This window comes from Dipteris shenzhenensis, chromosome 20 (genome assembly GCF_047967505.1).
Source record: "Dipteris shenzhenensis isolate YYH24624 ecotype China chromosome 20, Dip_SZ_1.0, whole genome shotgun sequence".
NCBI classification, from domain to species: domain Eukaryota; kingdom Viridiplantae; phylum Streptophyta; class Polypodiopsida; order Gleicheniales; family Dipteridaceae; genus Dipteris; species Dipteris shenzhenensis.
Window position 1 is genome coordinate 7,452,487 of NC_141615.1, and position 68,087 is coordinate 7,520,573.

At 39.6% G+C, this 68,087-nt stretch overlaps 2 protein-coding genes across 3 annotated transcripts; both read left to right on the forward strand.

Moving 5' to 3' along the window:
- The first annotated feature begins 20,008 nt into the window (after positions 1-20,008).
- Positions 20,009-24,329, forward strand: LOC147889206 (F-box/kelch-repeat protein At1g55270-like). 2 transcript variants are annotated; one of them, XM_087391570.1, is made up of 3 exons: positions 20,009-21,141; positions 21,939-23,076; positions 23,225-24,329. In XM_087391570.1, exons 1-3 carry the CDS (start codon positions 21,091-21,093, stop codon positions 23,236-23,238), a joined length of 1,203 nt encoding a protein of 400 aa, XP_087247696.1. In that variant the 5' UTR covers positions 20,009-21,090; the 3' UTR covers positions 23,239-24,329. The 2 variants fall into 2 exon arrangements, with proteins under 2 accessions (XP_087247696.1, XP_087247695.1); XM_087391569.1 differs by having other exon boundaries at positions 20,010-21,141; positions 21,939-24,327.
- A 36,584-nt stretch (positions 24,330-60,913) lies between these two features.
- LOC147889207 (uncharacterized) lies at positions 60,914-61,904 on the forward strand. Its single transcript, XM_087392003.1, has 3 exons — positions 60,914-61,336; positions 61,416-61,663; positions 61,776-61,904. Exons 1-3 carry the CDS (start codon positions 61,075-61,077, stop codon positions 61,902-61,904), a joined length of 639 nt encoding a protein of 212 aa, XP_087248129.1. The 5' UTR covers positions 60,914-61,074.
- The last annotated feature ends 6,183 nt before the right edge of the window (positions 61,905-68,087 follow it).

A 68,087-nucleotide genomic window follows, 5' to 3' on the forward strand; every position in this document is an offset into this window, starting at 1 on the left:
TCCTATACCCTATATCCTAAACCTTAAGCCAAAAAATATTGAGGTGTGTTATTTGACCGTGCACATAACCGATGGGCACGATCCTTTGCACATGCGTCAATCAAATCTATGTTAAAGCACATGCAAAATATCATATGCATCATATATGCTTTTGATGGTCAAAGTCCCCACAAATTCCATTTTTCACCAAGTGTTATGCACAACTGTCAAAAAATAGTATTTGAGGTGTGTCATTCGAACGTGCACATAACGCTGGGCATGATACTTTCTTCTACCAGTGTCCAATTGGGTATTTTCCTTATCTATATACGATGTCTGAAGCATTCTATGGAGATTTAGACAGGAGATTAATGAAGATGACATTTGCATAAAGCTAAATGAGCCGAAGCAAAATAAAGGAGAGTCTATTCAAGACTTTGTGCTTAGGATGCAAGCTCTATCAATCAGTTCAGTAATGTACTAGATGATAAGTCTATGCAAGCCTAGATGATCATAGGGTTCACTCAAGTAGACCTACGTAAGCTGGAGATAGTCAATCCAACTTATGTATATGCTTTGCATGGTCAAAGTCGCCACCACAAACCCCATTTTCCATCAAGTGTTATACAAAACCGTCAAAAAATATTATTTGAGGTGTGTTATTCGTACACGCACATACCCGATGGACATGATAATCTTCACTTATGTCAATCCAACCTATGTTGAGGCCTGTACAAAGTATCCTGCCCATCGGATATGCTTTGGATGGTTAAACTTGCCACAAACCCCATTTTTCACCAAGTGTTATGCACAATTGCCAAAAAACATGCTCTGAGGTGTGTTATTTGAACATGCACATACTCGATGGGCATGATACTTTGCACGTGTATAGATATAATCTATTTTAAGTTGTCTGCAAAGTATCATGCCCATCAAATATGCTCTAGATGGTCAAAGTCACCACAAACCCCATTTTTTACCAAGTGTTATGCACAACCGTAAAAAAATAGTATCTAAGGTGTGTCATTCAAATGTGCTCATACACAATGGTCATGATACTTTGCACACACATCAATACAACTTGTGTTGAGGCGTGTGCAAAATATCATGTCCATTGAATATTCTTTGGATGGTTAAACGTGCCACAAACACATTTTTTCACGAAGTGTTATGCACAACCGCCAAGAAATAGTACTTGAGGTATATTATTCGAATGTGCTCATACCCAAAGGGTACAATGCTTTGCACAAGTAAAAATAAAACCTAATTTGAGGTGCGTGCAAAATATCTTGCCATCGGATATGCATTGGATGGTTAAACGCATCACAAACCCCGTTTTTTACCAAGTGTTATGCACAACTACCAAAGAATAGTATTTGAGGTATATTGTTCAAATGCTCTAATACCCTATGGGTACAATAATTTTCATGTGCATTAATACAATCTATTTTGAGTTGTGTTCAAAGTATTATGCCCATTGGATATGCTTTGGATGGTCAAAGTCATCACAAATCACCTTTTCATCAAGTGTTATCCACAATTGTAAAAAAATAGAGTTTAAGGTGTGTTATTCGAACGCGGACATACTGGATGAAAATAATACTTTGCATTCATGTCAATCCAATCTACTTTTAGGTCTTTGCAAAGTATTGTGTCCATCGAATATGCTTTGGATGGTCAAATGTGCCACAAACTCCATTTTTCACTAATTGTCATGCACAACTGCCAAAAAAACACGCTTTGAGGTGTGTTGTTCGAATGCACACATATCTGATGGCCACGATACTTTGCAAGTTCATCAATATAACCTATTTTGAGTTGTGTGCAAATTATCATGCCCATCATATATGCTTTGGATAGTCAAAGTTGCCACAAATCCCTTTTTCCATCAAGTATTATGCACAACCGTCAAAAAATAGTATTTGAGGTGTGTTATTTGAACACACACATATCTCATACCCGATAGGCACGATACTTTGTACACATGTCAATCCAACCTATGTTGAGGTGCGTGCAAAGTATCGTGCCCATCAAATATGCTTTGCATGGTCAAAGCCGGCATAAATCCATTTTTCATCAAGCATTATGCACAATCGTCAAAAAATAGTATTTGAGGTGCGTTATTCAAGTGCACACATATCGGATGGACATGATACCTTGCAGTTGTGTTAATTTCACCTTTTTTTGAGTCCTGTGCCAAGTATCATGCCCATTGGATATGCTTTAGATGGTCAAACTCGCTACAAACTCTATTTTTCACTAAGTTTCATGCACAAGCACTGCCAAAAAACACGATCTGAGGTGTGTATTCGAGCGCGCACATACCCGATGGACATGATACTATGTGTAGGCATCAATCCTACATATTTTGATGCATGTAAAAATTATCATGCCCATTGGATATGCTTTAGATGGTCAATGTTGCCACAAACCTCGTTTTTCACCAAGTAATGTGCACAACCGCCAAAAGAAACTATCTGAGATGTGTAATAAGAATGCACTCATACTTGATGGACATGATACTTTACACATGTGAATCCACCTATGTTGAGGTGCATGTAAATTATTGTACCCATCTTATATGCTTTGGATGGTCGAACTCACCACCACAAACGCCGTCTTTCACCAAGTGTTATGAGAATCTAAGGTGTGTCATTCGAATGTGCTCATACTTCACACGTTTTCTATAAGTTGGAATTTGAAAATTCTAACCATATAGATGACTCTAGATGGCTTATGCTGATCGATTTGAGTACTTGGAGGGCTAAATTTGGGTCTCATCCGAGGAAGTTATGTTAATTTTGGGGGCTAATTTATCAAATTTCAAGTTGAAATATTAGCTAAACTAGAAGGGTTTCGAAAGGGGGGGGGAGGGGGGAAAGGAGAAAGGTGGGAGGGAAGGGGGGGGAGGGGAAAGGGTGGAAAGGGGAAGGGGGAAGGGGAATGGGGGAGCGGAAGGGGAATGGGGGGAATGAGGAAAGGAGGGAATAGGGGAATGGGGAAGGGGGGGAGGGGAATGGGAGAAAGGGGAAGGGGTGGAAGGGGAAGGGGGGAAGGGGGAAGGGAGGAAAGGGGGGAATGGAGGAAAGGGGGGAATGGGGTTTAGGATTTAAGGTATAGTTTTAGGATTTAAGTTATAGGAAATAGTGTTACAGTATAGGAATTTGGGTTTAGGCTATAGGATCAGGGTTTAGGATTTAGGCATGGGTAAGAGTTACAAATATTAGCCATGCTACAAATATTAGCCTGTGAATTTGGTTTAAGTATAATTAAACTTCATTCACAGGTTTTAATAAAGTTGGAATTTGAAAATTCTAACCCTATAGATGACTTTAGATAGCTTATGCCGATCGATTTGAGTACTTGGAGGGCTAAATTTGGGCCTCATACGATAAAGTGTTAAATTTTAGCAAATTTATCAAATTTCAAGATTGAAAGATTAGCCACACTAGTTTGGAGAAGCTCCTAAATTCGTATTTGGGAAAATATTTGCCCTTAAAAAGTTATCTTGGGGAGGGTAGGGGAAGAAAGGAAATTAATGGAATGGAGGAGAGGAAAGAGGCGGGGGGGGGGGGGAGGGAGGAAAAGGGGAGGGGAGGGGGAAAAGGGGAGAGGGGAAAGGGAGGGGGAAAGGGGGGGGGAAGGGGCAAGGGGGAAGGAGGGGGGGGGGGGGGAGGAAGAGGGAAGGGGGGGGGAGGGGAAGGGGAAGGGGGGATTGGGAAAGGGGGGGAAGGTGGGAGAGAGAAGTTTGAATTTTAGGCGAGAAGTTTGAATTCCTTGAGGAAAGTATATTGACTCTCACCTCTCACTCTCCCCTTTTCAATCACACCCTCCCTCTCATTGTGTTCCCCTTCCTCTCTCCTCTCCTCTCCATCTCCCTCTCCCTTGCATTGCGTTGCGCTCCCTCTCCCTCTCCCTCTCTCTCATGTTGCGCACCCCTTTCCCTTCCCCTTCCCCTTCCCTTCTCCCTCTTCCTCTCCCTCTCCTTTCTCCTCCCTTCTCTCCTTTTGTCTTTCTCCCCCCATCTCTCCCTCCCTCCCTCCCTCTCTCCTCCCTCCCCTCTCTCTCTCTCTCTCTCTCCTCTTTCTCGTCTCCTCCCTCCCTCCCTTTCTTCTATAGTGTGCGGTGGCGACACACACACACACACACACACACACACCGAGAGAGTCGCCAGCGCGCTCTACAAGTGCTCATGGCACCACAACTCTCAACACCTCCCCTTGTGCCATGATCCTTTGGCTACTGGAAGGTGGTCAGATGTGAGTTACAAGATCAAATCCTCCCTGCGTGCTTACATAGCTACTCTCAGGTGGTCATGTTTGATATACAAAATATAGGCAAGGTTGGCAAGGTTTTTTGTTTCTCAATACATTCCATTGATGTCACCTTTTGGCTCATGGCTTGATGACGACTCCACGTAGTTGACTTGCTGGTTCTTCAATCTGCAATCTTCTTCCTTGTGTCCCAGCTTCTTGCAGTGGTGACACTTTGGTTTGTTCTTCAATCTGCAGTCACTTTGATAGTGACCCATTCTTCCACAATGGTAGCACTTCATTGATGTTTTACTGAATAGTGCTTGTTCTTCATTATAGCTGTTGCGTGTTGATGTCGATGCCTTCAACTCTCTTTCTTTTTCGAGAAGAGAAGATATACTTTCTTCAAACTTTGGATCTGGAAAATTCTTCAAAGTGGTTGTCAATGCACTATACTCTGCAAGCATGCTTTTAAGGAGAATTGCATCTTTCTCTCCTACTTTTGCATTTATGCCCTCTAGTTGGGTCATAATGCTTTTGATTTTGTTGACAAATTGTGCCATGGATTCATTGAAGCCCATGTGCATACCATAGAATTCAATCTTAAGATGGATTTCTTAGTTTTTGGCTTTTGCACCAAACACTGTGTTCAACTCATCCCATGCATCCTTGGCATGATCCTTGGAGTCTATATGATGAATTATGTTTGGACCCAAGTGCAAACCAATGAGTGATAGTGCTGCTTCATCTTTTTCCTTCCAAGCATCATTTTGTGCAGTGGGTATGTCTTCTTTTATAGTCTTCCAAAGCTTTTGGCGCATCAGGAGATATCTCATTTGTGTAGACCATGTGTGAAATCCATCCCCGGTGAACTTCTCAACAGTTGGGGTGTGGATTGCCATTGCAAAAGGTCTTACCAGTTGATGATACTTTCAAATCTAGTAGTGTCTAATTGCATACAAAAAATCTGAGTTGACAAGCACGTAGATCTCAAAAAGGCGATCACTTTTCCTTTTTGGAGCATGTGCAAATTCCTCCTGGATTGCAAGTTATGGCTTGTCGAAGATTCTATGAAGAAGAGGGGTCTTGATGATGTGGCACAGGGATTCACATGCATAATTCAAACTGTGCTTACAAAGGAACTATGCTTGGGTGGCACTATGGTGACCTTTTAACCTAGCTTGGTTAACCCAAGGTTATATAAATTTTACCATGGTTAAACTAACCCAAGTAGCTTAAACCTAACCATAGTTAATCTTTGGACCACCTTATCTGCCACATGTCATTCAGTGGAACCTTAGCAAGAAAAAGATTTGAGGCGATGACGGAGCTGCTGTCGATTGTGATGGCGACGACGACGACGACGACGGAGCTTCTAGTCGAGGCTGGAGAGGCTACGTGATGCAAAAGAGAGCAACCGCTGTTGAAGGTCGTGGAGAGTCCGTCGGTGTTGCCTTGTAGAAGACCATGAGAGATCGAAGGCTGGAGCTACTTTACCGCAACAGCAGGGAGTCATAGAATGTTTGTAGAGGCAGCCTTAGTCGAGGCGATGGAGCGTGGCTTACTTCAGAGTCATTGTAGTAGTTCATGCAGGGTCGGGTCGGCCTGTGAGGCTTGGAGTTGCTGGCAGAGGTCGGCTTGGAGAGGCTGGCCGATCTGGAGATGGATGTTGATGCAGAGGCTTGTTGGTTGAGCTGAGAGGTTGAGACTATCGTGAGCCGTATTATGAGCTGCTCAAAGGAGCCACTTTGAGCCTTGCTTGCTTGCTTGTTCAAGAGACGGCTACTATTGTTGATGGAGGCTGTGCATAGATGGGCTTGAAGGACGCTTGACGTGCGGCCTAAAGCACAGGAGCCTTTTTGGATGCTAGTTGCTATTTGGATAAGAAGTGCTTGAGGTCATTGTGAGACTAGGGAGCCACAGGCGGAGGTCGTTGTCTCCCTTTGGAGCTTGCAGGGCCGTTGTTGTTGTAGGCTAACAGTGCAGTTGGATTCATTTGATGAAGGGAGAAGCTCAATGCTTTCTTTCTCAAAAGTTTGAATGAATACTACTAACAAGTCTCTCTCTCAAGCAAGGACAAAGATCTCTCTCTCTTGGCAAATGAATGGATGGAAATTCCTCTCTCAGCAGAAACACTCAAGCTCACAATGAACTCAACTCTCTAAATGAAGAACTCTCGAGATCTAAAACTAATCTTACATTCTAAAACTAATCTAGGAATGGGAGCAATCCTAGTGAACTACTAATGAGCTAAACTAGGAGAGCTAAAACCTATGCTCTGATACCATGACAAAACATGTGTGCCTAGGATCTATGGAGCACTCTAAGGTGGATGGAACCTATGTGAAAACATGATGAAGAGAGTGCTCATGACATGTACCTCAAGTCAATTAGGTTCCAAGATAGATTAGCTTGGACTCACAAAGAGAATCTTGAGATAGTGCAAAGTGCTTGATTGATATTACTTCAAATGAACCTCCCTTTTATAGGTGAGGGTACTTACATCCATTTGCTTGCTCACATGTGGGATATCTCCTCCATGCCATGTGGTAGCTTTCCCTTTACTCATACCTTTGCTCTACAAGTGCTCATGGCACCACAACTCTCAATAGTGCCGAAGGGGGACAAATGTCATCCTTGAATCCAAGATGCTACGAAAAATCATTCGATCATTCTTATATACATCTTAGCATGAGACTAGCGAAATCATCTTGTAAAACCATTCTTTTGTGTTGTTCCATCTCTGTACTTTAACCTAGGGTCTTGACACTAAAGATCAAAGCATATAGAAAACTTAAACAAAAATGATAACGTATTGCAATGACAAAGTGGCATGTAGGTTGGTTGTGCCACACTATGACATGAATGCATGTGGCATACTATGATGATGTGGCACTATGTACATGATGTAGCACAAAGTTTATAATGTGGTAATTACATAAATTCCATGGGTGCTTTTGGTGTATGATTGTGCATTGTTGATGAGATAAAATGCTTTCTAATTGGGTAGCTAATGCTAATAAGCGATTTGACACTATGAGTTGAATCAAGTGTGGTTATTTGAGGGTGCCACATGTCACAAGAAGAGTAGATTGTAGGCCTCCTAAGTTGGAGAGAAAATTTTGGTAGGGATAGGTGTAGGGAAAGTTGAGGCTAAAAAGGTTTGTAGGGTAGACAATCTGTAGGTAGGTGAGGAGTCTATTGCTATGTGCAACATGTACGTGTCTACATCAGTCTATCTTTGGCGTGGTTTTCTCTTTTGATGTTGCATCATGTGTCTTCATAGCATCTTGTATGTATTATGGTTTGCTATATTATGTTGTAGTCTATTGTGTAGAGCTCCATTGTCACATGTGTGTGTTGAGATATCAAGCTCCACTCGTGATATGCCAGGGTGACCGTTGTGCATTTATGTCACTGACTTGTTAGCTACAGATGCAGTTGGTACACCGCCCATGAATAATGGCTAGATGACAGCTATCTTTATGTACTCTAGTTAGTGGCTCAGTTAGTATGCCACCTTAGTTAGCTGAGTTTGGTTTGAGATCCACATATAGAGTTCACCTATTCTTTTGTACTTAGAGTTCTTTTGGCTTTCACAACTAACAAGAGGAAAACTATTTTCAGCCTCCACCTTTGTGTATATTCCCCCATTGTGTATGTGAGAAAGCTACAAGTGAGACTCCTCCCTTCTCTCCCACTCTCTTCACATGGTATCATAGCTCGGTTCGTGTAAGGAGCTCAAGAAAGCAAACCAAGTTCGCAGCGTCCTAATAAGAGGATCAGTGTTGCTTTTCTTTTTCTTCGAGTTTGGGAGCAAATCTCTATAGGTAGCATAGCTGGGAAGTGCAAGAGTGCACTATCTCAGATTGGGATGCTCTTCGCGGTGTGGTGAGAGGGCTGTATATGCTACTTTTGAGGCCATTTCGAGGCCCGTTTTGGTGGCAGAAGTTTTTCGCAGGCACTCAAAAAAGTGCCATGTTTTTGTTGTGCGACCACTGTTTTGCAGGTCCGTGAAAAGTTATCGCAGAAATTACATTGTATGCCTATGCGCAAAGATATTGGGAGTGACATAATAATTCTTATTGCCTGTTGATGCATAATCATCACTAGGAAGTGACTGTGTGGTCAAATACTACTCTCGTCAGTTTTGCGGATTTGTCCTTGTGAGGCAGAAGTTGTGTTTTTTTTTGTGACAGAATATTTTATAGTGTTCTGTAATGGCGTCTGATGCTCTTTCACAGATTGTCACTGAAAACCTTGATAAGAACAACTTCCAAGCATCGAAGTTTAGAATGACGAATTTCCTTAAGGGAAAAGGCTATTGGGAGTTCATTACTGGAGCTAAACAAGAACCAGTTATTCCTAATGTTCCTAATAAACAAGAGTTGCAGGCATTTAAAGGCTAGCATGAGAGAGCCAAAAAAGTTATGCACTAGCTGTCTATCATTATTTCAGATTCTATGATTGTGCATATTTAGGATGCAAGCACGCCGAAGGAGGCATGGGATACTTTGACAAAAATGTATAGCACAAATATGCAAGTAAGGAAAATGCAACTCAAGCAGGAGTTGCATAATGTGCAGAGAGAAAATATGAGCATCAATGACTACCACATGAAGGTGAAGAAGATTGCAGATGCACTTACTTCTATTGGGTCGCCAGTGGAAGATGATGATTTAGTTTCTGTGACCTTGAATGGTCTAGGAAAGGATTATGCACAATTCCAGATATCCATTGCCATCCGTGAGAATTTTCCTGATTTTGAGGAGTTGATTGCTCTTCTAATTTTTGAAGAGTAGAGAAATGGTGGTGCATCTTCTTCAGGAAAAACTTCAAAAGAAGCTGTCTTCTACTCAAATGGTGGAAGAGGTAGAGGCAGAGGTAGAGCAGGCCGATTTGGAGGCCATGGCAGAAATCAAAATATGCAGCAAATTCAAGAAAACTAGTCCTATGGAGGAGGACATGGTAACTTTAGAGGCAGGGGGAGCCAAAGAGGTCGTGGTGGATGGCAAAGAGGCTAAAATACAAACAATAATGTTGAATGCTGCTACTGTGGTAAACTGGGTCATATGGTTAACGACTGCTATAAAAAGCAGAATGACATCATGACTGGAAAATTGTAGCAAGGCAATTATGCATTCTCTAGTGGACAGGGTGATGACAGAAATGAGCATTTGTTTATGGTGCAGCACATGACCAATTCTGTGACAAGTGCAGAAGAAAGAAATTATGTGTGGTATGTTGACTTAGGTGCGTCAAACCACATGACAGGTCATGCAGAATGCATGTGGAGACTGACGATAATAATGCACATCCTATTGTGCAGATTGGTAAAATTCCTTTGTCTATGCAGGATGGAAAAAAGAAATATTTGTCTGATGTATTTAATGTCCCGAATATCACCAAGCACCTGGTTTCTGTTGGTCAAATGGTTTAGCAGGGCTTGCAGGTCAAATTTAATCCTTTGTTGAGGATATGAAAAATAAAGGTCGCTTGATAGCAAAAGGGAAGAAGGACAGGATGTTTACGTTGGATGCGGACATGCCTGAATTAAGTGCAACAATGTTTGCACATGGGACCGATGTAGTTGTAGATATTGATATCTGGCATAAACACATTGGTCATGTTAATGTACAACGACTTAAATTAATGCAAGCCCAAAATATTGTTGCAGGATTGCCTAAGTTCAAGGTTGCAGAAATGCATAAGGTATGTGAAGCCTATTAATTTGGAAAACAGGCAAGGAAACCATTTCCTAGACATGTTTAAGAGAGTAAGAGGCCATTGGAATTAATTTACTCTGATGTGTGGACTACTAAAGCTGCATCTATTGGAGGCTGTCATTATTTTTTCACTTTTGTTAATGACTACAGCAGAAAAGTTTGGGTGTATTTTATTGAAAAGAAAAGTGAAGTGTTTGGGAATTTCAAAGCTTTTAAAGCTATGGTTGAAAAAGAAACAGGCCTGCAAATAAAATGCCTAAGGTCAGATGGAGGGGGAGAGTACCTCTCAAATGAGTTTGCAAGTTTCCTGCAGGAGCATGGCATAAAGCATTAATATTCATGCAGTCATACCCCACAGAAAAATGGACTTGCAGAAAGGAAAAACAGGCATATTGAAGAGGTATCTCATGCCATGCTCAACGAAAAAGACCTGCCAGATTATTATTGGGCTGAAGCAGTTGCTACAATAGTCTACATAATGAACAAGACTCCCACTACAACAATATATGGCATGACGCCAGAGGAGAGGTATACTGGTAGGAAACCAGATCTTTCTCATTCCACAGAATGCAAGAGGTAGCCAAATTTCAAAGGAAAAGATTTCGAGCGATAAAATATGTGCCCCTAGTCAACTATTATTCAAAATCCATTTAATTAGTCCTCTTGTTTTTGAAGTCATGCCCAATTTAAGAGAAGGTTAACCTAAGATCAAAGTTGCCACTCAATTAACATGAGCCACAAGCGAAAAATTAAATTTAAATTTAACGTGGGTGATTGTGACACATGAATTTACTGACCTTCTCAATGTTTAGCAAGAAGGATACTATGTGGGAGCACCACACACAAGATAGCCAAAACCTCATATTGTACTATATGGGTTCCTATGAGTGCCATAAATCTATGTGGGGTAATTGGTGGAGTGCCATAATTTTGGTGCAAAAGTGGAGAAAGGAGATAAAGACAAGGAGATGGAGTTTACAAGGAGCAGATGGTGATTCTACTACTAGATCTTGATGGATTCTAATAAAAGGGGATGCTAGGTAGACATCGTACAGAGTTTGGGATCACTGATCTTATGGAAGGATGTTGGGTGGACAACATGTAGCAGCCTTGCCTCATTTAAGAAGCACAATGGCTAGTCACCAAGCGCGATGGCCTCTTGAATCTAGGTGCAATTGGCCACCACCTGGGAGCCTCTGAGACCCTCTTCATGCTCAGGCAAGTACTCACCATGGCTATTGGCACTGCTCCTAGAAGGGGAGACAGAGATGTAAGAGACAAGAATATACAATTGGATGATACCAATAATAGTAATGGTAGGGATGATGATTTTTGTGAAGAGCTCGGTGAGGAGAGGCATCACGGCAATAAGGAAGAAGAAGCAGCAACAACTACTCTCTGTCTCTTTGAGATCTACCTTTGGCTTCTCTCTCTCTCTCTCTCTCTCGAGCTCGCGAGCTCTCACAAGGTCTATCAATCTCTACCATCTGGAGCTTTGCGCGGGGGCTTGGTCCTTTCTCTCTGTCCCTAGAGTAGTTCAAAAAGCTTGATCTCCTTGCTCAATGCACAGTTAATGGCCGATTGCTAGTGTGATGGATAGAGTGGAATCTGCATCCATTTGTTCTACATTGTAGCGAATAGAGAGCGCAAGGGGGGATCATAAACATAGCGCAACTTGCTGGCTCTGTTACAAGAAGTTACATGTCTTGGGATGGGGGATGGAATTCCATAAGGATCCATGGCTCGGTAGGAAGGAGGGACATCTGGCAAGGAAAGACAAGCTGGATAGCTTGGCATGCCAAGCCTTGCAGACTACACAAGCATCCACGAGGGAGCTTGAGCAAGATGAGATCAAGGACATGGTCTGGAAGTTGTGAGAGAGAGGTCATGTTGGGACTTCCAATCTCTTCCTACTCTATTTAGTTATGCATTCTCTAAATTTTGTCATCTCTGGCAATCATGTTTCTGCACAATCAGTTCCTTCCCCCAATCATGTGAGGTGTGTTTATTACCCATAGCAAAGGGTTTAGAGACGTTGAATGCACTATCATTTGGCAAAAATTTGTTGGAGCATTGTTCGAAAGTTGGAGATTTTAGCCATAATGGTCTACTAGCAAGTATTTCAACTCTATATACAATAAAGATGGCATAGCCTTCTTTGATTATAGGGAGCACACATTCCTATAGGAATTTACTAAATCTGCTAAGTTGTTCAACAAATAAGATGGTGCTATCGGTCTTCTAGCAAGAAATGCATGTGTGTGTGCGTGCCTCTCTCTCTCTCTCTCTCTCTCTCTCTCTCTCTCTCTCTCTCTCTCTCTTTCTCCCTCCCTCCTTCCCTCCCTCCCTCTCTCTCTCTCTCTCTCTCTCTCTCTCTCTCTCTCTCTCCCCCCCCCTCCTTTCTACATCAATTCAATTTTTTTCTCATTGAAAAATAATGAAATTATAATGTGTGAGGAATTTCAATTGAATGTATTTATGTTTTTACTATTTTCATATTGAACAATCAATACCATTACATGTATATAGAATAACATGGTGCTGATCATTCTGATTTCTTCTAAACTACACTACTCAGTGTACTTGCAAGTTGCTATTAAACATTGAAGTCCTTTTTAGTAAACAAGACATGTACTCACATGGAAAGATAAAAGAGCATGTATTATCTATTCCAATTCAACTTAAGAAGTGATGAATACTAGAAAAAAATACGATAACACAATGGTAATCATTTTAGTTTCTTCCAAAGGACATGACACTTTGTATTTATAAGACGTTATTAAACATTGAAGTACTCTTTTGTAAATAAGATAATGATAGGTTTATGAATGATGTGCTAAAGGACATGGAAAGATACTTTCCTATATGCAATGGATTTAGTCAAAAAATATATTAATTGAGTTGTAATTTTGATGGCTAAATAAACATGCTCAAGAACTTGATGTTATGTAATAGGGGACCATATATTATTTTAAAAAATATTTATATGGATACTCAATTTAACTCTAACTTTAATAGTTTTTTATTGTATTTACTCGAGTGAAATCATCGTTGGATCTCTAGCACTCAGTACACCATTACCACTCATTGCCACCTTCATTACATCAAGTTGGCTAATTTAATTTATTTTTCTTTTTGGGTTTTGAGGTTTTCTTACAAATACTCTCTCTCTCTCTCTCTCTCTCTCTCTCTCTCTCTCACACACACACACACACACACACACACACACACACACACACACACACACACACACACAAAAATAAAAAAGGGTAAACCATTGTTAATAGAAATAACTAAAAGAAAAAAATCTCTATGGTGACAACTATTTTACAAGTCCCAAAAAACTAAATTGGATGTTTCCAATAGATTTTTTTCAACTAAAATGTTAATTGAGTTACAATTTTGATGGCTAAATACGTGCTCAAGAATCTGATATTATATAAGTCGCATCATAAGGGACCATATATTTTTTTAGAAACTATGGCTAATTGAATAATATAAAAAATAGGTTTGATGGCTAATTACATGTGCTAAAGAATTTGATGTTATGTCACATCATAGTGGACCATATATTAATTTTTTGTCCACTATGATTTGACATCATGTTTAAGAAATTAATTTAATTAATTTCTCTTTCAAAGATAATTTTAAGAACAATGCCTTAGTAATTTCATTAGAAATGTAATTTCAAATGATGTGTGTATAAAAAATTTAATGAAATTAAAAATAGATCCCTACTTGAAAAAAAGTTTAAAATTTTAGAATTGTCAATAAAAATATAGATATGAGCAAATCAATTTGATTTATTTCTCTTTGAAAATAATCCCTTTCTACAATAACTTGATTTATTTGTGTTATAAGCTTTGAATGGAAGCCCTGGTAAATGGTTCTTTGCGGGTTTGGCTAGCCGATAGGTAGTCATTCATAAATAAATCAAATAATTGTGCTTGAATGATTTATTTGAAATGTAATTTTAAAATATTTTTGTTTAAAAACTTTAATGATATGAAAACTATAGCATTAGTTGATCAAAAAGGTTAAACATATTGCAATTGTCAAAAAAAGTATAGCTATGAGCAAATCAATTTGATTTAATTCAATTTGAAAAATATTCAAGGTATCATGTGTGAGGATTTTCAATTGAAATGTACTTTGAAACGATGTGTTTATGGCAAATTCAATTATATAAGTACATAATTTAACTAATAAGTATATATGTTTTTATTATTTCATAATGGCTTATCATTACCATTACATGTATATAGAAGTTCCTAATCCAACTATATGGATTTTCTTTATAAAACTTGATATCTTGCCAATTGGCACTTGATTAGAATGTTGCACACAAAAAAAAGAATAGGATTATTCCTCACAATATCAATCTTGCAATGAGAAATGATTAGCAACATAATCGGCAATGATGTCATTGAAAATGGGGATTATTACTAAAAATTTCCTGCAAATAATATTACCTAAGTAGTATAGGAATCCAAGGGTGAAGCATTGATTTCAAAGAATAAAATTTACATGGAACTAAGAATTTAAGTGTTTAGTGAAACCATCATTTGCATGTTTTCATTATAGGTAATCCGATACAATCATCATCAATGGATCTTGAGCCTCACTTAACCATTATCTCCCATTGCATCCTTAATTACATCGGGTTGGTCCCATTTATTTCTTTTGCTTCCATCCATTAGTTTTTTACTACATCAATCTAGGTACCATGTATACATGTATCTCTTAGTAATAGACATAATGATATATGTATCAAAAAAATATAGATGCATAATCAAATTAATGCTAACCTTATTAGTTTTTCATTGTAGTTACTCCCGTATAATAATCGTTGGATCTCCTGCAATCAATAAACCATTACAAGTCTTTCCCTTGGATATAGAGCCTATAAATGGTGGATGAGCCTCAAGGAAATGCATTGCCTCCTTCATTACATCATATTGGTAAAATTAATTTCTCAATCTCTCTCTCTCTCTATACCTCTCTCACTTCCTTTTTTTTACATGTATATTTTAAAAATATACATGTAAAAATATATAAATTGTGTTTTAAAATAATAAAATGAAGTAAAAGAAAGAGTTTATTACATAAATATTGTAAAATGAAGTAAAAGAAAAAGTTTATAACATAAATATTGTTTGCATGCTAGCAATTCATTTATTTAGGTAAAATGTAGTTTTTTTAAAAAGATTTATGATTATATTTTGTTTTCTTACTCAAACAAACTAGGTGCCATGTATATATGAGATTAAGAAAGATTAATAATGATAATAAGAACTAACTATGTATATATATAAATATAAATATAAATATAAACACATAAACATGCACGTGTATCCCTATAGACAAGTATATTTTTTCGAATCATAAATATCTTTGTTTAATTTCAATTTTCGTAGTCGCGAATATAACTACAGTCATTTTTCCAAACAATGAAGAGGACATTGATGATATAGTCATGCCATCAATCGCTGAAAGAAAAAGTTTTCAAAAATTGAAAAGAATTTCAAGGCAATTGTCTTCCACATGTGAAACCCAAAAAACAAATAAGTGCATGTCATCTTCTAGCAAAAGCAAATTTGACATCGCAAAAAATCTAAAGTCCATAGGTAAACGAGAAGGTCTGCATACAATAAGATGATTGACAATTCCAAAGAATTGCACATATATGACAAAACAAACCACCAGTCTACCTTCAGTTTCAAGTCAAAACGATATTGTCTTTGAAAACAAGTTAAAGTCCATTCAAGATTTTTGTGAGCGCAACGAACATGTTAATTCTATCAATTCAAAATATTTGAGCTCCTTATGGAGAAAAATAAATTCAGATGATGATAGAGCAATAAGAGACTGCATGGGAAAATCATTCGAAAATATGAATGCGAGGATTTGCCGCATTGAAGATAGCGTGAAGGCAACAAACGACCACATGAAATATCTTCTAGGAAGAAGTGAGGATGGTTCTATCATGTGTGAGAATGGATGTAGGCTACAAGTCAACATCTTAAAGCAACAAGTTAAAATGTTGTGCACTGAGGTGTCAATGTTTAAAGTTAGCTTCAACAGAATGGGAGCAATTATGATGAAACTGAGTCGTAAGCTAGACCAAGGTGCAACAAGCGGCATTTGAACTTACCTTGGAATATCTTTATTGATATTGAATTTGAAACAAGAACATTCCATAAATTTTCTTAGTTTACTAATTAGTAGTTCAAAATAAAAAACTCTCTTGAACATTAGACTTCTTTAGGTGTCCCTCAAAATTAAAGCAACCCAATATGGAATATAATAATTATCATATACATATAAATTTGTAGTGAAATATTGACTATTTTAGGTCTCTCTATTCTCTTTTAATTTCCTTTAAAAGATGATATACAACACCCATCTCTGTATCCAATGGTGTTTTGTGCTCCTACACTTCAGTCACTTGGACCTATGAATCAAATTTGCAGTTTCTACAATGCAGAATTATGGAAGCAAGAAACAAGAACAAACATGCATCAAGTTATGGGAAAGTACTAATGTAAAGTTAGTCGTGTAAACTTATTACCATTACATAATCTACCTAAAATCTTGAAATAACTATTACATTGCAATGACTCTAGATGCAAAGCATTTAAGAAGAACGTAAGGGCTTACAATATTGTGATGGCTTTTGTCTCCCTGGGTGCTCAAATTGATGAAAGGTTTTCAGGAAATAGAGGAATGCATAGCTTTCGAGTTCATGGCAGTGTATATCATCGTGTTGGTACATTATTGCCTGATGAGAATAGACAAGATGTCCCACGGTTTGCACAACTATATGCTTATGACACAGATCATGAACTAGAACATTGTTTAAATGGAATGCCTGGTTTGGACCAAGGCATTTTGGAAGAGTTACAAAGAATGATGCATGCAAGCAACCCATATGCCATTGCATTGGTATCTGTAGGAGAATTTTTGAGAACAAATACACATGCAAATGTAAAAAATGGTAATATATGAGAGTCGTGCAACATCAAGGAAATACTTAGTTCCAATTACTAGCGAAGTGGCTACTATCATGCTAGGCCAAGGAGATGACTTTGATGTTGGAAATAGAGACATTCAAATACTAAGCCGCAATGGACATGTCAAAAGAATATCTGATTTACATCTATCATACATGCCACTCATGTATGTTCTTCTGTTTCCTTGAGGGGAGGACATTTGGCATGTAAACATGCCATAAAGAGATGTTCCTAGCCACATATCATCGCATGCTATACAGAGGCAAAAGTGTGTCACACAAAGACAATATTATGCATACCGTTTTCAAGTGAGAACAGATACAAATGCATGCCTTCTATGCGGGGGAAGATTACTCCAATAGTTTATTGTTGATGCATGTAGTAGCATGGAAGAATCTAGGTTAATATGGATACGCAACAATCAAGCATCTTTGCGTGTAGAGGTTTATTAAGGATTAACAGACATTATAAATTCAAATGATGGTACAGTTAATTGATTGGGAAATGCTATAGGACGTAGTTATCTTGCCATCATCATTCACAAGAGGACCAAGGTATATGTGCCAATTATATCAGGATAAAATGGCAATTGTAAGGAAAAGAGAAAATTTTGATTTATTTATTACATTTACTTGCAATTCGAAATGGGTTAAAATATTAGGACTTTTGCCAGGCCAGAGTGCATAAGACCGTCCACATTTGACATGTGTCTTCTATCAAAAGCACAAGGATATGATGCAATCAATTTTGAAGGATAATTTGTTTGGCAAAGTAGCTGGATAATTTTTTCTGATAGAATTTCAGAAGAGGGGTTTGCCACACTCACATATACTATTGATTTTGGAAGGTGCGTATAAACCTACAAAGGTTAGCTGCCACTATGACTACTTGGTATGTGCAGAGATACCTGATGCGACATTATTTCCTGAGTTGCATACAATTATCAAGAAATGTAATGTTCATGGCCCATGTGGTGCATTCAATGCCTCTTGCGCTATACCTTTCCCTTTTTGAACCATCATCATTGCTTTTATGATAGTTAATAGCTACATCTTTGTGTGCCAAGCACTTGGATCCAATGCCATGGCTCATCCTATCAAATTGTCTTTATATTCCTTCCTATTTTCCTAATTTGATCAATCTTCTACAAATCTACCTTTAATTCTTCAATCAAAACACCATAATTATCAAATTTTGTTCAAGTGATAAAATTAAATAAATTTCTTAACTAGTACAAACTTTATAAGATCATTAGATTATAGAAGGTATATCATTTGGATGTAAATGCTTATGAGCTTTGGATATTGAACCCAAAGAAATATATTGTGTGAAAAATAGTATACTCTTTAAAAAATATATCCATGCTTCTAAGGTGGATGTATTTTGTGATTGAGTTTATTGTGATTGCATTGCATATATATAATATATGACGAAATGAGAAAGTAGTATGGATTCCATGTAGTTAATTACAAAATCGAATCAAAAAATGTAAAATATATATTCTTGCTTTTTGGTAGATGTATTTTGTGATTGGCCTTACATTATTGATCACTAATATAAGAAAGTAATCTAGATTCAGTGTAGTTCATTACAAGACAAAATGAAAAAGTAATTTGGATTCCATGTAGTTTTTTTTTTGAAAGACTATGACAAATAAAGACTTCACAATGTATTGCACTTCATGAATTTAAAAACTTCATGCTATATATACTTTGCAAATAGAAATCAAGATATACATAATTTCCACTAATAGCACATCAGGTGATACAAATCTTGACAATTTTTATTAAAACATGAAAATGAAATTTATATAATCAACATTCATTCATTATCTGAGACCTCCTCAAAGCCTTCTCATCCGATATTTGTCGATAATGCTTGTGAGCTTACATAGATAGCTATGTGCTTATTCTCTAGTCAAGACAAGTCTTGTAGATGTTAAGGCATACTATGTCAATTGTTTGATAATTTGCTTACAGAGCAACATGCTCAATCACAATCAACAATAGTATGTATGTTGACACTAACCTAGAAGTGTAATTCGATGAATGTTAAATTTGCCTAGAATGTACGTGGAGGATATGTCGCTTGAACATAAGTAGGCATCTAAAAGAACAATTGTTGCAATCCTCTTATAAATAGTTACTTTGATTAGCCAAGCAACATTACTATTACGACATTGAATTCTTTTTTGTGTTATAATATGGACAGTTTCAAGAAAAAGATGTCATTTTATGTTGAAGAAAGTTCCATAAAGAGCTGCACTATTTGTAGTATCATTCTCTTAGATAACAAATTGTCTCATGTTGATGTTTTACCAAAGAATCTATGGGCGTGGGAGTGTGTTTGATATACATATATTTGTGTGTGCATACATAAATATAAATATATGTACAAATAGTTAGAATCTACTAAATAGTGATGCTATTTATAAACAAGATGAATGCTCATAAAGCATTCATAAGGCTTGCCTCATATGTGCTGCTTGGAAGAGAGAGAGAGGACTTTGATGTGCAGCAAGGAGAAGAGAGAAGAGAGAGAGAGGGGGGGATGGGGCCTTGCCTTGAAATAGAAAGAGAGAAAGAGGGAACTTGGAAATTAGAGAAGAGCACAAAAAATGGATGAGAAATTATTTTCGCTTTGCCAAGCTCACCCAACGTCAATAAGAACCACTAGAAATTATTTTGGCTTTGCCAAGCTCACCCACCACTCTCGAGATGAGTGCCAAAAATGTGCAATATAAATGTCACAAAATCAACCCCGAGCCTCTTCTCCTGAGACAAATGGTTTGCAAACCACCTTGTCCCTGCTAGGTTCTAGGAGCAACTAGGATATCCATGGCCTCGAAAATCTGTGCTTGAATAAAGTTCCCCGGGGGGGAGAGAAGGGGGAAGGAAGGAGGGGGAGCCGGCCAAGGTACACATATTTTTATGTGAGAGAGAGAGAGAGAGAGAGAGAGAGAGTGTGTGTGTGTGAGAGAGAGAGCACGAAAAACAAAAAAGTGTGTGAGAGAGCGACACAGAGAATGCACGACGGGCAGGGGGAACGGCGGGAGAGACATCATTCCGGACCAACCGAAATTATGTACCACTGAGCATTACCGTGGAAATTGAGTACAACCCAGGAAAAGCTATGGCGCAACGGTGTTCCAACATTGGAGGGTGATTTCATAACAAGCGATTAAATTGCAGGGATCAGGTCAAATAGAGTCAGTGCGCGTGTGGCACAGAGAGAGAGAGACAGAGAGAGAGAGAAAGAGCGCTCTGCATCAAGTGTGATAATAAAGAAGAGTCTGAGAGGCTCACTTTCTAAAGCTTACAGAGCATGAGACCGGTGTGCCTTTGTCCAGACGGGAAAGAACGCTTCCGCCACCTTCGCATACGCACAGAGAGAGAGAGAGAGAGAGAGAGAGAGAGAGAGAGAGCGCCTTAGCTGAGCAAGGCCGTTGCGCATCTGCCATGGCGGAGGCGTGACTTTGAGGAAGAGCTATTTGTGGAGGAAGACACCAACTGCAGGTAGGAAGAGCAGACGCAAGCTCAGAAAGCTCACGAATGTAATCCCTTTCGTTCTGGTGGAGAGGAAGAGGACGACGGAAGGGGCAATTGGAGATCAGCACCATGGCCTTAGGGGTGCAATTGGAAACCTACATCGCCCTCAGAAAGAGCCGATAAAAAGCACTCCTTTCCCTGCAAGTTGAACATAGAGAACAGAGAGAAAACGTCAGACTGCTCGCCTCTGGGTTCAATTTTTGCCAGGAAGAGCCAGGGGAAGAGCGAGAGGCTTCGAAGTTTCGACTTCTTGATTTGGGTTTCCTGAAGTGCGGTCAGAAAGGAGAGATTCATCAACATAGCCCGTTGCATTACCATGGCGGGAGACATTAGTTAGTGATCACCGAGAAGGATAGCCTTACTTGCGTGAAATCTTAGCCAGTTTGAACAGTACATAGGATCACTTGTGGCGTCTGATTCCAAGATCAACCACAAGGAACTTGATTAACACGCAGCGTCCATTAGGGGTGTTCGGTTATACTGGAGGCTTCATCGAACTTCGAATTGCTTTCGTGCAAAGACGTCATGTGATCGTCGAAGGTGGAAAGATTGAGGTCGCTCTTATAAAGCTATGAAGATGATCAACGCGTCGACAGTGCGTCGTGGTCTTCAGCCTGCCCAGGTATCGCCGTCTTTAGCTCGCCTGAAGCGTTTAATTGACAAAGTTCATCACCTAAGGAACCTAAGTTGCTTACGGCAAAGCGCTCTTGGTTCCACACCTGGCCTGTTGTCGAGTTGATGTGCAATGTGCAAGGCTATGAGAGTCGTACCTGATTACTGCCGTTGTGATCAGAATCATGCCGTTCCTTCATGAGTGTTTTGATTTACGCTTTATCTTGAATTTCTTATGGGGTTGACATAAATAATGTTTTGTCGCGTTTCTCAAGAGCAATGAAGCTCAAGAATTGCAGCTCCCAGCCTGTCCAATTTACATCTAGAGGTTTTATCATTGACGTTTCTTGCATATACGAAAGCTGGGCTTTGCAAAGTATTGTTGATATGTTTGTTCCCTCCGAACTTCTGGCCAGTCCTTCTCCCAAGAGGTTTTATTATCAATCATGCTCGCATCAATTCCTGAAAGCTAAGGAACTATGATAGCCTGCCTTCCCACTCTTCGTCGACTTTTTGGAGCCAAGATGGCATAGATCTGGGATGTAACAGTGGTGTGGGAAAAAAAATACCTGGTCCTAGTTTGTGTGTCACTGATTGCTTTTCGGAAAAGTTACAAAGCTCTCAGTACAATATCATCCATGCACTTCAATTTGGCAATTATTGTTGAGATTCTATCATTGACCAATGTAGGATTTTCATGGCTGTCTTTGTAGTGTGGAAGATTAAAATATTCTATCCTTGTGAGGGATATGGAGAGGTATGTTTCCCACAATAAGAAGCATGCTTAAAAATTGTGTTATTCTGCAGGTGGACACATCTGCCTGTTACTGTAGAGTTGACACCCTGACAGTAGTTGGAGCCAAGAAATTTGTTCATGGAACCAGGCATTGTGTGCAATCAGACATAAGACCAAGCATTCATCCCAAAAGAAGCAGGGTTCTAAAAGGGGAAAGGAACAGGCTTCCTCCAGACCTGATTCCAGGACTCCCAAACGATTTAGCAGTGGCATGTTTGCTCCGGGTTCCTCGGCTGTATCATAGAAAGCTTCGTTTGGTCTGCAGAAAATGGTACCGCCTTCTTACAAGCAACTACTTTTATTCTCAGAGAATTCAGCTTGGTATGGCAGAGGAGTGGATCTATGTGATCAAACGTGATCGTGATGGTCGTGTCTCTTGGCATTCGTTTGACCCGAAGTACCAACTATGGCAACCTCTGCCACCTATTCCAATTGAATACTCTGAAGCTCTGGGCTTTGGCTGTGCTGTTCTCAGTGGATATCTCCTCTTTTTGTTTGGAGGCAAGGATAGGATGAAAGGATCTATGAGGAAAGTTGTGTATTACAGCCCAAGGACAAATAGGTGGCATCATGCCCCAGATATGTTACGACGAAGACATTTCTTTGGCTGTTGTGTTATCAACAACTGTTTGTATGTGGCAGGTGGGGAATGTGAAGGCATTCATCGCTCCCTACGATCTGCAGAAGTGTTTGATCCCACCAAAAACAAATGGTCTTTTATTGCAGATATGAGCACTGCCATGGTACCTTTTATAGGGGTAGTGTATGGAGGGAGATGGTTTCTCAAGGGGCTTGGGTCACATAGACAAGTCATGAGTGAGGTGTATGCACCTGCAACTAATCATTGGTCTCCCATCTTTAATGGGATGGTGGCAGGGTGGCGTAATCCTAGTGTCTCACTTAATGGTAAGTTGTATGCCCTCGACTGTCCAGATGGTTGCAAGCTGAGAGTCTACGACCGTGCATCTGATTCATGGAATAAATCAGTAGATAGCAAGCTTCACCTAGGCAATTCCCAGGCGCTAGAAGCTGCAGCTCTACTCCCTGTTGGTGGCAAACTGTGTGTGATAAGGAATAACCTGAGTATTGTACTTGTGGATGTTGCAAATGCTGACAGCAGAGGTTCTTCGTCATGGGAGACCATTGCAGGTAAAGGCCATTTCAAAACAGTTGTCAGCAACATTTGGTCTAACATCTCAGGAAGAAACAGGCATAAGAGTCACATAGTGCATTGTCAAGTTCTTCGAGCGTAGCTCTCTTGTACCATTAATTGCCAGGTTTTTTCTAATCGTTGCAGCTTTCCAACGTTAAAGATGATTTGTTTTGGAGTAAGGAAATGAAGATGCCACGCCAATGAAAATGTTGTTCTGCAGTTGGATTAGTTTCAGAGTACTCATATGTGATCACATATCGATTGTCACCTACCATATCTCCTGGGGTGTTTTTTGATGATAAGAATATGAATGGGCCTCCTGCGATAGATTTCACAGCTATGTTTCAGTTTGATTGTACAATTTTGCAGATTCTGGGTTGTCATGATATATTATATTCAGTGGGTTTTGAAAGTAAGTCCTTTGCCTCAGGATGGAGATGCGAAAAAACTTACTGAAGCTCACATTTGCCATATTGGTCTCGACGTGCTATATTTACAATAAGAATGTAAAGCTTTATTGATGTCCTTATTCAGCGTGCCACTATACATGAAGTTGTTTTGGAGCCAACAAGAAAGCAAGAGAAGTGTGACATTCCAGATGTCGAAATGCATTCTAAACTCATGCTGCTTGCTAGCATTTCTTGTTCTCCAATGAATATAAATTCATTTGAAGACATTGGAAGTGACCCTGACTCCAAGAGGGGTTTAACTTGTTCAACTTTGCACAAAAAACCAGTCATGTCATGTGCACATGGCCTAGCGGTTGCCTAAAGTATCTCAGATACTGAGCACTCCATCCGAGACTTTTCTTGTTTGGAGGGACAGGTCCTGAGGCTGTGTGTGTGGGAGGCTGGTTTGCTGTGCATCAAAGCGGGTAAATTGTAATGTGTGCTCTCTTTAAATTCCAAAGCAAATTTATGATCTGAGTGTGCATCAGTGCTCCCTTTGTAGCGTAAATTCCAAAACGAATGCAATGGTCTATTCTTATGACAGTTTGGAAGAAGCCAGCTCATGAAATTGTGGACGCATTTTTTACCACAGCTGTTACACAGTGCCAGTTCCGTGGAGCTAGGGACGAAGTTTAGAACCTCAGTTATGCTTAGAACGTGTGCCCTTGTCGCGTGTATCATGTGCGAAGCCTGCCTAAGGGAAAGTTGTGAGCGACAGAGAACGAAAGGGAAAGAAGTAGTAGATGAAGAGTCATGAAGAGCCAGCCGGAGAGAGTGGAAGTGAAAATGGATTGGTAGAAAGCGAGGAGTGAAGGGGAAGACGGTATGAAGCCAGTGGAAGGCTCAATGTAAGCTTATGTCTCTTGCTCTCTGTCCAACTACCGCACGCATGCTTTCACCTGTTTTGCTCTTCCTACATCACAGTGCAAGAATGACTGCAACGATCCCGTGCATCAACCCTGGGTACTACTCACAAGCGCTCTCTGCAAAGATCACGTGCATCGAGCCTGAGTACTATTCAAAAGCTTGCGCTCTCTCTCCCTCTCCCTCTCCCTCTCTCTCTCTCTCTCTCTCTCTCTCTCTCTCACACACACACACACATCACATCCTCTTGTCTTGCTTGTCTTTTGCAGAGGGAATGTACCGCAAGTCGTTGTTTTACTCTTCTTTCCACCGATGTCTCCCAGGAGTTTTATGATTTTATCCAGCTCTCATCTGTTCATGCGCAGATCTCGAGTCACGTCTCCTTATCTGGAAAGTCGAAATTTGAGAGGACAATGGAACCTCAGCTTTGCGCAAACACATTGCCCAGGGTCAGAGGGTCTTATTAAAGTGGGGGGACCTTCGGGCAGTCGATTGGGAGGAGCAGTTAAGGGCGCGGCTGCGATGGCGTCACAAGGGGCTTGGCGGTGGATAATGGATTGACGGGAATTATACGCAACTCGAGACTCCAGAATCCAGATTTTGTGTTTGCAGGGTTTGTCGTTTCGTCCAACCGACAAGGTCCTTTTTGACTTGAGAGCGGTGCTGTAATGGCGAGGAGCAGAGTTCTTGCGATCTCACAGAATCTTGTCCCCTCTCTCTCCCTCCCCTCTCTGGCAGCACCGCCTCCTCTCTCTCTTTCCGCTTTGCCAAAATCTCCACGGCGACATCCGTGGTCAGGCTGACAACAAACGTCTCGAGTCTCGAATCAATCCATGGCCTAAAATTTTGCAGACTTTACAAAATTGAGAAATTCTTTTCTTTCTTTAACCTATTAACTGAGCACATTAGAAAAAAAGAGAGGATATGGGAGGAGAAGAACCTTCCATGTCACAAAAAAGGAGCTCTTGGATGAGGCTTGGAGAGGGGAGGAGGTGGAAAGACAAGAGGCAAGCTTTGAGTGGGGAGGAGGTGGAAAGACAAGAGGCACCCTTAGGGGGAAGGAGGAGACAGAAGGTCAATGGAATGGAGGAGATGGAAGTTCAACTTTGGGGAGATGGAAGGTTAATGGAATAAAAGGAGGAGATGGAAGGTCTCAAAGCCATGGGTTAAGACAACCAAAATTTAAAAAGCCAATCCAAGTATGCAAGGTGAATTAATTAATAATTCTATTAGCTGTCTGAGGGAAGATCCACCTTTAGATAAGGAGTGGTTGAGGATGGTCATGAATCTTCACCCGTGCAAAGCACGAGTTCAGTACTCGTAGATTTTACATCACTATACAAATGAAAATGTTGCACGTTCATTGCATACACTTTGCATGTTTTCTACAATTTGCAAGTTTCATTACAGGAGTATGCTCGGGAAATAAACTAGGATCAAGCTCTTATTGGACCCAGATCAACTAGAAGCAATGACCTGTTGGCTCCTCCGATATAAAGAATTGTCATCTCAAACAAAGTGCATTCCTAATTTTTTGAAAAAAATCCTGAGAGGTATGTGTGGCAGAGAAAGGCAGATGGAGGGGGACAGAGGGAAGATAGCATCGCTCAGAAACATCCTCCTTGCACCTCCTGAGGTGGGGATTGTCTCGTGCGAGCAATGCGGATGTTGTGCTATGGTGCAGGCATAATGCTCTGTTGAGGGATCGATTGGTCTGCAACGAGGGCACGGAGAGCCAGTACTCAAAGAGGAGAGCGGGCACCCGGAGGTACACCTTGCCATAGATGGTCAAGGTAGGCAAGCTCATCTCTCTTCCCTCTCTCCCGCTTACCCTATCCCTCTCCCTCTCCCCCTCCACCTCCCCCTCCCTCCCCCTCATATGCTTGCTTAAGGTAGCCCGATGAACCTTCTAGAATTGAACCTTCTCGATTTCTTAATTCATGCTTATATTCCTCTCCGCAAAAACGTTACGTTAATTTTTCCTTGTAGCCCATGTTGCCCTTGACTAATGCTAATGCCCCAAATAAAACTCATCGTGGGGACCTACTAGCACACTCCTCAAGGAAGATAGCCCTAGAGATAGCACTTTAGCTGGGTCATGAACTCAAGGCAATCCCAAACCCAATGCATTTCAGTATATCTCTTGCACTCTAAAACAAGCATTGTTTGTTGGATAGTTTGCCCCTTTTGTAGTTAACCCTTACTTTTGTACCTAGTCTCCTTTTTTTGGCGAACAACCCCTCGCTTGTAAACAGATTGCACAACAAGTCAATGATGCGAAACAACCAATGACAAAAGAGATGATTCTATTGCAAAAAAGGTTTCCAAGAAATTGAGCATAATTTCATTGGCATGAGACATGCTCTAAAATAGTTGAAGATGGCTATATTGCAATAGGTGTTGTTCCCTCATATTGCCACTAGGGGCCAAGCAAAAACCTCTTTGATGACCAACGGTCTCAAGGGGTCATCATATCAAAGCCTTGGAAGTTGGGGAGAGGCTCAATGAATCCACATTTCAATGAACAAAAAGGTTTATTTTTCCCACTCTCCAAAGCGTTTTCATTTGCCCCAAATCTACCAACATGGTTTTAGAACATCTACGCATCATCGAATTACCAATGCTAACTAGCATTTCCATTGTCGTGAGAACTTGCTCTAATGCCACAATAGCCCGTGCTAGGTGAGGGTCAATATTGTATTTGAATATGTAATGAGTATGACACTTGAGTTAGGATTGTGTTTGAGATTTGTTATGCATATATAAAATTTATTGAATAATGTGTCCAATATGCACATGAAGTTCCAATGTTTTCTTTTGTCTTTTGGTATGTTGCTCCATATGTGATCGTACTAGCTGCCGTGGAAGGGGGCAAGGACAAGGGTTGTTAATAAAGGCGATGACAAGGTAGCTACTAGTAGAGTGGAAGAGAGGGAGGGAGGAAACATCGACTGACAAATTCCCCATGCACCCAAAATTGGCACAAAACGTGGACATGCCTAACGTGTTGAACATTATACTTGCTTGTGGGAGGAGAGAGAGAGAGAGAGAGAGAGAGAGAGAGAGAGAGAGAGGGGGGGGGGTGTACAGAGAGAGAGAGAGAGAGAGAGAGAGATTCTAAAGAAAGCAGTCGAACGCAAAAGGTATATAGCTATTATTCCTTTACAATATCAAGGTCTTGGCTCAAGCCACATGGAGTTGAAATTCCATGTATTGTTCCATAGATGTATAGAATTTCAATTACACTTTGATCGCATGCATTATTGAATCATAACAAACGGATTTTAATACTTTCATGTCAATGTATAACTATCCTTGAGTGCATCCAAAGATGTTATTTCTTGTTGGCAATCAATGATTCAAAAATGCTAAACGTTGAAACATAAAGCACATATGCATCCCTAGAATTTGCAAAGTAAGGCTGTTTGGCTAATTATTTTTATATCCACAAGGCTATTTGGCTAATATTTTTATATCCACATATCTTCATATCATCTTATGCATAATCTATGGCAACGCATATACACACATTACATACTTTTCCATCTTGTATAAAAATGTTCTCATTATATGTCTTTTTGAAAAACCAATGGTTCATTTCTTACTTTTAGTATGTTTGCTTGGGTTTGTGGTTACATCATCTTACATGTATGATTTCTCAAAATGATAACACATTCCAAGTGGTTGCAAAAAACAAGAAGTAAGTGAAATATCTATGTAGATGGTGTTGAAGAGAGAAAATTTTTGCACATACTTCATAATGCAAAGAAACAATGACACTAGATTAAGCTTCTTGCCCATACATAGATCCTATAAATAGATAATTTAGTGTATTTGAAATCTATTTCGGCACACTTAAATCCTTGATTTGATGCCAAACATACCATATTTCACATTCAATGCCAAGGAATAGCTTTGTTGCAATAATTATTGGAATTTCCAATATATCCAAAATAAGAAGTGTTTTCAATATGGGAGAGTGTTAGCTAATGATAATTCAAGGGTGATCACTACTAGTGAAGGAGAACTTGTATTCTTCTCATAATGAGAGTTCTTATAGTGAAGATGCAAGGAAAAAGATTCATGAGAATGCCTTGCCTAAATATAGAGTGCACTGTGCATAGGTTCAAGCATACATTAAGCCCCACGCAAATAATAGTTGATATAAGTAGTGCAACTTTGAACTAGTTAGAACTTTCATTAGAACTTTCACTAATCTTATTAAAAAAAATCTTATTTGCACAATTAACTAGAAAAACCATCCTCAAGGACTAGTAAGAATGGGTGAGCAAGATAAGAAGGTTGAGTGTTCAAATCCTAAGTCCAACAGTGTCAAGGATATAGCCTATGAAGAATTCAAAGACCTCAAGCTCACGCTAATGTTGAAACCAATGTTGCAAATGGACTATTTTTGTATTGGAATTGTTTTAGATGAATCAAATGTTGAGAGACCACGCTCAACATCATGTGATTACATGTGCATAGCACTAACACATATAGAGTGCTATAAAGGAAAGGGTTAGATGTCCTAACCCTAACCCTAAATGGATTTGTATATATTCTATATTTTTAACTAATCTAGTGTACAGTTAGTCATTTGTGGTGTGCTCTCAAGCTATGCTCTCTCCACTCTTCTCCTCTCCCCTCTTCATATTTTGTCATGGTATCAGAGCTCCCTTGCCTTTCGCTGAGGCATTGCGATCCATATGCGAGAGTATGAGAGAGTGTGATAGTTTCAGAGATTGAGAGACCGAGTTTTCTCTTCCGTAAGAGAAAATTCCGTTCATTGAAAGAAAATTTCCATCCATTTGAGAGGAATTTCCGTCCATTTGATTGAAAGAGATTTTCGTTCTTTCATTGAGAGATTGTGAGAGTTCTTTGAGAGAGAGATCTCCTTCCTCATTTCTCAAGTGATTCATTGAGAGAACTACTTCTTCTTTATTACATGATTTGATTGTGAGAGAGAGAGATTTTCCATCCATTGTGCTTGTGAGAAAGATAGGGAGAAACTGAGTTTTAGTGAGCTTTGAGGAGAGGGAGAGCCCCATAATTTCTCCTATCTTGCAAGCCAAGGAGACTCAAGGTTTCTGGAATCTGCACTCCAAAGTAAAGGCTTCACCATCGACAGTAGCAATAAGAAGCAAAACCTATGCTCGACTGGAAGCTCTCATTGACACAAGCTATTCCAAGCTCCATCGACTGCGTCAACTTAGCAAAGCCCTGAGCTCCCGCAACTTAGACTCATAGCCCAAGAAAGTGACTCGGATGGCTTTGACGACCATCGATGACTTCTTTGATGCGTCAACTCCTCATACCCTCCAGCACGTATAAATAGGGGGCCTCCATGCCCTCATTCCTCATCCAGTCCTCCAGCCTTCAGCACTCCAAACAGCTCCCCTTCAGCCCCTCTTGTGCAGCCCTGACACTTCCAGAGTTTGGCCTCTGATCAGCCTCAGCTTGTGGCCTCAGTTCAGCCCTCCTACAAGGTGTCTACGTAGCACAACAGTCCGGGATTTGGACCGGCAAACGTACTAAGGTTTGGGTACTGTTTCAGCAGCTCTTTACAGTTCTCTTTTACAGTTTTGCACAGCTCACTTCTCAGCTCTATATTTCAGTCATCTCTCAACTCTCTCTTAGATTCTAATACTCCTAGCTTTCACTCTCTCACTCACGCAGTAACCCTGCATCCCGGTGGACAGCACCACCTCTTCCTTGCCGTGCAGTAGTGCCTTACATTGTCAGTGTGGACAGCAGCAAGGTGTCGGTATTGGTTGGTGTTGCCTCTCAGGTCCTAGCTCTCACCACCGACCTATCAAACCTCCACAAAGTACAACGATCTTACGGGCTCTCCAAGGTCCTATTGCAAATGAAGCCCACCAACCTGCATCTTCCTGTTACAGCTTCTACGAGAAGCAAAATGGCCTCTGCAGACTCCAGCGCCAAGGCAAGGCTCTACGCCCGCACGGCGACTTGCATACAACACACATAACAACCTCCAGCCGAGGCTCTACTACTCATCCAACAAAGGCAACTACCTCTCCAACCGTGTCAGCCACCGCCAACGATCTCTAGCTCATGTTAGCAGTGCTTGAGCTTCACTTGCGTAGCGCTCAAGCTTCGACAGTGCCTTCTCCAAGTCGACAGCACTCAGCTCTCGCTCTCCATACACGGGCTACCACAAGCCTCTCCAACCGGGTCCTCAAATAGCCACGACCACTCTACGTAGCAGCATCACCAGCGACAGGGCTTCTATGACCACAGAGCTTCTCCATGGCTGCCCGACAACCCCACGCTCCACGGGCAAGCTCCAACGAGTGCCATCGACCTGCAACTTAGCGCTTCTCCAACGAGCTTCTCCACAGCCGCTCTACAATGATGGACTACAACAACTACGGTCCATCTACAAGCTGCAAGATCCCACCATCTGCAAATAAGTAGCCGATAGCTCGCTTCACAGAGGCTTCGTGATTCTTGTCGGAATCTCATCAGATTCCGTCGCCTAACCACTGTGGTCAAGAAATCGACACGTGGTAGGGTTATCTTATCCCTGCAAAGCTAACACATGGCATGTGCGCCATGTCACCGTATCTACCACATAGGCCCTAGATGCCACGTCAACAACATCTTGCCAGTGGCACATCAGCACTCCACCCTATCCAGTGGCCACATCATCACTTGCCACATAGGCAGGTCCAATCATCTGCCATGTCACACTTGCCACAGCATCTCTCCACAGTCTTAACACCATACCTTGGTTAGGTTAAGGTGACCACGGTTAAATTCTGGCCACGTATTAAAGTGACCAAGGTCTAGTCAAAGTAACCCACCAAGGTGAGGTTAGGTCAAGGCAGTGCCACCTCAGCACACACTTGCCCCTTGCTAAGCAACTGTACCCTTGCCAAGCACCTCATCTCACAGTGCCCCAGAGGCACACCCCTTCACAAGCACAATCACTGCATGTGAATGTGAGTGCCACATCATCATTGAGCACTTTGCATCCTTTTTTGCCCCTCCACCTAGATCAAGCCGTATCTCTTTAGATCCAAGAAGAATTTGAGGGTGCTCCAAAAAGGAAAATCACTCGATTTTTTGTGCTCTACGTGCTCGTCATGTCATGTGCATATTTCAGTGCAAGTAGCACTCACTTGTGAGCCTCGCCTGACAATCCACTTCCTACACACACATCAGCCTCTAGATCGACGCCTCTGACCTAGCACATAAAAAGAACAAGAGAAAAAGAAATTATTTGCAGTTCTTTTCTTCGATAGGTGGTTGGTATAGATCTAGATCAGAGTAGACTAGATTGCTATAGAGCAGACGATTTGAATTTCTCCAAGTTGCCAATCTAAGCCATGCCCAATATTCTCAACTAGTTCCTACTTGGAGTCAACTTGGAGTCAATCCCTATGCTCACATACAATTTCACATCATCACATTACTTGAAACCTGACATTCATCAGTTCAGTGAGCAGACTTCAAAGTGTTTAGAGGAATCGACTAATAGAGCAGTGGGCATTGTGCAATTTATTCCAACCTTGTAAAGCCTCTTGGCTATTCCCGGCATCATTTGCCACAAGCCTTGTAACAGATTAGACTATATCCTTCACCCGACAACTCAAATTTCACTTGCCACAGCCAGTGTTTTGCAATTGATTGAGATAGTAATTTTCACGACACTTTGAATACATTTCTTGCACCATATCTATGTCTAGCAACCTCAATGTGGAGGCATCTACTAAGCTAGACAACTCCAATTACGGCCATGGAAATACCGAATGGAGACCATTCTTGTACTTCAGGACAAATGGGAGTATGTCGATGAATCTATACCTAGACAATTGGATGATCCAGCCAGCAGTAGTTCTACTCCAATTGTTGTCACAGCACAAGCAGTGGGATCTCTAGCTACATCAACAGTTTTCACACCTATAGCAGATCCTGCCATTGCCCGAACATAGGCAGAATGGGACAAGAAAGACAAGTATGCATATCATCTAATCAAGCAGAATATGCAAGATGTCATGCTAGGACAACTCAACACCGTTAAGACATCAAAAGAAGCATGGGATATGTTCGCAGCTCTCTACAAGTCCAAGAACACTTCCAGGATTCTCACACTGAGAAACCAGATCAACCAGAGTTTTTGCAATGGCAGCGAGACACGTCATGCTTATGTACTCAGAATAAAATATTATAACAATCAACTTGCAGCAGCAGGGGAGACTATGAATCTAGTAGAAATGGTTCAAGTCATCTTGAATGGACCAGGAGAAGGATACAAGAATCTAGTCCAGAGTATTGCCATCCAACGACAAATTTCGACACTGGAAGAACTTCAATTAGTCTTACTTGGTGAAGAACTCAGGACTCAAGCCATTCATGCATGTAAAGGTCATTCCAATGATCCAGCATTCACAGCTTCAGATAGAAGTAGAGGCAGAGGCAGAGGTAGATCGTTCCAATGAAGAGGTCATCATCAGTAACAAAGTCATCAACGGAGTCAGAATCAGCATTAGCATCATCCTCAGCAACATTAGAATCAGCAAAGAGGAAATCATTCCAACCGAGGAAGATTCCAAGGACAAGGGAATGCATCCATCAACGTGTCAAACATTCAGTGCAACTACTGTCATAAGTTTGGACACTATGAAAGAGATTGCCGAAAGAAGCAATACGACCAAGGCGGTCAATCCACCAGCAATCGAGGGAATTTCCACGGAGAGGAAATCATCATGGTGGATGTTCTAGTCATAGTCATTATGCAAATGAATATGGGAATATGTTTCTTGCAAACGAGTAAATGCAAAAGACTGATACAGTGTATCTAGACACTGATTCCAATTCAAAAGAGGATTTTAGCTATCAAGTCGACTAAGCAGATCAAGATCCTTGGTACGTCAACAGCGGTGCATCATCTCAGATGATAAATCATCAGGAATGATTCACAGAGATGAAACCATTAGAAGGTCAAAAGAATGTCATCTACACAGCAGATAATACACCAAATCTAAGTCAAGGGATATGAATCATCCCTATGAACAATTTCATTGGTACGAAAGGATTGTTGAAAGATGTACACTATGTTTCGAAGCTCAGCAAGAAGCTCTTGTCAGTAGGACAGATGATGGAACACAACTACAGAGTCGTCTTCGATGGAGATGAATGCATTATCAGAGACAAATCTAGAAGATTTCAGCTACTAGTAGGAAAAGGAGTCAAGGAAGGATGCTTGTTCCAAATGCTAGCTACAATAATATATTTACATGCCATGTCAGCTCAACCACAACAAATGCCACTATCCGCAAAATGACACAAGAGATATGGTCACGTCAATTTCAAGAGCTTGATATATCTTAGGAATCAGAATATGGCAATTGGGATCCTAAGCTACAATTGCTTGGAAAAGTTTACAAAGCATGCTGCTTCGGCAAAAAAAAGCGAACCAATTTGGGAGAAGCATCTGTCGATCACCAGATATTCTTGATTTGATTCACACAGATGTATGGGGTTATGCCCAGACCCGCATCATCAATGGTTCACTTAACTACTTCATCGACGACTACAACCGATATTGTTGGGTCTACTTTCTGAAAGAGAAATCTGAAGTGGTTTCAAGAATTCAAATCATTCTGAAAGAGAAATCTGAAGTGTTTTCCAAATTTCAAGAATTTAAAGCCATGGTAGAAAACCAGACAGGCAGAAAAGTCATGAGATTAGATAGAGGAGGTGACTACATGTTTTTCAGAGAAATCTGAAGTGTTTTCCAAATTTCAAGAATTTAAAGCCATGGTAGAAAACCAGACAGGCAGAAAAGTCATGAGATTAGATAGAGGAGGTGACTACATGTCTTCAACATTCATGAATTTTTGCAGAAGTCACGGCATTTGAAGACAATTCACTTGTGCAGATACTCCTCAATTAGCAAAATGCAAGAGCTGAAAGGAAGAATGGTACTTTAGCAGAGAGTGCTAGAGAAATGCTTAGTGAGAAGCATATTTCGAATTAGTATTGGGTAGAAGTAATAGCCACTGCAAACTACTTGCTTAATTGGCTTTTGACCAAACTGATTCAGGGTATGACACCTTATGAAGCATTCACCGGACACAAGCCACGCGTTGGGCATCTCCACATATTGATGCATCATTGTGTATCCTTCTCATCACTAACATATTAGAGTGTTAGAAAGGAAAATGTGTTGGAAACCCTAACCTTAACCCTAAAGGACTTGTATATATTGGTTAAGATATGATGCACTAAAAATAAGTGCTTTTCAGCTTCAAAAATAGAATTTCCATGGGTACCACCTTGCCACTTCTACCAAAAGGTATCCATGACTAGGTACTTGTGTTAGTCTATATAATTTTTCTTTTGTGGAGTTGTTCCTCCAAACTAATCGAGAGGGTCAAAAAATTGATAAAATTTTCCACTTTGCAATGCATGAAATAGAGCACGATATTGATGCGAAGTACAAAGTGCATGAAAATTTGACATGGATTTCAAGTGCACGTGCAAAGTGTGTGCTAGTGGAGGGGTATGCCTATTAAGCATTGGAATGATGTGGCACAGTGTGTTGATGTGGTAGTTGGATGACTAGACTACTATGTGTTAGTGATGATGTGGTAGTTAGCTGACTAGACTACTACGTGTTATAGATAACGTGGCAATATGTGACGTGGACCTACTAACGTGGAAATGTTGATTATGCAAGTGATGTGGCTATCTACCATGTGTCACCTTATCTCCACCCTATCTATCACATGTTAATCTGGTTGAGGCTTATCCTATCTCCCATGTGGCATCCAATTTCCACATGGACTTATGTGGTTATTACTAAGGAAGCTTGGTTGTCTCTTTGTGTCTAATGTGATGAGTTTGCTATTGTCACTTGAGTCTCTACTAAAGCTTACTCATTGCATTACTAGTTATTGTGTTTGTGCTTGTGTCACTATGCATTGTTGTGTCTGGCTACTTGTTGAGCTACCGTGTGCATCGTGTTGTTGTTGGTCATCTTCTTCTTAGTCCTGCCTGTTTTATTGTGTTCAGTTCCTTCTAAATAGGTCATAGCTACCTCTGTGTTGTAGGTGTCACTTGTTATTGCTGGCTTGCATCATAGCAGTCTGCATTGATGTGTTGTGCATGGCTCGCTGAGTCATTACATCAAGCAGGTCTGTCGATAGTCTTGTAGGTCAATTTGCTTTGTCGGTTCTACGTTTGGTGCTGATATTTGCTATAGTAGTCTACCACACTGTTGTCTTGTATGCTGCATCATGTCTTATAGTCATTGGCTATAGTCGAAAGTTGCATATGAGCTATGTCTATATACCATGGTTGTCTACTAGTTGCTTAGCTCAATCATTATCACAATAGGTAGAGGTGGATGAAGGCTTGAACGATGAGGCGAGGGTGCAGTATGTAAGGAGATCTATTCAACCTTGGGAATCATAAAGAGCTATGCAAGATTCAATGATGAGGATGTGGGAGGTTGCACCAAATCAAATGCAGTACCTTTCTAAAGCCTGGATCAAAATCTACTCTTTCTATTTCTTTTACAAAGAATGGTTCAAAATCTTTCAAAGAACTCTCATAAATGTCTCTCACACTCACAAAGGACCTTCAAAAATCACTCAAAAGCACTCAATTGCTCTCACTCACAAAACTGCATAACTTGAGCTCAACATGTTAGATTTGAGAGCTTTTTGAAACTACTCAAAGAAGAAAAGAAGATTTACACTCTCCACAAGCACAATGCCTCAGTGAAAAGCAAGAAATAGCTGTGATGCCATGATAAAATATGAAGAGGGAGAGGAGAAGGGTTAAGATGAGGAGAGAGAGCACACAACAAATGACTAACTGTACACTAGATTAGCTGTAAAGAAGCAATATATAAAAACCTTTAGGGTTAGGGTTTCTAACCCCTTTTTCCTTTTTAGCACTTTGATGTGTTAGTTCTTATCCACGTTATAAGGCAAATTTCCATATCAACACCAAAGACATCAACAAGCCATGTGGCAACACAATTCAGCATAGCCACATCAACAAGGGACACCTCAATAGAGCCACATCGTCCAAAGTGCCACATTATTGAAGTGTGGCCATCCAGTCAGTTAATTGCCACATCAACACAATGTGCCACATCATCATTGTGCCTAATAGGCACACCCCTCCACTAGCACACCTTGAATGTGCACTTGAAATCCAACATCATCATGTTTCATGCACTTTGTACTTTATATCAATTTCCTTCTTTCTTTCATGCAATATGAAGTGGAAAATGTATCAATTTTTTGAGCCTCTAGGTCTGTTCGAACAACCGACTTCACAAATTCCCAATTATAAAAACCAAATGAGTATCTAGTCATAGATATCATTGGTAGAAGTAGCAAGATGATACCTACGAAAAGTCTATTTTTGAAGCTGGAAAATGCCTATTTTTAGTGCATCATATCTTGGTCCATATCTATCCAATATGGACCCCATTTGAAATACGGCTTTATAGATATACACTACTATCTCTTGGAGTCATTTTTGAGCAATTTTTACCATCTTTGGGCATCATTATTATGGCATACCATAATGACATTAGTTTCAAACACTATTTTTTGTCATTTTGTCCAGATCTTGATCAATTTTGGTTAGAATTCAATTTTTTGCCTTCACCATCAACTTTAGCAAGTAACAAGTGACAATATCAAGATAAATCTAAGAACTTTTGTATCTTTTTGGATAGCATTATGGAAAAGAATTACTTTTTTACCTGATTGACTTGTATGTCAACTATAAGCAAAATCAATCTTTAGACTTCAGTCAAGCTATACAACTCAAATTATGTTACTCCAAAATATAGAATGAAAACAATTCTCGCTTGCATCACAAGTGGGAATATATTGATGGTACACTATCTAGACCAGTTGTTGGTAACCCCACCAATACAAGCTATTGCACAAGCACAATCTAGATGGCATAGGAAGGACAATTATGCCTATCATTTTGTTGGAAAAGTTTTCGGCATAGGTAGATTCTGAAATACAGTTGTGTAGGCAAGCTTCCTCAGCACTTTTCAGTTTATGAATCTACACCTAGACAATTGGATGATCCAGCCAGCAGTAGCTCTACTCCAATTGTTGTCACAGCACTAGCAGCGGGATCTCTAGCTACACCAATAGTTTTCACACCTATAGCAGATCCTGCCATTGCCCAAAGATAGGCAGATTGGGACAAGAAAGACAAGTATACATATCATCTAATCAAGCAGAATGTGCAAGATGTCATGCTAGGACAGCTCAACACCGTTAAGACATCAAAAGAAGCATGGGATATGTTCGCAGCTCTCTACAAGTCCAAGAACACTTCCAGGATTCTCACACTAAGAAACCAAATCAACTAGAGTTTCCGCAATGGCAGCAAGACCGGTCATGCTTATGTACTCAGAATCAAATATTATAACAATCAACTTGCAGCAGCAGGGGAGACTATGAATCCAGTAGAAATGGTTCAAGTCATCTTGAATGGACTAGGAGAAGGATACAAGAATCTAGTCCAGAGTATTGCCATCCAACGGCAAATTCTGACACTGGAAGAACTTCAATCAGTCTTACTTGGTGAAGAACTCAGGACTCAAGCCATTCATGCATGCAAAGGTCATTCCAATGATCCAGCATTCACAGCCTCAGATAGAAGCAAAGGCAAGATAGACACAATCAGCAGCAACATAGCAACAACTCAGCAACAAATGCTACGTTACACCAAGAGTTTTAAAGAAGTGGACATCAACATCAAAATCAGCAATAAAAACAACATCAACATCCAAGAGAAGCATTCCAACATAGGGAATTTCAAGAGAAAATACATTTATTAACATGTCAAACATACAGTGTAACTACTATCATAAGTTTGGGAATTATAAGAGAGATTGCCACAAGAAGCAAGATGACCAAGAAGGTCAATCTAACAATAATAGAGGAAATATGTGTACATGCCATGATTGCCCAAATGATCTCCTAACCATAGAAAAGGAAATCAATATGCCAACATTAGACACAAAGTCACATTTAATATGCCAATGAACCTAACATGATGTATCTCATTGTTGTGGTCATGAACAATATTAACAGTGATTCCAAGGTAGAATGAAGCTACCATGTTGGTCATGCATATTGGGATCCATGGTACATTGGTATTAGTACATCATCTATGAGGCACCTGGTCATAAAAGTCAAATTTTCACATAAAATCATGATTCAAAATTGGAAAAGAAGAGATTCTTTATTAACGAAAGAGAACTATACAAAAGAAACAATTCCAATAGGAAGAAAGGTGTAACACCCTACTTCCCTTGTGCTTTACCTCCAATATCTCAATTACAAATCACAATCACAATCTCAATCTCAACCTCAATCTTAATCTCAATCTCGAACTTAAAATCAACCTTGGAACCTCTATCTTGATTCAAAGTCTTTCTCGATTAGCCATTAAAAATCCATATGCATGAAAATTCTTTAGAAATTTTCATTTCTTCTTCAAAACTCTAGCTTTCTAAAGTGCAAACTTACTTTTTCCCAAAAAAAACCATGCTTTGCAAAAATAGAGTCATCACTTTGATTTAGCAAGTCTTTTCTACTCTTGTAACAATAGAGAGAAAACCTTGTTTAGAGCCTCGTAGTTTTGAAAATAATCAATTGTATGAATTTGAACCATTGTTCGATTCCCTTACTTACTTTGGTCTCCATCTATTTTTGCCAAACTTTGTCATTTTAGGTCTCAAATCTAAATTTAAAATTAAACATAGAAATCCATGCAAAAAAATTAGTCCAAATCACTTTTGTTTGATCTTTGGACCATCATTCGCCATCCTCAAGTCTACAACTCTCTCATACAATATTATCCCAAAATGAAAATTACCAGATATATTTCCATTTCAAAAATGTCCGATCTTAATATTTCAATGACAAAAAACTCAAAAATGTGAGCAACAAAACATAAGAAGCAAAATTGAGTGTAGTGAGCTAGGGCCTCACATCATCTCACATGATAGGACATCAAGAATGGTTTATGAAGATCAAACCACTAGAATGATCCAAGAATATCATCTACGTTGTAGATAACACACCAAATCCAATTCAAGGGAAAGACAATCTTTAATGAATAATTTTACTAGAGCAGACAAATCATTGAAAGATGTACTTATGTTTCCAAACATAGCAAGAATCTTTTGTTAGCTGGACAAATTATGAAACATAACTATAGAGTCATCTTTGATCGAGATCATTGAACAATTAGAGATAAAAACAAACAAACTTAGCTAGTTGGAAAAGCGATTAAGAAAAACATGTCTGCAGGATCAATACATTCATTACAATGAGGCCCTCTCTCAGTTACAAGAAGAAACTGATGAGAACACCCCAAGAACTTCAAATGTAGAGAGATTTCTAGTTGTTTGCAGAATCATTACCTCCCTTTGGAAGTGGTTGATCAACTCTAACTCTGGGTTTTATCTCTGTTAACAACAAATGTCTCATGATGCTTTAACTCATGACTATTTTGCTGTAATGAGCTGGTGATCTACAATGTATAAATATCTTGTGAATATAAAATACAAAAATATTTCTTGCCCAAAAAGCGGTCAATACCAAACTTGCATGCCATGTCAACTAAACATCAACCAATGCCACTTTTAGCAATATGGCACAAGATATGGTCACATCAAGTTTAGAAGTATGATGTAATTGAGAAATTAATATGGCAATTGGTATCCCTAAACTTCATTTTATTGGACAACTTTGCAAAGCATGCTGCTTCAGTAAACAGTCAAGAGACATCTTTGGGAGAATCGCCTCTAGAGCAAGAGGTACTCTTGATTTGATACATATACATGTTTGACGCTTGCATAGACCCACATCATTAATAGCTCATTGTACAATTAACTTTCGTCGATGAATACAATATATATTATTAGGACTATTTTCTAAGGAGAAATCTGAAGTGTTTTCGAGAGTCAGGGGTTCAAAGCCTTGGTAGAGAATTACACATGCAAACTGATCAAAGTCCTCAGATCAAATAGAGGAGGTAAATATATATTTTCTAGATTCATAAATATGAATTTTTGCAAGAGTAATGGCATACAAAGACAATTCACATGTGTAGCCACTCACACTCTAGACTCCTACGTAATCAATTTTTGACCAAACCCATTCAAGCTATGACACATTATGAGGCATTCACTAGATATAAGGCATGTATTGGCCATCTTCGCATATTTGGATGCATAGAATATGCCCACATACATGACAATCATCACAAAAATATGGATGTAAAGTCAAGTAGATGCATCACAATTGGCTATAGTAATGAGAGTAGAGAATACAAGTTGTATGATGCCAACAACAAAGAATTTTATTATCTCAAGAGATGTAGTGTATAATGAAGAATCATAATGGAAATCATCAAATACACAAGATATAGTCACACCAACTACTCAGTCACATATAAAGAAGTTTTATAAGGAAGAGCAAAAATCACCCTAGAAGATTTCCCAAAAGAGAAACATCTTAGACGGTGTACAAAAGAATGGAGACCACCACCCAAGTTGACATGCTCAAGTTCAAATAACAAATTATGCTCTTATGACTACCATTATGGCTACAGATAATAGTGTACATTGACGATGCGGTTGACAAACCAAAATGGAAAAGTGCATTAATAAAGAAATGAACAACCCTTAGGATTTTATGTGACTTGCCACCTGAAAAGAAGGAAATTGCAAACATGTGGGTTTACAAAGTCAGGTACAATCTAGATGGCAACATTAAAAGATACAATGAAAGATAGTTCCAAAAGGCCTTGCACAATAATATGGTTGCCATTATGATGAGACTAGTGCACTAGTAGCAAGGATGGATTCCATAAGATTTTTGATATCTCTAGCCACACTTAGTAGATGGAACGTGTACCAACTAAGATGTCAAACATGCTTTTCTCAATGGATACCTAGATGTGAAAGTTTGCATGCAAAAATCATTAGGGCATGTTGAGCAGGAAAATGAGAATTAGGTTTTCCATTCCAAGATTGGAGACATGCACATACTAGGATCACACCCCGATGAATGTTTTTTGTCACTCATGCATGATACATGGTGATAAACAAGGAAAAATGTGTGCCTAACCATGCTAATGAGATTTGATTGGCATGGTACATTGCACGGGACTTAAAGTAGGTATTATTAAGGTCCCTAAAAACTAATATTCCCATTGGAGACACACACATATGATAGACGCACATTGATGTGTGTTTTTGTTGCATGATGTGTGGTGAGAAACAAGGAAAAACGTGTGCCAACCATGCATATGAGATCTGATGGGCATGGAACTTTGCATGGGTCTTAAAGAGGTCTTAAAGTGGCAAGATTAAAGCCCCTACAAGTACCATGCCCATTGGAAAGGCCTTTGACCATCCTTGCGTTACTTCAACGTCCTCGAATCATTTTGTTGAGACTAGATCCATCAGTAGTTTCTTGATCCGCTAGTGCTTCAAAAGCATTTTTTGAGACAAAGTATATCTTTTTTTCCTTTCCCTTTACTATTATGGGCACTAGATTTGACTTCCTCCTCTTGAAAGGAGTCCTTCATGGGTTGCTCCTTAGTGGCTTTAAGCACCCAACTTTCCACTAGGACAGGTTTGGCAAGTTCTGGTGATGGCTTTACTTTGCCCCTTTTTTAAGGGAAATCCTTCACTATATGACTAGAAATTCCCCATAGAAATCATGAACTTGGAAGATTTTTGTACATCAAGGGTTGTTCATTCAAGATATCTCCATTTCAAAAAAACAAAGTATCTCTACATTCTTGATAAGAATAACCAATGAGCAAGGGAGGGTGTTCATCTATGTCCATTTTCATGCAAACTTGGGGGTTCCCTCTGTTCCTTTTGTACCCATACAAACTCACCTAACCCTTTGCACAAGGACGTAGCCTAGATACACAAGTTGAAGGTTAGGTTTGGCAACTCTACCCAAATAGGTGTCCTGATGGATCTCTATTTGTTAGGATGAAAATTTTTTGACTAGCTCTCTAGCGGAGAGGCTGGTTTCTGATGGCCCACAACCCTTGTTGAAAGGATTTGGCAGGCATGTTAGCCTTCTTGAACAGGAAACACAATATCATGTCCTCAAAAATCTTACATTAATAATAATTACCATTCTTTTTCCGACCTAATTAGACCTACCCTTGTCTCGAGGAAAGTTGTGGGGGAACAAGATCCAAGAAGGAACCCAACCAGTGCATGCGTCTTCAACCAGGCATAGAATTAAGATGCAAATCCTCATCAATGATGGTAGTAACTAAATACTTATTGGGGGATTATGAGTCTCCATCATAAAGATGGTAGGCTCATTACAAAAAGTTTTAGTGCATCATCTTATGTGACATTGACATTTCCTTCAGAGTTTCAGGTGGCACATGCATGTGGCAGTCTCTCTTATTCCTTGTAGTTAACTTCCTCATCATCTTTAGAGCTGGGTACTTTCCTTTTTGGGGGGAAGTAGATACTTCTTAGTTGAAATTTGTCTTCCTAGTGCTAAATCTCATTGAAATTTATTGTGGGACGGGATGCTGAAGAAGCCTCCTCTACTAGTCTGAGTGCAAACACATAACTAGACTAAGAGGGTGTTTTGGATTGGACCACTTGCAGGATTGTAGGGTGTGGCTCCATGAACTTTGGTAGCTATCTCTTTGTAGCTTCTTACTGCTATAGATTCATCATTTCCCCTAATCGTTGCATCCATCAGGAAGAGTGAAACGTTCTTTTTGTTAATTAACGAAGTGGAGAAAAAAGGACTTCTCCTCAATATATCTTTATCCCATGCAAAGGGGGAGACAGGAAGTGTGAGTGAACTAGTGTCAAACCAAGTCACATCACCCAATCTTGGAAAAGGAACAAAGCCAGACCTATCCTCGAAAGCTTGAGTGAACAGAGAGAGGCTACCTCTAGAGTCTTTGCAAATGTAAATCTCGAACAAGAAGGGGTGATTCTATTGAGATTAAGGGAACGACAAGCTAGTTCACGTGTTTCAAAACAAGAAGACTTACCAAAGAGCTATAAGAATGATGGAATCTATCACTTCTCCATTTCTATTCCTTAATGCATGTATACAATCCTTGCCTAGGTCAAATTCTTTGCTTGGATTTACATCTTCTACATTGATCAATATTTTTAGAAATCGAAGAGGAGATATATTGTGAAGGTAAGAAAGATGGTAGATTTCTAATATCTACTTTTTAATAAAACATGAAATTATGTAAAATACTATTGAGAGAGAGAGTGTGTGTGTGTGTGTGTGTGCCCGCGCGCGTGTGTGGAAGACTTGACAACACCCCTTTGCATTGTGAAAGGACGAAAGAACGAAGCTAGACAATGAAATACAAAGAGAAACTTATAGCAATAAAGGAAAAGTCTATACAAGTCGGTGAATCCCTCAAAGAAAACCCACAGTGGGTCATTTTGTAGAAGATGATTTTGCATAATCTGCATGGAAGTTGAGCTTGGATAAGTCGTAGCAAGCATCACTTTTATTGAAGAGGGGAGTTTGCATACCTGCCACCATCCAACAAGAAAACATGGTAAGAACCAACTTAGCATTGATTTGGGAAGACAGGTGTCATAAACACCCCTCCCTTGTTATCGGGGTCACAATAAAATAGAAGCTTAAACACAAACTTAACCAACTTGATGAAGAAACATAAGTAAAAGAGATGGGACCATAGGAATAAGGTGAGAGGGAAGAAACTTTACAGAAAAAGGTAAATAACGAGTGGAAATGCAAGAAAGATTTAAAGTAACTAACTATAGAGGGGAAAGATAAATGTATGTAGAAGAGGGGGGGAAATGATATGTATAAGAAGAAGGGGGGGGGGGCGTTAAGAGGGAAATTTTAAAGGAATAAATATAGGGAAAATATTTAAATAAAGAGGGGTTTGAGAAACGAAGAGTGGATTTTTATGACTGAAGTAGCGGGAGGTGGGACTATAGAGGGGGAAATATAAAAGTAATTTCACTATAACTAGAGAGGGGTGTTTGAATTTTAAAAGGGGGACAATTGACTTTAATGAATGAAGTAAGGGAAGGGATTAGGAGAGAGAGAGAGAGAGAGAGAGAGGTAAGAAGGGGGTAGAGATAAAAGCTTAATATAAATAAATTGTCGAGAGAAGGTAAAGGAAGGAAATGGGGAAAGGGAGGATGTAATAAGGAAATCGGGGCTAGGGCGGGGGCCGGTCATTAAAAAAGACTCGTGGTACAGGTGCTGGTTGTCGAGCCGTGGGCGTGCAACTGCATCAAATGCAGACTGTGTGGAGGCAAGCGTACGACGGAGTATTTACAGCAGGGAGTGGTGGGGTGAGGTACTTAAGAGCAGCAGGACCTAGGCGAGGCCTTGAGGGGTGGGAGAGATGCGCACAGACAGCATGGAGCAGGCGACTGCGAGGAGCTGAGAGGGCAGCGAAGAGTACGGGGGCGGGAGGTGCATGCACAGTAGGGGTTGTGGCCCAAGGGAATCGTCACTACATTTGTAAACCGTTTTCACACCAGGAGGCATAGGATTGCGTTTATGAGAACTTATGAAACGAGTACTAATTCTCGAACACTAGCTTCCGTAGTTCTGGACCGCTTCATGTGCGTTGCTTCCAAAGATTTTCCAAAAAACAAAGGTATGGAAGACTATACTAAAACCACTAGGAAAAGCATGGATGCAGATGATCAGATCCCAAACGAGACGCATTCTTATTTCTATATAAGTGTCGTTGGATACCCGCTGTTGCCTCCATTTTGTCGTGTGTTCATATTGCGTCTCTTTGATCCTGTCTCCAACTTTTTGTGAGAAGATCTGAGGAACCATGTCGCAACCAGACAACAAAGTTTACAAGTCAATTCAGAATGATCTAGAGAGTTGATGGTCCATGGACACCGATAGTGGGGAATTTGAACGAGGTCCCATTTTTTTCCATTTTCCTTTCAAACTTCCATTCAAAATTGTGACTTCCTTTATGAAATCTTACGTTCTTGATGACTCTCTCCAGGAATGATGAATATGGCAGAATCTAGGAGAAGTGCATTTGGATCAGCCAAGTAAAACAATGACTATCTTTGTCCCGAACCCCCGCCAACCCTTTTGCTTGTGTTGCCAATAATCCCGTCTTGAATAATTGTTGCGGTGCTGCTTTGCTATGCTTCTCAGCACAATCATCATCTTAACAAGATGCTGCAATGAGATACTGCATATGTGCTCTACATGAAATCCAGTGCCCTGTGTAGCTCACAAGCAACCCTCTTTAGCTACTCCACCTTTCTTCCTGGAAGCTTCATTCGTTCTCTCAATTCTCCTTCCAGCTCTTCACGTGAATCAACCCAGCCCGATCACAAGCCTGCAATAGTAGGAATTTGTTTCCATTAGGCAGGCACGTGAATATACCCTTCTCGAAGCCAAATACTCTCTTCTCTCAGTCACGTGAATATTTCCACCCTGAGCTTTTTGTCCTTTCTGCCGACGTGCAAGATTCAACTACTTTTTCCCCTGCCGCATTCCTCTACACCGTTTATCCTCTTATTTCTCTCAATATTTCCAAACCCAAATCAAGCATACACTTTCTCTCTTTTTTTGTCTCTATTTTTCTGTAGAAATCATCGAGCAATCTGAAGTACAAAGCCCTTTATCTCAACCGCGCCATGACAAAATTCTCTCACCCAAGACCACTTCTAGACACGACCAACAACTCAAGCCGAGGAATGCATCTGTGGCACGTGTAGCATCCAAATCTGTCCACACTATTGGGGGTATTTTTACTTGTGCTTTTTCCATTTTGTTAATATCGTCATTTCCTTCCATCAGTCAAGTGATGTTTTTCAAATGATTTTTGGAATAACTTAGCCTCTTGATTTTAGGTGTCCTTATAAACACCGGTGGGTCGAAAAGAAGCCTCATGAGTAGAGGGGTAGGACTAGAAAACTTCAATCCAACAGAAGGTAGAGTTTTGCTAAAAGACCTCGCTTTGCCAACACACCTTTTTTATCCCTCGCTTCATTGTTTTTATTGTGTTGGTTTCTTCTGCGTCAAAGGCCTTGCCCCACCAATGAGAGACGCAATACGAGTTCTTGCATAGCAAGGAGTCATCTTAGTGTCCAGAACTTGCATCATAAAGACGTCCATCCCACCGGCCCGAACAACAAAGAGCTTTCCACTAGACCTCTAGCTCCATCCGAAATAGGTGGTGTTAAGAAGAATTCCAAAAAGACATTGAAGACTGCATTCATTGTGGCTGCCAAGCATGCATATGCTGAAGGTATGGCCCTATTTTCCCCCCCTTAAGAAATTGTCTTGCGTATATGTTCAAGCCATTCTTATTATGCATCTCTTTTCCAGTTCGTTAGACTGTCCATGAAAAAGGCTGCAACTTAGGTTGAATTGCCATATTAAGTTTTACATAAGGCCTCCGATTGTGGGGGAGCAGGGTGACTCCAATGTTACCAACCATTAGTTTCAAATTATATTTGGAAAGATTTGCTTTGAAAAACATGAGTTTCTTTTATGCACTTGTTATAGTCGAACGTACACCAAGATATCCTAACGAAAACTTCAAGTTCTATTTGTAGACTATAGAAGCGTCACAAATGCAATTTGTTGGAAAGTGTGCCTAGTTTTCTAAACTAGAATGAAGTTGTTTAAAATTACTTTTCAATTTTTACTTGTACTGCTTTGCTTTACACCACAGCAAATAAGGATTTATTGTGGCCCACCGAACCACATTCTTTATTCACTTGATTGTACTCTTTCATGGAGACCTTAAGCTTTCCTTGCAAGCATTTACCATGCGATTACTTTTGAATATATGTTTTGGCTGCAATTTCTTATGATGGTACGAACATATACTTCTTGCATTAAAAATTCGGTTGTTTCCTTTGTTATAATTTGATACCACTAGTGCCCTTTCTTTTTTTATGCATAGCGTGTACAATGGAAGTGCATTTAATGAAGTTAGATAAGCTTTCAAAGCAAACTCGTTTGTTGTACGCATCTTCAAGTAGGACTTATAAGGAAGTTTTTTGTACGCATCTTCAAGTAGGACTTATGAGGAACAACAACTTTTGTGCTTGCAAACTTGTAAATTGTTAGATTGCAAATCCCTAATGGCCACATCTCTTTGTCTTTACATAGGTTTTGTTGTCTAAGTACATTACGTTCTCTTGGTTCATTACGAGGACCATGCTAGGTTTGGTTTGTGTGTTTTCACTTGCAAGTTCTAAGAGAAGAAGGCATTCTATTCAACAGCGCATCCTTCTCACCATTGCCTTGTAGCATAAAGCCAAAAGCAAATCAGTGACCAAGACAAGATAGGACTGAAAAAAAGAGTAATTTTAAAAGTAAATTGTACGACATAAAAAAGGAGTAATTTAAAAAGTAAATTGTACAACATAAAAATTTCTAAAAATTTACTTATGTGTTCTGACTTCCATGTAGGCATCCATTCAATTACGAGTAGTACTTGTACAAGGAGCATACGAGACTGATCAAAGATATCCTTTTTCGTTTAAACTACATGAAGAATATTAGAAAACACAGTTGAAAGAAGAGTTGAAAGCTAAAGCTGATGAGAGAGGGGCATGCTCTCTCATTTTATAAATAATCAGAGAGGAAGTGTGCCACCTCTCCCCATACATCACGTGTGGATTTTCTTTCTTTGTTTTACAATTTATAAATTTCTTACTTTCTTATTTTGGATTATTTTGAAAGGGTAGGAGCATCCTATTTGTGATTGGATATGCACAATTCCATTTTTATAACCCATTCAGACTTAAATCCTATAAACGGTCCTTGATGGTGAGTGAGAGGCAGAGAATCTAAAGAAACAACCATAGTGAATCTAAAATTAAAGGACAATAACACCAACATTCATTTGATGGTAGTCCAACTCATTATATCTTAAAGGTTGTTGTGATAGTTACTTCCATTTATCAAAGAGAGAACTCACAAGCTCATGAGAGAAATCTCTTGTTCATGTATTTGTTGAGCTTTAGTTTCCAAAAGTGCTAATCTTTGTCCATCACAAATAATAAAAGCTCTACTCATGATATTTACTAGGGCAAACAAGTCCTATGGACTTCATGTTGCGTCTTGTGTCTAAAATTTTCTAGAGTTATAACTTTCAATTGTACATTTTAATTCTCAGATCAAGTATGAGGTTTATAATTTATAATGTGATAGGTAACACAAGAAAATAAACAAGGTGTCAAAACCACTGAGGCCCTGCTTAGGGAGAATGTATGATGGTGTTAGTGTTCTTCCTTTCATGTATATGCTTGTGCTATTTTGCTTCATCTTGAAATTGAAAGCTACTTTGTTTTTTGCCTTCAAACGAAGCACATGTTTTAGATGTATTTAGTTTGATTGAGAGAATATAGGATGTTATATTTTTTATTAGAGTTATGTGTTTATGTATGAGATGGAGTGGTCAATCTAGTATGTAAAGATGTCCCTGTTTTTTTCATGGGATTATTAGTGTTGCTCCATATGTGATCTAGCATTAACACCTGTCATAGATAGTGTTCCTAGAACCTGTATGGAAACAAACGTAGTCAATAAACAAACTATTGGAAATTAAGTTGCAATTTGGAAACACTATATTGTAGCAAATAACTCATGTTGGGTCCTGGTTTCCATAGCCAATATGTTGTTTGTGCGTGGTGAATACTCATTGAAGAAAAATAGTCAAGTTTGGGTCTTTTACAGGTGCAATGATTGTGATGTCCAGCATGTTCAAAGCAATGGGTTGCGTGTTTTTTTTGAAAACAACATTGTGAACAACAAATTGCGCTTCACCAAAGACTTTAAACCTCTCAGCCACTTCAATGTAGTTAGCATGCCTATTGGTCACAAAAGTTAGCTGCAAGTATGGATATGCAATCCTGAGATGCTTAAGTAGTTCTTGGTTCATTAAATTATGAAGTTGTAGTAGCGCATCATGTTTTGAAGCTTGCTGCTTGCTGTAACATGTCAATCTTGAAATCACCTAGCAAAATTATATGAGAATTTTGGTTAGTTATGTTCGCTAGTATGTTCTTAAGGTAGGATATGAACATGTTGTGTTTTGTAGATGGTGGTCTGTAGATATTGAGGATGTTATAAGTGCCCTTTATTGTGCTTATGTCAATGCTTATAATTTTTATCCCTTTTTCATTGAAAGTTTGAACCTTGGTAATTGGTAATTGGTAGTGTGTAAGATCTCGAGTGTGAGTAATTCGTGATTGTGTGGAAGTTGGCATTCTTTCATAGACTATCCTTCTCAGTCTACTCTATATTGTGTGAGAGAGATTCATTCTATTTGATTGAGAGAAGGTTTCTTTGTGTGAGAAAGAGAGAAGTAGGATATCTCGTAGCTCTTGTTATCAGGAGAGATATTTGCTTTCGACTACCTTTAAGAAGCAACATCTACTTCCTAAGAGATATGGCAGCTTCTTCATCTCTTGCAACACACACCTAAGGTTCCATCAATAAGAGCACCATGGGCTACATCAAACACAACAACTCAGTGGAAGTTGATTGCAGTGCTGGCAAGAGGCGAAGGTTCAACATCCAATAACTTAGATGACTAGCAACAGCTTGCAAAGAGCGCCCTCAGAAAACTCCCACTGGCCATCACTCAGCCACCCTCATTGTGGGGGTTAAAGGCCACTGTACCTTAACCCTGGTTATGTACAATACTCAAACACACATATATATGGATGACATAAAAGATTAGGGTGTTCTGCACCCACCAAAAACTTGTGTAACTCTCTCTTCTGGCTCTCCCTCTCTCTCACCTTCTTCCATTCCGCTTCTGTGTTGAGATCTCTCAACTGGTAACAGAGCACGAGTGTTCTAGCTGAGCCCGATTGTGAGCCTAGAGCCCGAAGTCTATTGCTACAGCTTTGTGAGAAGAAGGAGAAGCTCCGTTGGGTGCAAAGAAGTAGCCCATAGGATGCAAATGGGTTTACAAAGTCAAACTCAACTCAACTAGTGAGTTGACAGATACAAGGCTAGGTTGGTAGCCAAGGGATATGCCCAAGAATATGGCACATATTATGAGGAGACCTTTGCACCAGTTGCAAAGATCACTACCGTCAGGACAGCCATAGCTCTTGCAGCTCATTGTGATTGGCCTATCCACCAGATGGATGTGAAGAATGCCTTCCTCCATGGTTTTCCAGATGAGGAAATCTACATGATAGCCTCCAGGATATGCTATTATTGGGATGGAACAAAAGGTCTGTAGGTTGGAGAAATCACTTTATGGTTTGAAACAAGCTCCTAGTGCATGGAATGTAAGGATTCATCGTCACTTTTTGACATTTGGTTCGAATGCTAATGAGATGTAAAAGCCGAAAATGAAAAGAGAAGACAAAAAGTAAAAATTACAAGGAATGTATAAACTTCACTATTTAAAGATTGCTAATTTGCAAGAATGAGTGTAAAACAGAAGAACTTTGGAGAAGCAAACAGAATGAGTTTATTTCATATAAAGGTGTGATACAATGTACCATCAAGATAGTGAACTTCTCATTACATGGTGTTTTGCACCTCTTCAACCTTTGGTGGAAAATATGTGATCACCACACAAAAAATGTTGATAAAAAAATGTCCTTCAACTTTCTTGTTGAGGAGATAGGATTTAAGCAAGTATGTGTTCTCTTGGAGGAGGTCTACAAATGGACAAGGCAATTGCAACACGTTGTCCACTAATGTGTCTTTCAAGACCACCTCTCCTTCAGAACTTGTTATGAGCACCTTAACTTTATAAGAGAAGTTATCTTGTTACACACCAAGCAAATAACTTTTTCGCAGTCCTTGGAGATTTTGTTTTTTAAACAAAGAGAACATGCAGACTTATACAAAGCAGAATTGACTCCTGGAATAGAAAGCATGCTAGCAACGTGTAACAATACGCAATGTGAATGCTCATCAGATGTAGGGAATATCGATTTCCTACACTAAGCTACAATACAAAATCAACTCATGTCCCTTCTCTGCTTCTCAGATGAGAGACTCCTTGTCTCTATTTCCAATTAAGTCTGTGCTTGCAATGAACGATTAATCCCTCAACTCGGATACGTGCAACACATCAGAAAAATCAATCACTAAACTCCACCAAATAGAACGAATACATTAAAAACACGAGTAAGCTGACCCATCTACGACGGGCTAGCGACCCGCTCCGTCGGGTCTCAAGATGCTAAAATGTCTGAAACCAACAATATAACAAAAGAAACATTTAAATGCAAGCAATAGGAGATGCAACACATATGGATTTATTCTCCGATTCAACGCATGTTTTTATGATGACCTTCCATCTTCTTCGACTGATTTCTAACTTCTTCTAATATTGTCTCTCTATGAAAACACTCAGCCTAAATTGGATGGAGAGTGCAGGAAGAGGCAGACGTTAGAATAACAGGAGAGAAGCTATGGCTGGAGGAGAAGGAAGTTCAGTTAATACAGGGAGAGGATGAAGTTATATTAGCAATGTTCAATTAACCAAAAAAATCTCTATGACATAGTACTTCAAAAGATTACATCCGAAAGTGAAGCTAGAGAACTCATTGATATGTCCAAATACACATCCGCAAACAAAGTCATAACTAAACATACAAAATCTACAATAGACACACAAACATCCCTAAAGGGAAAAGTCTGCGGCCATGTACTATAGGGAAAAGCCTACGTCGGCCATGTACTCCACATCCGCCACATCCAAAAAATTTCTCTATGACAGAGTACTTCAAAATATCACATCCAAAAGTGCAGTCACATGACTGAACATGCAATAGATAAATCAAAGAACTGATTGATATATCCAAATACACAGCGGCAAATAAAGTCATAACTGAACATACAAAATCTACAATAGACACACAAACATCCCTAAGGGAAAAGTTTGCAGCCATGTATTGCAGGGAAAAGCTTGCGACGGCCATTCACACCACGTCCACCACGTCCGCCGCATCCACCGCGGCTACGAACATATAATGGAGTACCAACAATCGTATCTGGACCAGCATCACATAGAAAGATAATTTAGGAACTATTGTTATTGATCCATAAAACTTTTATACATGTATGTTGGTAAAACCCAACTCATTCTTTAGAGTACTTACTCAGATGCAAAGGGCTATCAACAATGCTGACAAAGGTGTACGTGTAGTCCCCATTTTGCCCTCGATAGAAAATCCGTGTCTGCACACATTCATAGTATCCCAGCCAGCGAATAGTGACGGTCTGTGGTCCATCATCCCTATGAAGCCGGCAAGCCAGGACAGCATAATATCCCAAATGGACTCGTCCCTCCAAAGGATTGCGGACATGGAGATTCATTACAAACCTTGAATCAGGAACAGTCCTAAAACACAAACAATAGCATGTTTTCCCACTCATATATAATCCAAAAAACCTTTTGTTTTAACAAAAATAAAGCAACAAACAATGTACATGGTTCTTACCCAAGGTAATTCTCCAACTCAAGCAAATCCAACAACAGTTGCACGCTCTGTAGAGATCCCCAGCCCACAGGATCTGCAATTTTCTAAAAGTGAGTAACTATACTATTAAACAGGTCAACATAAAACGTGATTGTCAAGCAACTATGTACCTTGCACCTGTGCTCCTGTTTCGATGATAAACATGAACTGCTTAGACATCCTATCGCATTGCAAAAGAACGCACGTGTCAATCTACATATACTTGAAACAACAATAGGCTTTGAAGAGAAAATAGCCTGTAGTATATTGCAAACCCATAACTCAAATGAAAAATGAAATCCAAACATTATCAAGGACAAAGTCATGAAATATTACGTCTCACTTCATATTTGTATAAATAGCCAACATTCCCGAAGACCTATGACAGTTGGAATATTGAAAGAACTTAAAAAAAGCTATACAAAGATTACCGAAATGAAGATTTGCCACCCAAGAAAGTCTGAGGAGGGCTTGAAAGAGCAATGTCATACTCCTAGGCTCTTGCTGTTGCCAATTGCAAAACTTCCTTGTACACAACATTTGTGGTAGAAGTATTATCCATCTCCTCGCCCCTAGCATTAGACGCACTCTACGAAATGAAAACCTTAACAACGTTTGATGCTCAGATACGTGAAAATACCACGTATAGCTGGCCATGACTGAATACCAGTGTTGCCAAGTACAACCCCAAAACAGACAATGTTTGTCCCTGTGACTTATTGATTGTCATGCCAAATGCCAATCGGATAGGAAATTTCCATCTCTTCATGTCGAATGGAAGTTTAAGGTTGGTGGAATGAATGTTATCTTGGAATAAACGTTTTATCACTAGCATTGGTACCAGTAATGATTTTAGCTTCTAACACTTTGGTGTGAAACTCTTTCCATATCAACCATGTCCCATTGCACAAACCCTCGCGAGGATTCAAATTGCGCAACAAAATTATAGGAGCATTCCTTTTCAAAACCAACCGATGCGGGGGATATCCACCACCAAGATCAAGACTGTTCAAATACTCGACTGTAAACAAAAAGGAATCTCTCCCTAAGTTGTCCACTGAGTCTGCACTTAGGTACTCCCTTTCCTCACCGGGCATTGCCTTCAATGCTGTAGCATTAATTGCATCAACCTCGATGTTTCGAGGTGCAAGAATAGCACGCTCTCGAAAGTATGATGCACAGTCCAAAACAGTTGCAAGCCCTCGATACACCCATCCAATGAGGCCTTCCATGGACTTTGTCTCTAAAAGCATCTGCGATGGAATAACAATAGTATCTTCTTTTGTACATCTATCTATCCCATTGCCAATGTCCAGAAGCCATTGCATGAACTCTTGCTTAGAACAATTATCACCATTCCGAAGGACCCGCATATTTTGCATCAACTTCAATACTGTAGTGCGACCCCAAATCCTTGAGTGACATAAGGTAGCATTGACAACGTCCTCTCGTCCTGCCTTTGGAAGAACTGGCAAGACTTGTCTAAAATCCCCCCCCCAACAATACCACCTTCCCACCAAAAAGTTGCTCAGTGGACATGATATCTCGCAATGTTTTGTCTAGTGCCTCGAAAGCAAACCGGTGAGTCATGGGTGCCTCATTCCATATTATCAGCCTAGCCATCTTCAAAACATCTGCGAGTTGACTATTAACCTTAATATTGCAACTGCTAGTACCATCTAGCTCCAATGGTATCTTGAATCGTGAGTGTGCCGTGCGTCCATTGGCTAGTAGCAATGCAACAATCCTAGAAGATGCACATGCCAAAGCGATGAGCCCCTCCCCACGCAATCGAGAGAGCAAGAAATTGTAGAGAAAGGTCTTTCCAAACCCTCTTGGACCATCAAGAAAAAAGACCTCACCACCATCTCCATAGACCCTTGCCAAAATTCGATCAAATGTAGCATGTTGACAGTGATTCAAGGAAATTTCCATTTGCTGGGCAGTTTGTGCTTCTTTCACTCAATCAAACATTCTTTCTTCTTGCAATAAGCCATTTCTAACTTCTGACAAAGATGTTCTATCTACAATAGGCATTCTGTCAAACTCAGCCAACCTTCGCCCATGTTGTTGAAGAATGTACTCCAAGTGCAATACAGGCTTCTTTATTGCTGGTTCACGATGACCGATTAAATTCCCCATACTTGATTCCAATATATGAAAAAAATCATTCAAAAGCTCAGCAGAAAATTTTTCCCACAAAAGTCAAGGAGACGTTGGTTCACAGAAAACCAGTATTGTGACAAATAGGTGTCTCAGTTGTGCACTATTTTGATAAAACATAGCCTCTTGCATACACACAAATCATTCATCATCACTCTCCAACAATCCCTGTGCTATGCATGCTGCCTTGAAAGTAGGGTACACTTGACTGTCAAAAGTACGTAAGTCATCAAAGGACTTGCATCCCGTGCACACATTAAGAAGCATATGCATGACGTAGAGCTCACCAGCCGAGGGCGAAATATTGTATATCTGACCGATGGTATTCCCCTTTTGTCTTCTAGTCCACCGCTTATTGGTTTTGTTCCAAACAAACTTGTCTGGCAAGTCACCATATAGCAAGTTGCTTGCATCATATTGCAACTGATTGTAAGTGAACCATTCTATGAGGGTGGTCTTTTGATTTTGTTCCCTACCTACAACATTTTGCAAATCATCATCATCTTGAAATATGACATTATTGTGCATTAGAAGATGAACCTGCAATCTTTGCACATCGGGTTTTTCATCGTGCATGGCATACTCATAAATCCGCCAACATGCTTCTGATGCTGACACGTAACATGCATCTAAGTAACTACTAATCTCATCAATGCCACCGTCAACTGTGTTGTGCAAATGCCCTTGCTCTCCTGCATTATTTAGCTACAACCTGATAATGGCTCTATCATGACCTTTGTACACATATTTATACAAATACTTAACTGTAGTGATTGTGGAGCATATTTCAACATTTATGTGTGCCTTGTACTTCACAGAGGAAAGGATTAAATGGCACAATCCAACAATTATCAATCACACCCCCTTTCACTTGTATCTTTCTACCATCATCACGACGCATGTAAATTGGATAACCATCGTTGCCAACAATAGTAGTCTTCGAGAATCCACGTGGATAATGACGAATGCATTTTCCATCAACCATGCAAGCTACAGATGGATTTAGTACACCACATGGACCATGGACATTACATTGCCCAATAATATCATGCAACTCTGGGAATATTGCCTTATCTGGCAACTCTACACACACTAATCGGTCATAGTGACCGATTTCCACGAGTTTGAAACCACCTTCTAATATCAACAATATGTGCGAGTGTGGCAGACCTCTCTTTTGAAACTCTATCACACTCACATATCCAACCACCTTCCCAAACAAATTATGTTTTATAATTGACTGCATCATGTCCTTATGCTTTTGAAAAAACACACGGGCTGTCAAATCTAGACGGTCTTGCACAGTTTGCCCCGACAACAATGCTATAGATATTTCAGGCCATTTGGGATTACAGGTGAATGTAATGAATAAATCAGGTTTGCCCCTTTTCCTAACAATTACCATAGCATCTTGGTATAGTTGGCACATATACCGAGGCCCTCCCATAAAAGAAGAAGGCAACACCACCCTACGCCCTACAGCATTGCCAAGCATAGTACATGTCCCATCAGCTATATTCACCATGTCCATCAACCCTTGATAGACTTCAATGCGTAGGGAAGATTGGTTGTTTCATATCCACACCAACCTGGACTCTTCCATGCTACTATAGGCATCAACCATGTATTGCTACAGCAATCTACCCCCACACAAAAGACATGCATTTGTATCATATCTCACTTGCAAACGATATGCGTAGTATTGTCTCTGGGTGACACAACTCTGTCCACGTATCTCGTGCAATGGTGTGTGATTAGGAACATCACTATATGGGATATATGGATGCCAACCATCTTCCCCCCGAGGGAACAAAAGAACATATCTTAGGTGCCTGATCCTAAGCCATGTGCCTCCACTTCAAATAGGTAAATGGGACTCCATAGGTTTGGTGAGCATCACATTTTGATGGCAATGGCATGCTTCATGTTTTTTGCAGACTAGCCTTGTCCCTCCTCCAGAAATTCTTTGGATTGTCAACTTTTTCCAAGTGTTTGGCCTCTCAAATATCATTTTGATCTATCATCATGGAAAACTACTCACCCAATGAGAGGAAGATGCCCCATATGCAATCAAGATTAAACTTGATGGGTGCATCAGCCACCTTTTTATTTCCCAAGATGTGAACTTTGCATTGTAAACTTGCACACAATAGAGACAAAACTACATGGATCGTGGGCACGTAGTGTGGTTGTCAAGGCCTGTGAAATCAAATTGTCTTAGCAAGTAAAACAAACTATGTAATGGCAAATAGTCTATGTCTAGTTGCCACCATCCCCTAGAAAATTTTCAACTACTTGCTTTCATGATTGTGTGCCTTCCTTGAAGCCTTTCATTAAATCCACTCCACCATGATCTTTTGTCCTCATTAATTGGACTCATAATTTAATGTCATTTCCTACAAAGTCCAACATCAAAAGGTCAAGTATGTTGCCAAGATGTTTAAAAAATGGAATTTCCTATTCGTTAGTTGTGGGGAAAAGAAGAGGGGTGAAAAGGAACATGGCAAGGCATTAATTAAACTTGGGGATAAAAGGGGTAGGGAAGGACTTTCAATTAAACAATAATAGAGGTAGGGACATCATATAAGGAGCCACGTGAGGTGAGATGAGGGAGGGTGCAGGGACCACTTATGAAAGGGGCATTAAAGAGGAATTGGGAGGAGTGACCATTTATAATATTATATTTACCTTTAAGGATGCTATACTACTCTATAGCTTAGTGATAGAGCTCAAATGTGTGAAATAAAAGATTATAGGTTTGAATCCCCCTCTTTAATTTCAAATATAATGTGCACCCCTCTTAGACATAAGCTTAAAAGATTAACATGTGCACGTAATATCTTAAACCATGACAAACATAATTAGCCTCCATGGGCCAAAACAACTAGGAATAAAGCTGAGTTGAGCGAGTATGTCCCCATAACATCGATAAATGTGTGTGTGTGTGTGTGTGTGAGTGTGTGTGTGTGTGTGTGTGTGTGTGTGTGTGTGTGTGTGTGTGTGTGTGTGTGTGTGTGTGTGTGTGTGTGTGTGTGTGTGTGTGTGTGTGTGTGTGTGTGTGTGTGTGTGTGTGTGTGTGTGTGTGTGTGTGTGTGTGTGTGTGTGTGTGTGTGTGTGTGTAAATGTACACACATACACACACATTTATGCCTATGTTTCACAATCAGATAACCAAAATCTCTTTATCCACGAGCAAACTAACTCCAGCTAGCTACCTGACTCCTCTCATTATTTATCAGCCCACAAACTACCAATGCAAGGTCTCAAATCCTCTCTCTCAAACAATGGTAAGTTATTGAATATGTTATCCTTAGGTACATATCAATCTCTTTCTTAAAGGTTCCATGAAATTGTAACCTCTTCAAATATCATATATTTAAAAGCACTTAGATTTTATTTATGGATTCTCAATCCAATGAAGTCTTGAGGGTACCTAAACATTAAAGCTTTGAGGAAGGCAAAAATGTTATTGAAGACAGGCCGACCAAGAGGAAGTAGGGGTTGCTATTAACATTCTTGATCAGCTACATGGTAGAGTAAAGGGCAATAGCTGTTGCGAAAGATACACCCCAAGAAGTCACTTCCAAAATCATGGCAGTAGAAATGAGGGAGGAAGGGGGAAGGGAAGGCCTAAAAAAGATGGTGTTCTTTAGGCCGTCGGGCTCTGCTCTTGTCAAGAAAAGAAGAAGCTCTATAATACATATATATAACACGAATAGCAATGGAGGTGGAGGGCCAATACAATGGATATTTAGCGCGCGAAGGTAGGCTTGGAGGAAGGCAAAAAAAAAAACCCTTAAATATGCCTTACACAACACTACGTAGTATGAGTTTGATGCACCAACCTTGATTCAACTCACTTCGATCAAGCTGCAAAAACTTGCTAATTAAACCTTTCTTGACAGGACGATTGGTGGTAGTGTCATTTTGTTGTGTGATGCCAAATTGTCCTACCAAAATAAAGCAAAAAATCAACATGATTCCCACCATTAGATCTTTATGAGAGATTAGAAAAGGAAAACCTCCCTAGCGTGAAAAAAATCCAAGGTGATATGGAAGAAAAATGTCCAAAACATCTAAATTGCTATAAATGGAAGCCCAATTGCCAAAGAAAACTTTCTATTTGAATGGACTTGATAAAATAAGCATGAAAAAACATAGTATGGTTCACTTCACACTCTTCCACAACTTGAGAGCACTACCCCTATGAATAGAAACCTACCTCTCCAAAAACACCACTATCCCTATGGAACAAACCTCAAAAGCTCCACAAATCCAAGAAAATCTTATGTTACAAGCTTCCTAAAAAAAGCAAGATTTATAGTAAGGCATGGTGGGAACTAAATGTGGGAACTAAGATAACAACCTACATAGTCTTTACATTATTCAAAAGAGAGATTATAATATATTCCCTAACCCTTAGGGATAGCTCAATTTTACTCACGCTTAGCCTTAGTGCACATATAATAAACATATGTATAATGCAAATTAAATAGGTCCCTATATTAATTAGGATTGTAAGGGACACCTATTATTTAATTATTTTGTATATCTTGTATTCATTTAATGATCTTCCCATATACATATGATGTGATGGCTTGTCATTATTTAATTGTAGGGGCCTACTCTTAAGAAAGCAAGATCTACTCCCTTCTAGAGGGTTACCTAACCTTGTGTCTCCTCTTTATACATGCAGTAATATTTTACATTTTAGAACAGACTTTGTATATTGGTTTTTTGTTAGTAATGGCTTGAAGGAGGTGTGAAAAAAAAAGGTAAACGCAAAAATATAATTTTTTTGTCGAGGATTTTGCTAAATGTGATAAAAGTAATGGCATGTAAAATACTTAGATTAGAAGTGATAGCACTTATTTTTTTTATCTCACATCTAAATTCCAAAGCATCGACCCTTCAAGATTTAAACGAGTATGTACTTGGGTTGAGGAAATGTGACCTTGTTTTGCTTGCCTTGCCATGCAAAATGATTATGTGAAAAGGTAGTTGTCAACAATAGATGGAGTAGAGAATGACCATCATGATGTTGACATTGAGGAAAAGCTACAAGAGGTTAACAAATTGCCAATATGCTTATTGCCGATGTCTCTTGTTGGATAGCTAATGATGGAGGAGGTGGTGGCTTAAGTTAGAGATGTAGAGGGGCGTGGGTTAGGTGAGGACATTTTGCACAGCAAAGTGCCCAGAATCCAACACGTGGCTGACAATTGCAAGCTAGATTCTAGGCACTCCTTGTACTAATATAGAAAAAATGAATGCCAATATAGAAAAAATGCATTTGGCATACTATGACATATAGTATAATAATGGGCAGTATGAACCAATAATTGTTAAATGATAAAAAGGAAAATCATATGAAGACTCAAGTAATCGTAAGAAAAGTAAAGCACAGGAAAGTGCCCAGAACCTGACAAATGGTTGACGGTTGCGAGCCAGAGTCTGGGCACTTTTTGTCTGGAATGTCTAACCTTGGTTCATTCCCCCACGTGAAGGGCCTTGGGGAGGTGTCAAGCACGCATGTGTACGTAATCAATCATCAAAGGGCTTCATGTAATAGTGCATGCAGCAGTTATTGTGTATCTTATTTGATCCAGCAAAGCATGGAAGCGCTTATTTCGGATCGTTGGATCGAAGAGTGCCCGCCATGTAGTTAACTATCTATGAAAGCATGGGATAGAACGGGTGAGATTTGATGTGAGCCGATTATGAGGTATGGGACAATGTTTGGGTGCTACCCAAATGAGCAATGTGGGAAAGCCATGGCTGAACCACTTGGAAGTTGGCCTATGAAAGGTTGGGAACACTAGTTATTACATTAAATGCTTGCCCGGAAGAAGAAGAAGGAGGAGGAGGAGGAGGAGGAGACGAAGAACGCTCTCTTTTCACTTATCGCGGAGCTCAACGCACGCCAAGAATCAGTGATCGACGCCTCTTCAGGCTCTTTGCCCAATTGGGCACCCTTCTAACAGCTCCGCATGGAGGATGGGCCTCTCGCCTTGCTTCTTGCCCTTTACTTTGTCATGTCGACCACAATCGTAGCTGAGGATCTTGCCCAGCATCACGGATTGCGCACTTTGCACGCCGACGAAGGCCTTCGATGTGCAGGAGACGCACTTGCATTGATTGTTCATCTGGGCGGTTTGGGAAACGAAGCAACAGCAGAGGACTGCGGGAGGATGAACGCGGGAGAGCCTGCAAAAGACAGCGCTTCTACCCCTGCCGGGGCACCTGATCTAGGTAATGTCTTGGTCCTTGCGCCCTTCTTCTTCTTCCGTCTTGTCTCCTTCTCCAACTGTTTCGGGGGCGGTGTACACAGAGATCAAGGAAGCCGTGTCCTGTCCGGCGAACTGTTTCAGGCCCAGTCCTGTTTGCGGGGTGGACGGAGTCACATACTGGTGCGGTTGGGCGGATGCGAAATGTGCAGGCGTGGACGTGGAGTACCAGGGCTTCTGCGATCTGAGAAGAAGCAGAGGCACAGAAAGCAAAGGTGTGCTAGCTGTGCAGTCTCTGCTCCTCGTCCACATGATCTGGTTGGTTCTTGCAGCGTTCTTGGTATTCCTGGGCGTTCTTCAAAGACATTATGCATGCAATTTCGGATACTCTCCTTTGCTGAGCTGTTACTTAAAAATTCCCTTTTGTTACTCCCAACTTTGCCTCATGCTTGTATTTCTTGTAGCTTGCTTCAATCTCTTTGGTAGAGCTTCTCAGGATGGCAGCATGGGGATTTTATGGGAACACATTCATGGAATGCATGAGCAAATGCATACTTGAGGACACGAGGAATGTCAACCTCCAACTTTCTTAGGGAGATCCAATTACTCTTCATTTTTCCCAGGTTTTAAAGATAAACTTGCAGGTTTTTTGGTAAAATGTAACTAAAACGACAAAACTTTAGGAGGTTTTGTGACCTCCCAAATAGAATTTATAAGGTATACCTTGGGATTTTGTCAACACTAGCATTACAATGCCAACACCAAGGGTTGATGCATTTCATTGGGTCTTCACCCTACGGGTGGGCACTTTGTAAGGACAAGCATCATATCATGCCCTCGTACTCGTTCTTGCTGTCAATGCTACTTTTCGGTTTTCTTGTCATCCTTGCTGTCAATGCTACTTTTCGTTCTTCTTGTCGTCCATATCTAGGTGTAGCATGCTTCTTTATGATCTTCAATTCTAGCTTTAGACTCTAGTCGCTCAGGTTTAGTAATATACAAGCTTGCAATACAAGTGATGAAGCAATGATGTTCTAACATTTAGAGGTTTGTTTGATGACTTTGTCCTAAGTGGATAATTGATCTAGTAGACCAACCAAGACAAAATTGCTACATAAGAGACTGGGGTTGGTGCCTTAACAATGTAGCAACACCTCAAGACTTTTGACATGGAAAACTTTCACGAAAGGCGTCTTTTTCACTAAAGCCTTAGAGTAGGTTCCTTGGGGTGAAATCTTCCAAAATTTTGGCAAAATTCTAGAAATTATTTATGCAAGGCTTGTTTGAGAATTTATTAATTCATTACCTTCAACTACAGAATTGATCCAATAGCATGTATGGTAATAAATAAGCAATTGAAAATGACCAATCACCCTACCGAAGCCAACATCTTGGATAAGGTACTAGTAATCCTTATCTTGCAGCACACCATTAAGGCTCAAGTTTGTGCATTAAGTTTGGCATAACAATGTGATTTTTTTCTCACATATATACATACATACATACATACATACATATAGGTCATACATTATGTTAATACCAATATGTATTTCTTACCCTTTGGCTTGAGTGGAAAGTCATATAAATTCCACACTACTTGTTGAGTACCATGTCAAAAAAGTTTCCAACTATTACCATTTATCTTCTAGCCAATATCCTATGAAGTCATAAGTGACTTGACAAACGATAGGATTAAAAACTGGGAATAAAATTATCATATGGTGTTTTTGGTTTACACATACTAGGTGGGTGATTTTAGCCAATGTAAAATGCATACTATTTTGAATTATGTAGCTTATAAAAAACATGAAGGATTGATTATTTTAATATTGTTCATGTTAATTTTTCATATGAACGACTAATTATTTATAAGCATTTTCAAATTGTTCATGTTAAGAATAGTGTAAAATTGCACTATTCGACAAAGGACTATAAGGGCATAAGGACAATCCCTAACTCATGTTAAGAATAGTGTAAAGTTGCACTATTACACAAAGGACTATAAGGACAGTCCTTTGTGGAATAGTGTAAAATTGCACTATTACACAAAGGACTATTAAGAGCACAAGGATATTCTTGATCATGTTCATAATGCATTTAGTGTATAGTTACGTATAGTGTGTGCACTCCTCTCTCCCCTATTTCTTCAACATGATATTAGAGTCCATGGTTGATTGTGCTTGCATCTGTTGCAATCTGGCTTGTGTTCATCTTGTAGCCTAGGGAGAGAGCTTCACTTTTGCTTCATATGCATCTTGATTTGAGCCTCCTAGTTCAAGATATTCAATTCAAAGCATTCAATTTTATCGTTCCCAGACTTCCATTATTTTGACAATCTAGTCAAATAGGTGGGAGAGAGCTTCCTTTTTTAGCATCTTGTAGTACATCTCACATGGAAGATCCTTGGGAGAGTAGTGTCTCACTCTCAAAAGCATCTAGAAGTTATCTCTAGACCTGATGCATCACGAGTCTTTGTCATCTTGAGCTATATCCCATTAGCACACTTTCTATAGGTCTTCTCATGCTTTGCTCTACCACATGCATCTGATTCATGCCTTCAAGTGAGCTACCTTGGTTCCTATTGGCAATCAAGCCTCTATTCTCATCAACATCCATGCTCCATGCCATGTGTACATGCCATTCTTGAATTTTCATCAACTCGTAGACTCAGGCTCTCAACAATACCACCATGATTTTCGTAGCCTATCGGTCCTCATGCAAGCATCCTCATTGAGCTAACTCCCTCCATGAGGTTTGAGCCACTTGCCTCATTATCGAAATTAATGCTCAATAGCTCCATCATATATGGTGCATCTCCATGAGCCATCGTTTTGTGATCCATACTAGAATCTATCATGCCTCTAATGATGAGTTGCTAGAGCTCTTTGGATTGGAACAAATAAAGATAGTTTTAATATGAGGCCAATTTGAACACCTTGAGCAATGATGGAGTTCAGTTTTTCAAGCTCCCTCACTATGCATCCATATTTTTTGAAGACCTTGATGATCTGTCCAATAGAAAGGAGGTTCTATGCCATTGTGGGGACATAGAGCTTAAGAGGGATAGGTTGTACAAGGTACTAATTATAAAGTCTTCCACTAAATAGTCACACATACTATGCTAAACTTTGTTTTTATTTCTTTTCTAGTCTTAGTTGATATCACATCACCAATAGAAATCATAAAAACATATCTTGTACATTCAGCCTGTGCTTATGTATAGCAATTTAAGAGGAATGTTAAGAATGTTATAAATTGCGCTATAGCATATAGGACTATAAGGGCATAGGGACAACCCTTAACCTAACGCTAAGGGGTTATGATGTATATATTCTTGATCACTTTCATAATACATTCATAATACATTTACTGTAAATGCACTGCTCTCTCCCCTACTTTCTCAATAGTTCAACATCTATGGATGTGGATTTTCATAATTATGTGACTTTTTTCCATGCTCAAAGATGTATCAATGGCCTTCAACACTTGGTTGTGTCAAAGGGTGCGTTAAAAGGTTGGGTTTTTTACATGATTGCTATTCCATGGCTATCCTAATGTAGCTTATAAAATTATGTATGGCTCTTGAATTCTCTCTAGTTAGTTGCAACTAAAGGAGATAACCGGTATGGCACTCGTGATGTGCACCTAGATTCAATAAAATACTTGCAAACAAATTTAAATCAACCTATGCCCCACACCCTTTATGGTATTTCCTACACCCCTCTACTTGTAGTTACTTGGGGGCTACATATGGATCTTCCCACACTCCTCTACTTGTAGAAACTCGGGGTCTCAATCATGTACCATCATTCTAAGGTGCATCTCATAATGTGGGTGCCACTGGGAAGATGCACTTAGACAAGATCGATTATCCCTATTCTCCCTTTATTCCCTTCTCTCTTATATTGTTTTTACACGTTTTTACCATTGTTCTAAATTTACATTGGGCTTACTGTTTAGAGTGATGAGAGGAGGTATATGCCTTATCTAGAAAAACACATAAACAATAAATGAAAAGCAATTGCTGAATGTGAAAGAGGGGATGATTACCTTTAATGCCTCTAGGGAAAAAATCGAATGCAAAATGTCAACCTTAATGGTTTTGGGATGAAATAATAGTGTCTATAAAACCTGCAACCATTGGTGATATAGTTAGTTTGGATGGATTTTTACTTCTTTTGGGAGGCAAGCAAACGTACATTGTGAGTAAAATTGCATCTCTACATTATAACATACATGGCTAGCAATGTTGCTCATCTATATTGTTTTTGTGTCATATGTCCTTTTAAAGGAATATATGGGAAAGCATAGGACAATTGTATAACCATTGAAAACAAAAGAAGTATTTATAGATAATATTGAGGTTAACCCCCATACATTCATATGCTGTAAACTCGGCCCAGACACTAAGCTATGCATGAGTTATAAATAAACATTGAGGCTGTACTATTGAGTATTTTAGTACTTTTTATTTAGTAGGTGGTCCTGTGTCAATGGGTTATAGATTTTCATTGAATGTTTCAAATGTTTCTCTTAGCAAGGGAGAAATACCCTTGCTTTCTTGCTTTCAGGGGTCATGATGTTTTGATTGCACCTCTTCTTCATCAATCAAGCAAATGTGGAGAGGGCCATGTCACCTTGACCTGCCTTCAATAGGCTAGATAGCACATTGGTATAAGTTACAACGTCCATCTGGCACCCCATAACATTCATTATCTCTAGCAGTTCCCAATCTTCATTTGTCTTTCCCTCCTTCCAAACCTGTTGAGGTCATAGTGTCAAAACTGCACCCCTTCTCCATCATGTGAGTTAAAATGGAGAGGACCAATGTCGTCTCGGCCCGTGTAAGGTAGGCCAGATATGACATTATAAGTCACAGTGTTCAATTGCCTTATTAACATTTTAGAGAAATAGTGGATTCGTCATGTTTCTCCCTTCTTTGTCTTATGCTCAATAGAGCCATAGAAATGAATTATATAGTTTCCTTTCCATAATCTTTTGGATTCTTTGCTAAAGCAATTGTACACATCTTTCCCTTGGACTATGAACTAGCTTCACCTAGGAGCCTTTGCAACCATATTGCTTCACATGTGCACTTGCATAGAGAAATATACTCTACTTCTAATGTTGATATAGTAAGTGTATCTAGCTTTTTTGACCATGGTATGCAATGTTGATTGAGAAAGGATGGAAAACTAGTTGTTGACTTTACCACTTTACCTCCACCCCAATCTGCCACATAGAATCTATTTAAAATTTTGTCTCCTATTTTAAATGGATTGATAACAAGTGTACATTCTACTTTATCAAACCTTTTGAGCATCTCATCAATGTGTGCTCTCTAATTGACTAAGATTCCATCTTCATTCCTATTGATTTCAATGCCCAAAAGGTGTGGCATTCTTATAAAGTATTTCAAGTCAAATTGCTTACACAAGTTTGTCTTGATTTGATCTATTTCACCTTGATGTTATTTCCTACTATGATAAGATCATCATCCACATACATTGTAATGTTTGTCAATTTTCCATGTTAATTCATAATGTCTATAGAACCCATAATCATCTAAAATTCTAACAAATCTTTTTGACTTGAAGTATGCACCAATCTTGTAGTACCAAGGTCTTGGGACTTACTTTAAACCACAAAATAGTCTCTTCAATGCTTTGGCATATCCTTCTCCTTTTACCTCAGAACCTATTGGCTTTTTTTGTGATTCTTTATCGGTCCAGAAAAGCCATCCAAAGAAAATAATAGCAGTTTGATTGTCTTGATTCTAATCATTGATGTAAAATTTTCCTCATATTACAATTCTCCTAATTAAGAATAAATTTTTGCAACCAAGCTTGCTTTGCATCTTTCCAACGTGCCATATGTATTAAGTTTGACCTAGTACACTCACCAGAACCAACCTTGCTTTGCATATTTCCAAGGTCCCATCTTTCCAATTTGTATTAAGTTTGACCCGGTAGACCCACTACAAAGAACAAAGATCTTGCCTAAGATGATTCCAAAATTTTGTTGGGCATTCATCTCATGTATATTCAGTCTTTTCAACTAGTATACTTTACAATTAGTCATTTGTGGGGTGGTATCTAGCTATGCCTCCTCTCCTCATAACTCTTTGCCATTCCCTCTTCATATTTGTTCATGGTATCAGAGCTTCCTTACCTTTTGCTAAAGCATTGAGATCCCTGTGAGATTATGAAAGAGATTGAGATTGAGAATTCATGGAGTGTTCTTGAATGGGAGCATTCTTCTTGAGTGACTGTACATGGTTGCAGTTCCATCACTCTGTTCATTTACTTTATCTCCATTCTGTTCATTCAATTCATTTCCATTCCTTTTCTCTTGAATGTTTCTTGTTGATCATATATGTGAGTGATTGAATTTTCATTTCTTTCCTTCTTGTGAGAGATTTTAGAGAGAGGTAATTCTTTTCCTATCCTTTGTGTGAGGGAGAGTTAGAAGAGAGAAAGAAATCTATTCTACTTCAACGTAAAGGATGCAGCTCAAAATATTGCAACAAATGAACAACCTACAAAGGCTCAACAAAAAACTATCAAAGGCATACCTACTACAATAACTTGCAAGACAGATGCAATCAACAGCAACATAAAAAACTAGGTTGGTTAGGCCGCCTTTAGACTAGAGTAGAAGACTCTTAGAAGACTAATTATGCCATCAAACAAAGCACAAACAAGGGGGCGAAATAGACAATAACATATCACCAAAAAATAAGAGAGTATAGTTGTTTAGATAGCCTTTGAGTAGCA

Coding starts and splice junctions, on each gene's coding strand:
- LOC147889207 (XM_087392003.1), top strand. CDS start 61,075: ATGGAGGATGGGCCTCTCGCCTTGCTTCTTGCCCTTTACTTTGTCATG. Junction 61,337..61,415: donor TGCCGGGGCACCTGATCTAG/GTAATGTCTTGG, acceptor CGGTGTACACAG/AGATCAAGGAAGCCGTGTCC. Junction 61,664..61,775: donor CGTTCTTGGTATTCCTGGGC/GTTCTTCAAAGA, acceptor TATTTCTTGTAG/CTTGCTTCAATCTCTTTGGT.
- LOC147889206 (XM_087391569.1), top strand. CDS start 21,091: ATGAAGATGATCAACGCGTCGACAGTGCGTCGTGGTCTTCAGCCTGCC. Junction 21,142..21,938: donor GTGGTCTTCAGCCTGCCCAG/GTATCGCCGTCT, acceptor GTTATTCTGCAG/GTGGACACATCTGCCTGTTA.